At 42.6% G+C, this 72,089-nt stretch overlaps 3 long non-coding RNA genes and 1 pseudogene across 3 annotated transcripts; all 4 read left to right on the plus strand.

Moving 5' to 3' along the window:
* Positions 1–2,218: 2,218 nt before the first annotated feature.
* On the plus strand, positions 2,219–4,417 carry LOC134466089 (zinc finger BED domain-containing protein 4-like; annotated as a pseudogene).
* Positions 4,418–13,185: 8,768 nt separating this feature from the next.
* On the plus strand, positions 13,186–14,658 carry LOC134466565 (uncharacterized). Its single transcript, XR_010038333.1, has 3 exons — positions 13,186–13,265; positions 13,779–13,844; positions 14,596–14,658. It is a non-coding gene; the product is annotated as an uncharacterized LOC134466565 (long non-coding RNA).
* A 7,261-nt stretch (positions 14,659–21,919) lies between these two features.
* On the plus strand, positions 21,920–23,956 carry LOC134465726 (uncharacterized). Its single transcript, XR_010038181.1, has 2 exons — positions 21,920–22,522; positions 22,936–23,956. It is a non-coding gene; the product is annotated as an uncharacterized LOC134465726 (long non-coding RNA).
* A 4,958-nt stretch (positions 23,957–28,914) lies between these two features.
* LOC134465725 (uncharacterized) lies at positions 28,915–29,804 on the plus strand. Its single transcript, XR_010038180.1, has 3 exons — positions 28,915–29,023; positions 29,121–29,262; positions 29,349–29,804. It is a non-coding gene; the product is annotated as an uncharacterized LOC134465725 (long non-coding RNA).
* The last annotated feature ends 42,285 nt before the right edge of the window (positions 29,805–72,089 follow it).

Consider the following 72,089-nt stretch of genomic DNA (forward strand, 5'->3'; position numbering starts at 1 on the left):
ATTTTTGGACCTCTATCGCCACCTTCTGGCAAAGTTAGTTAATTATCTGTGTAGGGTGACTGACGTCATAACTATTGGACGTATTCTTGTTTTTCTGAGGCGTTCCTGAGAATGTAAACACTTGCTTCTCATCAAGTTTCAAGGTTGCCTTGAAGGCATCGTTATTTTACCCATTTCTACCAGCCATAAAGAGTCAAAAGGAAGAACTTGTCTGCGTGGTTTGTGGAGTGGCGTTATCTGACTGTTTACCTGGCAAGGCGTTTGGGGAGAACAGTACAAACACTAAGAGTAGGCTATGCAATCACCCGCAGTTTAAAGTTGAAGTCGGTGTTGTTATCAGTCACTGTCAATTCGGCGTTTGAAGGAGTTAAACCGGCGAACAACGGTGAAGCAGCCCAGTGGGTGTGTGTGTGTGTGCACGCACGTGAGGGAGAGACAGATGGAGCGAGAAAAAGTGATCAGTGAGGAGCGACACAGTCATTGCTGTAGGCAGATGTCAGATTTGGAAGATATCTGCAAAACAGTCCAGGAACTATAATGAAACTTTAAGGGGGTTCGAGAAGGCTTGCTAAGCCATAGATTAGCTTAAGCCTACGTACGGAAATATTTTTTTAACACATGAGGTAGCGCCGTGTCAGTGTCCTCTCAGACACCGCGGGAGCAATAATGGCATGCGAGTGATCATCACTGAATAAACTTCTAAATCCCTCCTAAACGTAACTCACCACTCATATTGTGTGCAATTTAAGGGTACACTTTTTTCACAAAGTGATAGCAACCAAATGTTTCAAGAATCTCGGTCGCTGTTGCTGGAGTGTTGCAGCGAATACCGGTGAAGCATCCCATTGGGCGTGTGTGTGCGTGTGCACATGTCCGCGTTAGGGAGAGACTGAAGGAGCGAGAAAAAGAGATCAGCGCGGAGCGGAACAGTTGCTGTAATCAGATAACAGCACAACGAACCCAATAGTCCAGGACCTAATGAAACGTTTTGGGGATTCGAGAAGAGGCTTGCTAAGCCATAGGCTACTTTAGCTTACGTACGGGAATATTTTTTTAAACACATGGGGTAGCGCCGTGTCAGTGCGTGTCGACACCGCGGGAGCAATAATGGCATGCAAGTGATTATCACTGAATAAACGTCTAAATCCCTCCTAAACGTAACTCGCCACTCATATTGTGTGCAATATAAGGGTACACTTCTCCCACAAAGTGATAGCAATCAAATGTTTCAAGAATGTCGGTCGCTGTTGCTTGCACTCATTGCGTCTCCCCCCGCCCCCATGCTTGTGATCTTCAGCGTAAATAAACAGATAGCCAAGGCTACCCACTGATGTGCAGTTGCAGGCTGGGACTGTGTTTCCATTCGAGTTTCTGGTCGGCTCCGGGTGTGACATAGGTTAATTACGTTCGATTTTGATCTTATTAGAGTTAGAGGTGGCGTGGGATTTGATATTAACTAAGACAATGTCGAAATGGATAAAGTTTGATGCGTCAAACCGAAAGGGAGATTGTTGTGATTTGTCCCGCCCCTCTTCCTGAAACAAAGCAGGGTGCAAGCAGCAAGGTTTTGTTTCTACACAACTAAAACAAATTATGGTGTGCCCATTTTTTATTTTTAGAAAAGTGACAAATCTAAAATTCATTCACTCACTTTGCAATGCGGATGATGATCAAGTCAGGCTATTTACTGTCAATGCCTGCTTCAAAGGCAATGGTATATCAAGTATAATATAGGCCTACAGTTGTAAAATAGGCCTAAACATTTACTCTAAATAATCTTTGTGTCATCTCCAACATTTCTCAAATGTGCAGTCAAGCTCTGTTGCCACTGTCAAGCCACAGTCCTTTGAATGTGTCAAGCCAAATGTTTTTTAAAAAATGAATAAAAGCGCCGAAGTATGTGGGCTATTCCTTTTTAAGTGGATGTAATACTGTATAAGCATTAAGCAGACACTTTAAAAAAAATGCTCAATGGGCTTCAGACGTGATTGTCATTTTCCTGTTATTCATGTTATGGCGTGATGACAGGATTTTTTATTTAAATCATACTGATTGGTGCATATTTTTCTCTTTTTTTCTCTGCATACAGATGGCTGGTCGAAAAAACCCATTGTGGCAGCACTTCACTGAGGACTCTTCAGGGAAGGCTCGGTGTAACATCTGCGATTTTCCAGTGGGTATGGGGAGTGAAACAGCAAAAAGTAAGAACACAACCAATATGTGGACCCACTTAAAATGGCATCACCCGGAGACCCACGCTACTGCTCTTAAAGAAAGGGATGGAAACTCTACGGCTTCCAGACAGCCTACTGTTGCAGAAATGTTTGATGCACAACGGAAATGGCCAAATTCGGATAACAGATCCAAAAAGATTGATGTAGCAATCATGGAGATGATCGCCACTGACAACCAGCCCTTTACAGTTGCTTCAGATGTCGGCTTTAAAAGGTTGATGGCAATGCTGGAGCCCAGATATTCTCTAAAATCAGAAAAGTATTATCGCACTGTGGTTTTTGAAGATGTCCACTCCAAGGTTGAAAAGAAAATCACAGAGTTACTCACCCTGGAAAACGCAGGCCCTCATCTGTCATTTACCACTGATTGTTGGTCAGGAGAGACAGAATCTTTGATGAGTCTGACCTGCCATTTCATCGACAAAGAATGGAAAAGGCAACAAATTGTCCTTAATGTCAAAGCAATGCATGGTTCGCACACAGGGGAATACATAAGCGATGTGTTCCTCGGCCTACTAAAGTACTGGGACATTGATGTGGAGAGAGTCGTGTTGGTCCTCCGTGACAGTGGAGCAAACATGATTAAAGCAATGAGGCTCGCTGAAGTTCCTGATTTGAGCTGCAGTGCTCATACTCTTCAACTGGTTGTTAATGATGGAATTAACAGCCAGCGAGCTGTGGCAGAAATTGAAATCATCAGCAACCCACTTCAACCATTCAGTGCTGGCCAAACAGCGTTTGAGGGAGATCCAAAAAGAGTTTGACCTTCCTCAGCATCGAATCATCCAGTCTGTTCCCACACGCTGGAACTCCACCCTGCATATGCTGGAGAGCATGCTGGAGCAGAGGCGGGCACTCACTGTGTATGCAGGGGAACATGGGAAGATATCGGTCTTGACAGCAGATCAGTGGACTCTTGTGGATAATTTGATAGCCACACTGAGCCCACTGGAACAAGTTACACTTGAAATGAGTAGGTCCGACTCTACTATTTCACGTGTCATTCCATGCATCACAGTGCTTAAAGATGGCCTCTCAACGTCATTTGATTAATATTGCTGTGTACCCCATTGTTATTGAATGTGTTACGCGTTGGTCCTGTTTTAAAAAACGTTCTGATTGCTTTGTTCCAAGCCGTTTTTGCAAGCCAGCAATGTGGCTTGTGGAGAAACGAGAGGGTGTTCCGTGTTTCTCGTGGAAATGCGTCTCTGATTGGCTCACTCTTCCTGCTCTCGTGGAAATGCGTCTCTGATTGGCTCAGTCCTCCTGTTCTTGGATAGAATGTAATGGGAAACAGAGTCACCACTTCTCCGGGTGGTACTGCACTATAGGGGCGCCAACGGAGGCGTGCATGCTCCATTCAGGGCTGTGCTCTTTGGACAGCAACCCCTAGGCGAGCTGCAGGCACGGAGCAACCAGAGTGGGCTTGCTGTATGGATGAGGCTTTGTGCTGTGTGTGTACCTGAGAGTAGCAACCAGCTGATAGCTAAGCTAAGCTAGATTTCGGGCCACCAGACGTTGCTTGTATTGAAAACAAGCAGAAAAAAATTACTCGACATGTTTTTAGAAAAATGGGTCGACATAAACCTTTGTGGGCAACGCCTTCTTTTGACGTGACGAAACACAGAAAGGCTTTCGTGATTCGCTCGTTTCTCTGCATTATTTATGTAAATTGGGAAACACCGGGAAACACAGCCAGGCGAGGTGACGCACCGCTATGAGAGCCTTGCAAGTGAGTTTAACTTGGGGTGACCGTCCGATCTTCAAAAGGAGTGAGTACAACTGTGTTTTATCGGAAGTTGGCCTTTAAGATGTTGCTGGAAGCCGAAGGTCCCAAGACGAGGGGAATCGGAACACTCCGCGACACTATGCTGAAAAGCTTGAAGGGCCGATTCGACAAGGCAGAAACAACAAGATGCTTGGTCCTTGCCACAATACTGGATCCTCGCTACAAGGGTCATGCCTTGGCAACTGCCACAGTCACGAGTGCCAAGGACTGGATTAAAGAAGAACATCACAATCTAATTGAGGCTGAAAAGCAACACAGGGCTGCGTCAGAAGGTCAAGCCGAAGACCCAAAAAAGAGGAGAGTGGAGGAAGGAGAGGAAGAGGAAGTGGAGGAAGTCGCTGGTCCATCTGACATGTTGGAGAAAATGTATGCCAGCCTTCTTGCACAAGGGTGAAGCTGATGAGGAAGATGACCTGTTGTTCTCACATCAGCTGGACCTGTACTTGAGAGAGCCATTAATTGACAGGCAGAGAGGCCAGCCACTTGAATGGTGGATACACAATTCGGGGCGACTGCCCCACCTGGCTAAACTGGCCAGAAAGTTTCTCAGCTCTCCCCCCTCCTCTGTGCCCAGCGAGAGGGTCTTCAGCGAGGTCAGCCACATATATGATAAGAATAGGTCCAGACTGACAGGGGAACATGCTGAGTGGCTCTGCTTTCTCCATTACAATCTACAGCTCCTTAACTGGGATTATTGAAAATTTACAGTGAGTGATGTGTGGGGTAACTAAAGACTTTTAAGAGTCTGTCATGCATATTATGCACAATTTTGTTTATTTATTATTATTATTATTATTTTTACACAACTTAAGACTATTAACAGTCTGTCATGCATATTATGCACATTTTTTTTTTACACAACTTAAGACTATTAAGTGTCTGTCGTGCATATTATGCACAATTTTGTTTATTTATTATTATTATTTTTACACAACTAAAGGCTATTAAGAGTCTGTCATGCATATTATGCACAATTTTGTTTATTTATTGTTATTACTATTATTTTACATTTTTTTGTTTTGCTGCTTTGTTACTTGTTCTTAACGTCAGTTCAGTCACTTGAAATATTTATTATTTTATGTTATTCAGGTTTTGTAAAAGCACCAAGACACTTTATTTTTGTATTACTTGGTTGTTCATTGTTCATTGTTTATTACTTGAAGAAGTTCTACCTCAATTTGATTATGTTAAATAAATGGCTATTTATTTTTAACTTGAGACCTGGAATATTTGTCTTTTTTTTTTTTACTTTTTTTTTTAACCCAGATCGGTATCAGGTATCGGCCATGGGGAAAAAATCGGTATCGCATCGGCCATCAAAAAACCCGTATCGGTCGACCCCTACTACAGAGTAGGTGTTAACACTTAATTCAAGCTTTATTTACATTCACATAGTACAGTATTACAGTAACTGCTAATACTTTCTTTATTTACAGTCTTTAATTTTACAATTCAGTTCACATAGACTACAAGTTAGCTATGGCAGAGCCTAGTGAGTCAGCACGTCAGGTAGGGCAAGCTGATGATGGAAGTGAAGTCTCTGATGTGGGCAACGTGGAATCCCAGCCAGCAGAAGAAGAACAGCCGCAGAGACACAGCGAGCGGACCAGTACCCTGATAAAGAAGGGAAAAGCAATGCAAGAGGGGAAAATTAAAACACTTGACCAAAGATTCAGTTACACCTACAATAAATGGAGAACACATGTAAAACTCTCCAAGAAGGCACTATCAGAGACAACAGAAGCGTTTTCATAGTGTCTACTGCAAGATATCCTTCATGATGTCAAGGGCCTTTCAGGAGATGTCCACCGTGCCTATGGAGATCTGCACAGAGTCTCAACTCCAGACCAAGACACACGTCGAAGAGTAGACATCTGCACACAAGTTTCAGATTTCATCGTTGCCAAGGTCACAGCTTACCTGAATAGGAAGCGCCCACATGAAGACGAGCCAGATTGGCCGGAGGCTGGTTCTCTTTGGAACTCCTCTCTAAGCGAATTGGACTCTGTCACTTCCTTTCTGAAGGGTCCCTCAGAGCGCTCACATGCATCTTCCTTGAAGCACCAAGAAGCTGTCACAGAGGCCGCAGCAAGCCAAGCCGTTCTAGAAGTGTTGGAAGAACAAGAAAGAGAACAGTAGGAATTGCAGTATCTGGAGGCAGAAGCTAACAGGAAGATAGCAGCTCAAGAGATGGCTGACACGAAGTGACGCCAACAGAAGGAACAAGAGGAAATTCAGTGGAGAATTAAAAGAGAGGAAGAGGCAGCTGAAATCAAAGCCAAGCTTGAAGAAAAGCGACTAAAGATTCAAAATCTAGAAACAATAAAAGAGTTCAATGCTGCGCGAGCAAAATGTGAAGTTTACAAACAAGGGCTAAATGTCCATGAAGAGCCAAAAGATGTCCTGGTAGCAGTTCGTCAGTCATCGCTTCCTGTGAGAGGTCCTCAGGCGTCTGCACCTCAAGCCTCGCAACCAACAGCTGCGTCAGCTAATCCAACCACACTAGAGCTCATCAAAATGCTGTCTGATGCAATGAGTGCGACTCGTATACCTGTTCCAGAACCAGCAATATTCTCGGGTAATCTACCTTCGCAGGTATGTGCGAAGCTAGGAATTCACTCGATGGCTACTTCCTTCTTGGAACTGAGTCAGCATATGCTGCTGCATGGGAGCTGTTGGATGAGAGGTATGGAAGGATGGTATTCACCATCGCTAAAGCATACCGAGATAAGCTTCACGCATGGCCCAGGATTGGAGCCAAAGACAACACTGAGCTCAGAGAGTTTGCCGACTTTCTTCGCAGTTGTGAAGCTGCGATGCTACATGTCAACTCACTGGAGATCCTGAATGACTGCAATGAAAACAGGAAGCTTCTTGCAAAGTTACCTGACTGGCTAACCGCTAGATGGAACCGGAAAATCATCGACATGGAAGAAGAGAACGGCACGTTCCCAAGCTTCAGTCAGTTCGTCAAGTTCATCTCAAGAGAAGCAAAGATCGCCTGCAACCCAGTCACATCCCTGCATTCACTTAAGCAAGATGAAGCTGAAAGGGAAAAGCAACCAGCAAGCCACAAGCAGAAGCAGCTGAACGTTGAAGCAAAGACTCTAACCACAAGTTCCAATGAGCAGGCCACCAAAACATGTCTGTTCTGCAAGAAAACCGGCCACACCCTACATGTATGCAGGAAGCTCTTGGAGGAAGAAGTCGCAGACAGAGTCAAGTTGATCCAAAGCGAGAAGCTGTGTTTCGGTTGTCTTGAAGTAGGCCATTACTCTAACACTTGCAGCAATAGGAGTGTCTGTAGCACTTGCAAGAAGCGTCACCCTGCATGAAGAAAGAGACAGAGGAGAGCGAAAGACACCACAAGTCCAACAAAGTCAAGACAGTCAAGCTGAACAGGATGAAGAAGCCATCACAGCGTCTACTTCACACAGAGTTATCCAACATGAACCTGGTGTGCAAACAGCTGCAATAATTCCTGTCTGGCTCTCATCCGCCACTCATCCAACAGAAGAGGTGCTCGTTTACGCCCTGCTGGACTCACAGAGTGACACAACGTTCGTACTCAGTGAAGTTGCAGATGCTCTAGACGCAGAGAAAGACCAAGTCAAGTTAAAGCTCTCAACTCTGACTTCGACCACAGTAATACAGTCTCAAAGAGTGAAGAACCTGCAGGTCAGAGGCTTCAAGTCGGACAAAAGAATCTCATTACCACCATCCTACATGCGTGACTTCATTCCTGCCAACAGAGCCCACATCCCCACCAAACGAACCGCTGAGGCTTGGTCCCACCTAGAGCACCTGAGGGAACACATTGCACCTCTGCAGAGCTGTGAAGTCGGCCTTCTCATTGGCTACAACTGCTCACAAGCCTTACTCCCAAGAGAAGTCGTGGCTGGTGAAGCCAACCAGCCCTTTGCGCTACGTACTGACCTGGGGTGGAGTATCGTAGGCCATGGCAAGCCCTGTGTGGAATTTGAAGACCCTGTCAGCATCAGTCACCGCATAGTCACCATGCGAGTCTCACCAGACATTGATTCTCCTGTCAACCTGAAGGCTGAAGTTCATCACGCGAACAGATGTAAGGCCAAAGAAATCCCTCCGTCAGACACCATCAAGATCCATGAGTCAGACTTACCAGAAAGAGCCGGAGAAGATGATCCCATTGCTCAAGATGACATCAAGCACCTGTCCATGAGAGAAAACGGATCTCAAAGAGCGGCCGAGGTCAATCCAGCCGACTATGCCTCTCGAGGGATGACAGCAGAGCAGCTCAAAAGCAGCAAGCAATGCCAGCAAGAACTACCGCACAGAGAAAGCATGGTGGGAGAGGTGAAAGATGATGATCCTGAACTTTGCAAGGCTACAGTGGTGAACCCAAGGGCAAATGAAGACAGGTCAACGTTGAACCACCAAACAGTCGCCAGAGTGAAGAGACCGATCCAAGTACACAAAGGTGTGAAGGAAAGAACCAAGAAAGAAAGAAGATTAGAAGAAAGAAAGGAAGTAGAACTTACCATCGTCAAACCGGTTCAAGAAGAAGCATTCTCCATTGAGATAAAAGACCTGAAAGAAAAAGGAAATACAAAGACAAAACACCACAAACGCACCAAGATGAATCCGATATTGAATGAAGATGGAGTCCTGAGAGTGGGCAGGCGCTCAAGTCAAGCCGTGGTACACCCGCACGTAAGACACCCAATCATTCTTCCTCCACCGGCACAACAAAGAGCGAAATGGCAGAAGGATAGAAGAAATCCAATGGTGGATGACATCGTGCTCCTGCAGGATGATGAAGACCCCTGCAGCAAGTGGAAGTTGGCCAGAGACTACAAAGTCTTCCCATCATCAGACGGCAGGGTCAGAAAGGTCACACCATTAGTTGGCAACACAACACATCACACAGAGAGTAAACCTAAAGTTAAGGCAGAAGGTCACTACATTACTTAAGACAGAGTAGAAGGGTAATATTTGAATTTACAGTTCATGGTTCAAGTTTCACATTTAACTTGCAACAGTTTTATTTTAAGTTTTGTGAAAATCCCACATTTAGCATGATGCGATTTGGTGGGAGTGTAACGGTTGCAAGCATCATTGCAAGTGTTTTCATGCTAAGGGTTTAAAATTTTTTATAATGATTTTCATTTGGTTATTTTTGTAATACTTGCCTGTGTTTATAAACAAACTTTTATTTTGACAACCTCAAGTGTGTGCACGTGATGTAAGAATCTAACAGCCAGTAAAAACGTCAGAAGGACATAAGCTCGTCAAGGAAACAGCCACAAAAGACAAGTTCCGTTAAAGTTTTCACAAAAGACATTCTGCACATCTTCAAGCCTGTGTAGGGCAAGAACTCAAGTCACCAAGGACTTAACTTTCTCTCTGTTTAGGCACGCAGCCAACAAGGTTTGTTTTGTTTGTCATTTTTTTAATTCATTCATAACAGTCTGCTTTGTGTAGCGTTTTAGCTGCAGCCATTCTAATTCTGTGTATTGTGTTTTAGTTTTCACGGTTTTGGAAGGCTTTACAAGATTGCCTGATTCCCGTAAAAGGAAACCTGCGTCTCGTCGTGCTTTGGGAGGAGTAACACTCCCCGCTTGGTATACAGTACTTGTATACCACTATTTACTCTTTCTGACGTGGCATAAGTAGGCTAAACCACAAGGGTAATGGGAAATGGTTTAAAGGTACTCCTTAACTACCTTTTGGCTAAGACATTTTACTAAGTTGCTTGACTGTCCCGTATCAAACCATGCCACCTTACTGAAGGCTGGGCTTCTCTGAAGTCCTCCTCCCACGCAGTGGAAGTGCGGCCAGGTACCCCGAGAAGCAGCAGTAGGAGCCGACTGGTGATAGCGCAGCGCAAGAGCAGGCGGAGTTGACTGATGACACCGCGGCACAGGAGTGGGAGTCGGCCGGCGAGGTCGAGGAGCAGGAGCAGGAGCTGGCTGGTGACCTCGTAGAGCAGCAGCAGGCTGAAGACACCACAGCGCAGGAGCAGAAGATGGCTGGTGACCCTGTGGAGCTGGAACTGGCTGGAGACTGCGTGAAGCAGGCTGGAGACACCATAACACAGGAACAGGAGCTGGCTGGTGACTCCGCGGAGCAGGCTGGAGACACCATGGCGCAGGAGCAGAAGATGGCTGGTGACCCCGTGGAGCTGGAACTGGCTGGAGACTGCGTGAAGCAGGGGGCAGAAGATGGCTGGTGACCCCGTGGAGCTGGAACTGGTAGGGGACAGCGTGGAGCAGGGACAGGAGCTGGCAGGTCACACCATGTCGAAGGAGCAGGAGCTGGCAGGCGACACTGACAGGAGCTGGCGGGAGGCCGGAACTGGAGGTGACACTGCGGAGCGGACACGCTGCTGGTGGCGTGTAACAGGAGCAGGAAGTTGACTGCGTGGAGCAGGAGCTGACCGATGGCGCTGTGGAGCAGTGGGTAACGGCGTGGAGCAGGAGCTGGTGGCGATGATATTGTGGCGAGGGAGGAGGAGCTGGTAGATGACACCGTGGTGCAGGAGCTGACTGGTGGCACCGTGTCACTGGAGCGGGAGAAGCTGGCTGGTGACACTGTGGAGCCGGAGCTGGCTAGTGACGCAGGAGGAGGGGCTGGCTGATGACACCGTGGCGCAGAAGCTGGCTGCTGACACCTTGGAGCCGGAGCTGGCTAGTGACACCATGGCGCAGGAGGAGCTGGCTGGTGACACAGGAGGAGGGGCTGGCTAGTGACACTGTAGCGCAGGAGCTGGCAGGTGACACCGTCATGCAGGAGGAGGGGCTGGCTGATGACACCGTGGCGCAGGAGCTGGCAGACGACACCGTGACGAAGGAGGAGGGGCTGGCTGATGACACCGTGGCGCAGGAGCTGGCTGGTGACACCGTGGCACTGGAGCAAAAGGAGCTGCCTGGTGACACGGTGGCGCAGGAGCTGGCTGGTGACACCGTGACGCAGGAGGATGGACTGGCTGATGACACCGTGGCGCAGGAGCTGGGCGGTGACGCCGTGATAAAGGAGGAGGGGCTGGCTAGTGACACCATGGCGCAGGAGCTGGCCGACCGTGACACAGGACGAGGGGCTGGCTGATGACACCGTAGCGCAGAAGCTGGCTGCTGACACCGTGGCACTGGAGCAGGAGGAGCTGGTTGGTGACACCGTGGCGCAGGAGCTGGCTGGTGACACCGTGACGCAGGAGGAGGGGCTGGCTGATCACACCATGGCGCAGGAGCTGGCTGGTGACACCGTGACGAAGGAGGAGGGGCTGGCTGATGACACCGCGGAGCAGGAGCTGGCTGGTGACACCGTGACGAAGGAGGAGGAGCTGGCTGGTGACACCGTGGCGCAGGAGGAGGAGCCAGGGCTGTTGCAGGAACTGGAGCTGCTGCTTGTGTGGCCTTTCCCTGTCGCCACCTATCTCTGTAGACTTGGAAGTGACAACAGGCAGTGCTTCAACACCACTCTCCCCGCGTTGCTCTCTTCCTTGCTCCCCGCTCTGGTCATTCCCAGGTGAATGTGCAGCCTGCCTTAAGGGTGACCACGCCACTGGACCTGGATGCATTGCTGAGGTATGCTTGCTGCTGCCACAGGCTTTGTAGATGGCTGCCTCAGTTGATGCTGTAGCTGCTGCTTTCTCTTGCTGTAACACATAGATGAGCATCTATTTCAGCAATCTCTCTCATTATTGCTGCCTCTTTCTCTGTAAAGGATAGCTTGGCTTTTGCTGCTTCAGCCTTAGCTCTGGCTCTTCTTGCAGCGATGCTGGCAGATGTCCAGGTTGCCGATCTGGAGTATTTGTGTGACGCCGAAGTTCGGAATGTTGTCCCGAACTGAGACTGGCGCTCCTCTGTACCGGCCTGGCCCATCTTGGATGCTTCTGCGTGCTGTTCACCGTTATTCCACCGCTTATCCCAGCTGAGTGGTTAACATTTTACTATTCTGTCCTGGCAACACGTCTGGGGTGTTGTTTGACAGATAGCGGACAAAGTAGGCGTGACTCCAGTTTTTAGTACTTTACTGAAGACTCTTCAACCATACAAATTTGTAAGAATGAAATACAGAGGATACATTAGGGAATAAAATGAATACAAATGCTCAGGTGGATACAATATTTTTTCCTTCACAGGTACTAACCAAGGTAAGTGATTTCTTTTACAGGAAAGGTTTTAGGTCTGGTAAGTAGGCACTATTTAAAGACAGGCGAATTTCACCATCTAACATATTTCTTATAAAGGACAAACACAGGCAAGATAACTGGAAAGTGTACCAAAATATAGTGACTAGAAATGTTTATATGTGAAGTACAAGGCACAACTTAAAGGATTTATCCGGAGTTGGAACAAGTTTGCCTCATTTTTGCACGTTTTGGATGAAATACAGTCACTCTAGAGCAAAGTCAAGGCAAAAGGATGCGTTTTGAGAAAATTTGATAATATCACGTTAGCCTCGTTACTTTGTTTCTTGTCTTCATTTCTGAAAGTAATTCCATTTGGGGGCAGCAATAGTCCAACTGATGTGTTGAAAACAAGACCAGACAGCTTATTTAATTACTGGATTTTGATTGAACACGGCCACTGTTTGTTTATCTTTCTTCACATGAGAAGCGCTAGCTGTCAGCTGCCAAGAATCTGACTGTCACATTTGACTATTCTGATTGGTCAACAGGAATCACATTTTTCTTATTTCCCTTAACAGCAAAGCCATGATTGGCTGTTTATCTACATTTCGAGGACGTACTGTAGCTGTGTACACCCAAGAAGAGAAAGATTTTAGAGAGACGGGATTAGGCTGTATTAGGAATTTCAAACGGACACTTCCCAGATAGCAGATATTTTGGCTTTGTTTTGGCAAATGTCTGTCAGTTTATGGCTATCTTTTGGCACGCCATAGGCTTTTGGCAACATTTTGGCATGGTTATGGTTCACTTGGGCACCAGTGAATTGTGGCATTCGTCTGGAAAGCCAAAAAACCTGTGTTTTGTCTAAATTGTGGGTTGTTAATGGCTTCCCACAACACATTAAAACGCGCGGACTGTGAATGAAAGAATTATGGCCAGGTTATGGCATGTGTCGGGAAATCTGAACCTCGGGTGGAGAGCGGGACAGCAACGTTCTACATTTGGTGCGCATACAGCACCCCAAAAGACTACCAGTCAACTGTCAACAGAGAAACTCCAGTCGTGCTGTTGACTGCCTCACTTCAGTTTACCCAGCGCCAGTGTGTGTCAGACTTCAGTTTATATGCAGGTAAGTTGGTACGTTTTTATATTTATACAACCGCCCATAATTCAACATAACAGGCATACGGGTTTGTTCATGTTGAGTTTCTAGTTCTATGACCGTCTGTTTCTGTGTTTATGCGCTGATTAATTGAACAGGAGCTAAAACAAAGTTCTGTGACATTTAATGTAGGCTAGTTGCTACCCTCATACTCAGTAACGGTTGATTAAGTGTTGTTGTTCTGTGGTTGAAATTCACTTTCAGATTGCAAGTGAAATTCAACCGAAGAACAACACATAATCAAGCGTGAGTTTGAGGGTAGCAAATTGAATCCCAGCTAACTGGCCAACGTCAGCTAGCAATTACCAATACAAAACCAAACGGGAGCTAGCTAACCTGACACATGAGCATGTTCTACCTCGCTCGGCGCAAAGAAAAGCAGAGCACTATCGAGCAATATCTGGTTGTCACGGAAAGTGTTGGATGTACTGTAGTTCTGGCAATCGAGTGAATCTGCTTTTTTCCACATTGTCTTTTCAGATGTGCTGCTGCTACTGAAGGCAGTCGACCGGTGGAGGAAAACGTTTTTTGACAGGCATGCTACAGGTTGGTTCCACAATTTAATAACCTCTCTCTCTGGTCTAATCCTAGTTCGTTGTGAAAGTTCTTGTTTTTAATGTAACTACATTTAAGTAATAAGGTCTGTTTCAGTTATGGCAATGGTCTGTTTGTGTAAGCGATGGCTATTAAACATGATCAGTTGTTTAGGCAATGTGTATTGTTTAGCTATGAACATGGGGTAAACCGTATACAGAAATGTGACCCATGTAATCTTACTCTAACATTTTTGAATTCATTGTGTAACAAATGTAAACAAACGCCTGCCCCCCATTACAATGACCAGGATCTTGGATAAATTGCCAGGTTGGCTACTGACAAGTCCAGGGTAGTGTGAGCATTACAACTCCATGTCGAAAAAAATGGCAGAAGTTATACTTTAACACTAGCACATGATATTCTGTGTTTCACCAGTTATTCTACCGTAGGCCCACCTAATGAGACAGATAGCCTACTGCTTTGTTGTTTTTGAAAAACCTAAAAGCTAGGTAAAAAAAACCTCCATTTTGACCTGTACTCTGATCTCAGAATCAGTGGGATATCTACTCAAGAGCTAGTTATCTGTGTTGGCAGGGTTATTTTGTTCGATTGGATGTTTTCTCTTTTTCTCCTTTCTCTTTTTCCCTTTTACTTTGGACAATTCCTTAGATGGTTGTACAATCTACTGTAGCCTACTTCTCCTATAGAGATCATTTAAAATATACAAAATATAAAATGATATCTACATTCTCTTTTACAGATGCTGTGACGGACACTGCAGTCACCTGTAGGAGGGGTCAATCAAATCAGATCTCAAAAACAGGTAGGCCTACGATTTCATAACCCCCCTACCCCACCCGCACCCTTCTCTCTCTGGTCTATTACTCATTCTTGCTAAATCTATTGCATTTAATGCCACTTTTGCATGTAGTAATTCTATTTGTTTGTTTTATCTTTTTTATTCTTTCCTAGATGTCGCGAAAAGAAGTGAAATCTGATCTACCAAGGTGCCAATAGAGTATCCTCTTTTACCGGCCAGGGGACCAAGATAAAAACAAGAGGCTGGCCTTAGCATCCAGAATCCCAGTACCCAGACATCCAAGCACCCATCAAGTCACCCAGCCCTCCACCACCTGCCACACAGCTACAACCATCCATCAAATCAAGCCACTTGCCCACCCTAACCACAGCATCTGGAGGCAATAAAGTATAATGAAATGTATTTATTTGTCTCTTACTAGATGCATAAATATCCCTGTTTAATTGTTAAGTATACAGGGAAACTTATAATACAAAAAAGTGACATTTGGCCCCATTATGGCTACATTTGGGCTCACTTATGGGAACATTGTGGTAGTATTTAGGGTCATTTATGGCTCTTCTGGGAGAGTTATGGGTACATTATGGCTGAATTATGGGTACATTATGGCAATATTAAGGGTCATTTATGGCTCTTCTGGGACAGTTATGGGTATATTATGGCTGCATTTTGGCTGAATGGTAGGGTCTGGAATTCCTTTTGGGGCCTTTAAGGCTGTACGTGGAAATCCCAAAAGGGTTTTGGGTGAACTTGGGTGCTACAATTTTGTCCTGGTGTTGGGGGGTGGGGTCAATGACCTGCAATGAGATCAGACCAATTTAGCCAAACCAAGTAGGATCACCTGTGAATGTCAAGTCTTGAAATGTGTGTCTCTCTCTTCCTATCATTTGACTCTGAAGAAGGTGTAGCAACACAGAAACGTTGGTCGCGTGTGTGCACAAAATAAAGTCTTGAAAACTAAGCTGCAGTGTGCTCCAGCTTCTCCTTTCCAGTGATGTCTGTCCCACTGTGATGCACCTGCAAGCAGGGTTGCCAGATGAGGCTGATGATTTCCAGCCCAAAAAATGCTCAAAACCAGCCTAGAAACTCAAAATCCCGCCCAATTCTATTGATTTCTATGGCTAAAATTGGGCGGGTTTTTCTGCTAAATGCCATTTTTACCCGCACACGACCATCCTAAGCAGCCCAATTGGGCGGGAAACAGCCCAATCTGGCAACACTGCCTGCAAGCTGAGGGAGGGATGATGCATAGAGTCCCAAATAACTGGGTGTGGCCTGTGGAACTTGAGCATCGCAGTGCATTATGGGGATTGTTGTCACAAATCCACAAGCACTAAAAAGTCATTTTCTGCCTTTTCTTGGCCAAGAAGGCACCAAATTAGAAATGTATGTTACTATTCTACTATAAATATGACCCACTTTCAGTAACATATTCATGTCTCCACCGGTGGAATGCCCCTTTAAGCCCTGATGAAGACCCAGTGTGGGTTGAAACCGGTTGGCGGTTTTACCAGTGTTACCATGCCCCAGATAAAATAAAGGGTTTTTGATTATAACTTCCTTGTCGACATGTGGAGTTGCCTGAAGCTGGCCCTGCCACCACGTTCTAAATGAAAAGACTTTAGTCTTCCTACTTCAAGAGCACCTACAGTTTGGAGTCTACAGAGTTGGAGAACAAGAGCGCTCAGAATTCCTTCTTCTTCCAAAGATTTTTTGTATTGGAAGTTGTCTGAAATATGATGATTAAATATGCAAATGAGATCACATCTACGTAAATATGTGATAAATTATGCAACAACGGGCAAAACATAAAACAATTTGCAAAAGTAATAATTTACACGTTTTTGATACTTAATCCACCCTACATCACATGTGAAAAATCTACCTTCATCACTTTAGTGGAACATACTTGTTTGCATTTTGCAAAAAATGTTAGCATATTTTACCACAGAAAATCTGTTACCTGTTACCACAGATTTTATCACATATTTCAGTACATATGACCTCATTTGCATATTTCATCATGATATTTCAGAAAACTTGCAATACAAAAGTTGTTTGCCTGAGTGTGAGTTACCAACTGTGAAACTTTCAAATGAATACGTCATAGTTTGCAATTTTACCCTATTCGCCTTTCATCTCCTAAACTGTCTCCCTATGGAGAAATGAATCTTTTGAATTTGAAAAAAAGTATGTTCCACTAAATGTCAAGCTGTAGATTTTTAATATGTGATGGGTTTAAGGATCACTTAAAAGTAGGAACCATTACTATTGCAATTTGTCCCGGGTTTGGGCCTTTTTAGAGCTAGATTGACTGACCTATGTTGGTAACTCGTGGATCTCCAACTATGTGCTCTCAGCGAGAGCTGCTGTTTTGTCTTGTTCCAAAGTACATTGTGTGGTGTGTGCGTGTGTGGAATGGTGTAGTATCTGCCTATCGTGGGAAGCACTGAAAGCTTTCCATCATTTGTTCACTTCATTTGTTTTGCTATTCTATTTGTGGAACTTCTGATCGTTTGTCTTTTTGTTTCTTTGTTTATTGTAATTTTGTAGTTTACTTCTTTTCTTTGTATGTGTCTCGCTATTGCCATACTGTCTTTGCATTGTGCAGTGCCTTTGGTGCATACGAGTAATTTACATTTTATGAGGAATGTGTATTAATAGAAGAGACTTAATTGTTTCATTGCATCCTGTCTATGACCACCTTAACGAACCTGCTGTGCCTTATCGTTAATATTTCTGGTGGTGAAATTCCTCCAGTAGCGTAGTGTTGCAACTACATTTGGTATTAAAACTGGTAATTATTAGTCTGGGTAATTTCCTAAGGTCCACAATAATACATGTAGATGGCAGTAACGCAAAGTTTTGAACTTCCGCTCGGCTGTCTCGAAGAGGAAGAACAACAACAACTATGGTGGCGGACACTGAAGACATCAGCAGCAGAGGAGTTGGTAAAAAAAAGTTGGCACAACATCAGTAGTCTGGGAATGGTCTGGCTTTAAAGACACTAAACAAGAAAACGTTATCTGCAAGATATGTTGGGCAGCAGTAATAGCAAGACAATGTAACACTAATTTATTTTACCACCTCCTGACTAAACATGTTATGGAATATGAAGCGAGTCAAAGCCGGCAACGTGATATTGGCGAAAAGAGAGGGCAACCCTCGGGCGGAATAAGTAAAACTACACAAAAACAACAGTCTATCGCTCTGGCATTTGCCAAAGGTACGCTGTATGATAAGAAAAGCCAGCGGTGGAATGACATTAGCAGTTCTATCGCCATGCATCTATGCAGAGATGTGGTTCCCTTCCAGACGGTGCACTGTAAAGAATTTCTGTAGTTTCTACAGTTAAAAATTACAGACGCTTGCCATTGTCATTTTACATGGAACAACTGTATACCGCAATGCATTGTGAGATTGAAAATTAATGTGAGATTGAAAATTAATTACAGAAAGTTAGTGCCTTATGGGAGTTTAAATTTACAGTTAGTTGATGTTTGTAGGCTTCACAGTTAACCCTCAGAACTCCAGCGACACGGATCCGTGCCGTTTTTGACATGTTCAACAATGACGTAATTAAAACAAAAACATCACATTAAACTGAAGTCAAACCTGTCTGTGTGACTAGAAGACACTTTGGGCAGTAATTTGAGGCCATTGGTGACCATTTACATGCTATAAAAATAAAGTTGTCCTTAATTTTAAAAACACGTTTTACAATCATCAAAATGTTGTTAGAATGTTGCGAGAATGCTGCCGCGGCGAAATAACTACTCAACAAGCTTGTTGTTTATCGTCATCAAAATGCCGAGTAGGAGGAAACTGTGCATAAAGCAATCTCTCTTTACATGTAGATCTATAGTAACTAATACGTGGATGGGATTGCCTGTCCTATTTGCAGTTTTGAGATCAGTTGTTGTCATTTAGCGACCTAGCTTCCTACCGGCACTTTTCGAGTCGCGTTCACTTACAGAGGTAAAACACCGGTTCACAGAAGCTACCGTACAAAGTCTATAACTATGCAACGAGATCTTAGGCGGCGATTTCGTCTAGACGATGTGCTGGAGATGTGGGATGACATTGCCATCGACGATGTTACTGAGGAAGTTGAGCCTCCAGAAGTTTATTCTGACTCTGATACCGGCAGCAGCAGTGAGGAAGACAATCCAGCTGTGACAGCTGTGACCTCCGGAACAACGTAAGTTGTTTCATGTAACACCTGTGAATAACACTTTGATTTTCAGATGAATGACGTTGTGTACTCCTTACAAATATAATGAAACCTCAGCCTATCGGTGCCAGTGGTCCCTGCAGTGCAGGCAGCAAAAGCCAGGTAACTTGAATACTTGCATTAGATTTTATTATCTTCATATTGAATACTTTATGTGTGTAGAATATTTGAAGCTCGGCTATAAAGTAAATAGCCAAAACTGTTGGTCATATGCGTCATTGTGTGATTATGATCCTCATGGGAGAAACTTGCTATACTATGATGTTATGGTAACATTGGAGACTGTGGGTGTGTATGAATTGTGTTGTAACTTGTGAGGTAATGTAGGCTATTTATCGTGGCTAGGTACGTGAGATGGGTCAGTGAAAGTATGGTGTGTATAGGTGTATGTAGGCTTAGATTATGCATGTGAATGTAGGCTATATGTAAATGGATGCATACATACTTGTATATAAAATTTGAGTCACAAAAGCTCTGCCTAACGCTGATGCACTTGACCTTTCTGTGGAAAATGAATTTTCTTTGGGACAATAAAAACTGTAATCTAAACTCTAATCTAACTCTAAAATCTAATCTAATTAGACAGTGAGATCAAGGAGCATGAGAGTGCAGTTTACAATAATCCTTTCTGTATTATTCTGTGTTTATTTTCATCATGGAGCTGTTGCACTGAAGAGGGCAAAAAAGGGCCCACCACCATCCTGGCCCATTCCAGGTGGATGGAAGGGAGAGGATGAGCCTCACACCAAACCGGCGCCACTGCGCTTCAGACCACTGAGGCCCCCTGGTGCACAGCTGGACCACCACCAGAAGTATTCACCCCGCAACCTCTTCCAGCTCTTTTTCACCGCTGCTGTTGTGTGAGAGCTATGTGCCACCACCAACGGGTACGCTGCACAATTTGCTTCTGGGAAAAGTTACACCTGGGTAGATGTTGGGTTGGAGGATTTTTACAAATTCATCGGGCTGCTCATCTTTATGTCCGTGGTGAAGCTGCCTAGTATTCCGGACTATTGGGTGCGTGACAACATCATCCATGTCCCATTTGCATCTAAAATAATGACCCGTCTGCGGTTCCAGTCCATCTTGTGGAACTTGCACTTTAGCGACCTGGAGATGGATGCAGAGAATGACAATCTGAAAGGCACGCCCAACCATGACCGTCTAGGCCGCATTCATACCATCCTCAGCCACATCCGCACTGCTTGTAAAGCGTCCTACCATCCCAAGCGAGAGATTTCTGTGGATGAGAGGATGATTGCCACAAAGGCCAAAACTGGATTCACGCAGTTTATGAAAGAGAAGCCCACTAAGTGGGGTATGAAATTATTCGTATTAGCTGATTCCACCAATGGTTACACTATAGATTTCAATGTTTACACGGGCAAGTCGACCTACAGCCCCAATGGACTGTCTTATGACAGTGTTATGAACCTTGTAAAGGCAGAATATCTGGGCACAGGGTACCATGTGTACATGGACAATTTTTACACCAGTCCCAAACTTTTTCAGGACTTGGCAGAACAGAAGTTTGGGGCATGTGGAACATACAGGGAGCGGAGGAAGGGGTGCCCATCCAGCGAGGGTGTGATCCACAAAAAGTCACCACGTGGAACAATGCGGTGGATACGACAGGGCCCCATCGTATTCGTAAAATGGATGGACACAAGGGAGGTCTCTGTATGTTCCACAATTCACGAGGCATTTTCTGGTGACACAGTAAGAAGGAAAGCGAAGTCTGAGGCTGGTCATTTCTACACTCTGTCCATCCCTTGCCCTACTCCTATTGTTTACTACAACAAGTACATGGGAGGTGTGGATCGGTCGGACCAGCTTCTACAGTACTACTCGGCGCACAGAAGATCAAGTCGCTGGTATCGCACTCTCTTCCTCCACTTTCTAGACATAGCCTGCACAAATGCCTACATCCTACATTTGGAGCTAGCTCAGGTCAGCCAGCAGCAGAGGATGACCCACAAGGACTTCCAGATACAGCTGGCGGCTGAGCTGTGTGGAGTGGAGTCAACAGGAGTTCCTGTCAACCGAGGAAATGACCACCATCTTCCTGTTGCATGTGCAGAGGAGTTTAACAGCTCAAACAGGGGCACAGTTGGGCGCCGGCGGTGCCAGAATTGTGCTGCTAAAGGGATCCGCAACACCACCACCTGGAAATGCTATGCCAGTGACATTCCCCTTTGTTTGATGCTTGACCGGAATTGCTTTGCGGAGTGGCATGGGTTGTTTCATGGACAAAGAGAAGTCTGACATGCAACACAGACACACACACACACACGCAGACAGACGCACAGACACACACACCATGTTGTATTTCAATTAATGACATAGACTGACGTGTATAAAAAGTCATTCGCACACACATACACACTCACAGACACACTACGCATGCGTATACGCATACACACACACACCTGTATATAAACATGAAACACAAACGCACGCAGGCACAAACACAGTGCTCAATCTACTGTTCTGTGATTCTATGAATGTTTTTATCGTTTACTGAATACTGTTCGATGCATGTTATGAATTGCAATTACAAAACTGTTGTTACATTTGCTATTATATTTCTAATTTCTTCTGGGATCAGTTGCTATGAGTTCACATGGCAAGTTTATGGTGATTAGTATTTTTTATTTATCCTTTCAATCTGTAAATTGCCTTGCACTTATGTGTTAGGATGTGTGACAGCTATCATAGCTCATGGGTAACTTATGACATATTTCTGAAAACGCCTATAACAGGGTGCTGCCATATGATAATATTTCTTTGTTTATGAAAATTACATTTCACTTTTAATTAAGATATGCTCAAATTGGTGTTTATTTTTCTTTTCAATCTGTAAATAATCTTGCACTTATGTATTAAAGCTGCAGTCTGCAGGTTTTGTTGTTGTCAAAACGCCAAGTCCCGATTTGTGCATTTTAGGGGTTGTATAGTCATATCAGAACGCTTGAAGTAAAAAATGTTTACCTTTGAAGTCGCAAAAAGCAAGAAATGGCCTTTTTTAAACTGAAAATGGAAAAATGAATCAACTTCCTGTCCCGCCTACGAAAAGTCGTGCATGACGGCTGTGCTCGCCAGATGCTCGTGCACGACTACTGTCCTGACTGGCACCTGTCCGGCAGTGACGTGACCGTCAGTATTATTCACGCGGACATGGAAGATACAGTAAGTATCCCCTAAATTAAGTTCAAGTCTCTGCACAACAGTGACCACCATAATAGATACATAATTAATTACACGATGTTGACGATATAATACTATATTTCCATCAGTTATTTGTGCTATGGGGGGTTATATTGTGTTATTTTTAAAAAATATATATTTCGAATTGTACAGCATAGCATAAATGCTACTACTAGCTAACTAGATTTTGCATGTACACAGTTGGCGATGGCAATGAAACTCATATAAATAATTGTTGATATGTATAGAGTGCTGATACATCCTTGGGAGAGGAGTCTGGGGCCGGGCCCTCCACCTCGTCCAGGTCCAGAGGCCGTGGTCGTGCACGAAACCGGAGCCGGTCCACCAGGCGCAGGGGGGATCTCCTCAGTCAGGAGGACGTGAGGAGGATCAACAACCTGCGCACTGAAAGGCTTGTGCACGGACGTGAGTTTTTTTTCTAACTTATATTCATGATTCCCATGTACAGAATATTTGCTCTTTTTTTGCAGTGGTCTCAAAAGTAAAAAATAATAAAATAACAATAATAATAATTAAAATAAATACATTTAAAAAAAAACCTCAGCTTCCTTCCCAAGACAACGAATTTAGAACTACCTGAAGAAGTACCTGACTAAAAATTTGACCTGTGTTCTTGTCTTGTGATCGGTCCTACGATGGTTAGCTGAAGTTTGTGGTGGCTCCTTAGGTTTTTCAGTAACAACACAGTCATCTGGTACAGTGGACTAAATGGTGTAACAGTTATGTAGCATCAATCATGGGCTTATGTTGTACTGCGACCATCAGTAATTTGACTGACACCTGTAATTTTGTAATCTCCCTCTATATATCCATCTCAGGGAAAAATTCGACGCCTTTCCCTTGATCAGGCCCACGAAGTAATGGATGAGTGCTAAGCTGAAAATCCAGGCCTTATTTTTAACATTTTGCGGCGCCTGCGAGACCCATCTCACCCTCCTGGTGTGTGTGTGGGAGGTGTCGGGAGATGCCCACCCTGGTTGAGCAGAAGTGCTGCAGCAAGGTCAGCTGTGTGACGATACTGCCTGAAATGGAGGCCTATGTGCTGGACCAGGGTGGGCTCTCCTTAGCCCGCGTACTATGGAATGACCTGCGGGTCCTGGTGGAGGAAGACCACGACCGGGAGAACACCAGGCAATTCCGCCCTGCGGCCTACCGCCAGTACATTGCCTGGACGAGAGGGACACTGGGTGCAGGGCGCAGAGTGGTCATCCCAAGTTGCTGCCTGTGGGCAATAAGGGACAGGTTCCCTGAGCCGGATGGGCAATACCGGGGCTTTGTTCCCAGGAGGGTGTAAATAATTGTTAAGTGTTAATAATTGTTATTACTATTCCTCTTGTTATTGAGCATTAAAATATTGTTTGGTTAATATTTTGTTTCTATCCTTATTTGCACACAACAGTTTTATAAATTATCTACATATGAAACAAGTGAATAGCAATTCATTCTCTCATTGTCATCGGATTATAGTACCCTGTAACTCACTTTACATTCATATTACTTTCATATTCTTCAGTAATGATTCAACACATTATGGTGAACAAGTTTTAATGAAGTGTCATGGCAACAGAGACGTTCTTAATGCAGAGACGGCCAACTCGACGTTCCTTCCTGTTTCACTTATGAGTCCGACCACGCCCCTTTAGGAGACCTGATAGGAGACTTTGATAATGGGCGCCTACGGAGAAATCGGACTTTTCCACGGATACATACCAATCCCCAAATCATGGTCGGCGTGATGGACGTATAAATGGCATGTCATGGGAGTCCCACGTCTTCTTCACTATCTAAAAAGTTGAATTACAGTTAAAAATGTAATAAACGCTGAGAAAATTGACTTTGTTTGACGTGTGTCCGGTGTTTTTATTTGTTGCAATCACGAGAGCCACTGCGTAATTCGAATGGTTTTCGAACCTGTTGCCGTTACTTTGTTGCAAACGTAGATCTATGTATACAAACGCTAGTATTATATTTACCTTTTCCCCCGTGAAAATAACACATATTTAGTAATAAAATGCCTAAGCTGTGTTCAGTGGTAGGCTGCAGCAATAGGCACTTGTCGGTCTTCTCCTTCCCGAGTAATGAGGCCAGGTACGTACAAAAATCTTAACGTATTTAGTCATTAATGAGACGAAGTAGTCTATGGCAGATGCAATGCATCACCTCTGCTTGCGTTGAGTAAAACACTGAGTTGTTTTGAGCAGTCATTTTTGTCCACCATTTGTGGAAATAATATTAACTTATCAACCATGTTATCACTTAAATGAACTTATATTAACATGTCAAAATAATAACGAATAAACAAGCAGAATGGAACTGTCAATCTGAACTTTTCCTCCTTTGTATTTCATTACATCAGGAGAAAGAGGTGGCTCAAAAACATAAGGAGGGAAGACTTAAATGTCAGAACACCAAGCAACATCTTAAGGAAAGGCGGTTTTGGAGTGTGTGAGGCGCACTTTGAGCCAACTATGATTGTTAAAATGGTATGATTGATTTATTTGAACATCATGCAAACACATACAATCATTGTCGTTCAGCAACACTCATAGCCAGTACTGCAGCTATATGTATATGAAAACATTTTTTTCCCGCAGCAACACAGAAAGCGAATTAGTGATGATGCAGTCCCTTACATCAACTGCCCTCACCCACCCCAATCAAGTGGCAGACCTAGACAGGCTCCAAAAACAACTGGTAAGGCTAGGGTCAAACCGACTGCATTACAGAACATAGCCAAAACAGTTAAGCAATGCATGGTATTTAGATGTTTATTAAAAGGTGAGGGTGCAATGATGTAGTTCCTTGGGCGACGAGATGAGCCAACGCCGGTTGCATGTTCTCCCTTGTCCAGGTGCAGGTTTTGGGCTATTGGTTGTGCCAGCTCAGTGTTGGTGCTACAAAAAGACACAGTGTGTTTTATCATTGACATATTAAACAAATGTATAAAAAATAGTTAATAAGGGCAACTCAACAATGTGATTTATGTCATGAATAGTAAACAAACATATCTGTAATTAAGGAGAGGACAGGCAGAGACACACAGACAAAGAGAGAGAGGTGGCAATGGAGGCAACGAGCAAACTGAGGGAGCAATTGCGAAAGGAGAGGGCAAAGGCCAGAATTGCAAATATACAGCTCCGCAGGGAGAGGGTGAAATCAAAGAGGCTACAGGTGGAAGTAGCAAGCCTGAGGGCACAGTAGGTATTTTTGAGCTATTCATTTTACACATGTCCAGTTTTTTGTTTTGATTTTAAAATGTGATGTGTTCTCACCTCTTCCCAATTCAAGGTTAAAAAACTGGAACAACACCACAGCACTCACAGCATTGCCCCAACAAAAGGCTGAATTTGTCAAACTCCAAATGACAACAAAAAGGCAAGGGGGCTTCAGGTTCAGCAAGGCCATCAAGCAGCTTGGGGTCCAATTAAACCATCACAGCCCCAATGCCTACAGAGTGTTGAGGAGCCATTTTACAATGCCTTCCCCTTCCACCCTCCAAAGGTTTATAAACCTAAGTGTGGGAAATTTTCAAGTAAGCCTACAATTCATGGCAACGTTTAGTAATTGAAGTGAGTACACTACACTCCTACATATTTTCCACAGACATTCAACCGTTTCAGTGAGAGAAGTGATTCAATATTCACACAGGTGACTTACGTTGCCTGGATCTCAGTAGGGGCCGGTAGCTGGCTAGCTGCTCTCTGTGGATAATGGTGAGGGAAGCAAGGCCTGCAGTCAGTGCTATAAGAAAGAAGCACAAAAAGTTACAACTCTGCACAGGGCCTGGGACAAGTGACCCCTTTGTCCCCTGACTCTGCAAACCAAATTCAAATCTAGAGAGTCAAATGTATGAATACAGTAAATATTATTAGAAAATAAAGACCATGCTTTGAATTATCCCAGGATGAAACATGTCTGCAAAAGTGGGAATGATGTACTCACTTCTATGTCAAGAATAGACAGTATTTTTTGCAGTTACAATTTATTAGCTAAAAACGCATAAAACTTGGTCTAACCAAGAACTGATCTGTTTCACAGCCGGGATTCCTCCAATCCGTTCTGGCACATATGGCACTGTTAGCCACCACAATGACACCCAAGAGCTGTGCGTTTCCATCACATTTGATGAAATGGCCATAAAAAAGCATGTCAACTTCAATAAAGCCACGGACCGAATTGAAGGCCTAACCACCAATGGTCACGTGGCCAATCAGGCCATGGTCCTGATGGCTCGTGGGGTGGCGTCAAAGTGGAAACAGGTGATTACTAGTGATTAAGACAAAAATATAAATGTAAAGCTTGACCTAAATCCATAAGAACATCTACTACAGCTATACTTCTCTTGTAATACAGGCCATAGCCTACAGCTTTGCCAAGTCTGCCACGCCTGCCGAGGAGACAGCAGAAATGGTCAGGACTGCCATCATTAAGTTGAGGCAGATTGGTTTTAAAGTAAGTTCAAGACACCCCCATCCCCTTTACAAGCACAGCAAAGACAATCTGTTTTGTGATATCATTATTCAGAAATTGGATTTGTGTTCTCCTTTAAAAAAAAAAAATGTACCCACAAATCCATTTCTATCATTACATCTTTTCAAAACAGATCATATCTGTGGTCTGTGACCAGTCTGCCACCAACATGAGGGCGATTAAGCTCATGGGTGCCACCCTCAACGTGAAAGACACCACCCGTAACGCGCACTGCGTGTCCGTGGACGGATGTCAAATTCCGGTCCTCTTTGATGTCCCTCATCTGGTTAAGTCAGTGAGGAACAATGTGGCAGCCCACGGCCTTAAGGTTAGTTGAAGCAACCATGGCCGTAGTTACATTTGAGGCTACCGAGGTCCGGACCTCGCCTATCGTGAGAGGTTTTTTTTATTATTATTATTTAACGGCAAATATGACCAACTGAAACACACAAAAACATCTATAGGCCTAAACCTCAGTGAAACGTCCTTTGTAAACTGTGGTTAACATCCATGTGCTAGGCCTATGTGTTCTAGTTTTGCCTTTGTGTTCTGTTTTTGAGAGTAAACAAGATTGATTAATATCGCAAGTGGTGCGACTCGTGGGAGAGAACGCAACTCAGCCGACATCGCAAGTGTTTGGTCGCGTTCATGACAGAGCATTGCGCAAAGCAAAATTACCATGCTTTCTGGTTGGAAAAATGCATTGAAATGGCAAAGTGTGCGTGTGCAGCCTGCGCAGTAATGTGCCGTCACAAACGCGCCCATTAAGCACGCGCTTGGTGAGATCTCCGCTATCAGAAAGCCCGCGCTTGATGAGATCTCCGCTGACAGAAAGCCAACCGTTGTATAGCCTACATAAAGCTCATGCGTAACAAGTAGGCTAGGCTATGGTGTCTTAAAAAGCCATTTGAGTCATTATTTTAAGAAGGCCGGCTGCTGCATCAGCTGCTGCATAAAGGTAAAAGCAGGATATCCGTGAAAGGTAATTGATTGTAAATTGGAAAGCATGTGATAAACACTGACAGAGGAGGTCACCGGAACATCTTCAGGTGTGGATATTTTCCTGCTAATTTGGACAAGTGCCAAGACTATCGACGTTGCCACGTCTTCGTCAGAGTCAATCGCAGTAAATATCCACACCTGAAGAGGCTCCCGTGACTGTGTCTGCATAGCCGTGACGCATCAGATGGCTCAGGAGCGCGGAGGATAGGCTACTTTTCTTTCTCATTGAAAGACTTTTGTCCTCTGCGCTTGTGAAGAACTATAACAAGTAAATAAAAACAAAATGTTTGATGCGACTCTAGGGAGAAAAAAGTTTACTCCAAAATAGGTGGTTTGCACTACAGAGCTATCCCTGTATCTTTGGAGGAAAACAGCTGAAGTGTAATTTCATTGGGAGAAAAATATGAATGGCTGAGCAACTTGCCATCTGAGGATGTAGCTTATTGTGCAACTTCAGGGTCAAGCTTTAGTTTCCTTACAAAGGGCTTTACTGACTGGGAGGATGCTGTTTATAATAAAAGAGGCATGATACCAAAGCATAGCCATTCAAAGGGAATAGGCTGAGTTGGCTGAAAACTACAACATATTTATTATTATACATGTCTACATATTTACTATTTCACATTAGGCCTATACATTCATAGAGGAGGGCCCTATATATAGGCCTGTGTAGCCCATATTTATTTATTTTATGAATTCATTTTTAATTTATATTTTATATTAATAATAAAATTTCGGCGCGCGCAAACCTCGGCTACTTCACATGGCTGGCTACGGCCATGGAAGCAACATTAGTTAATTACTGTGTAGTAAGTTAATACCAAAACGGACCTCAAGTATCAATTCTTATGGTTTAGATCGGGCAAAAAGAAGTGCAATGGAAGCACCTGGCAATGTTTCATAATACTGACAAGGCCAGCGCTGTCAGGATGGCACCGAAACTTACTGAGAAGCACGTCACTCTACCGCCCTTCAGCAAGATGAGAGTGCGATTGGCTACGCAAGTTTTTAGTCACACCGTGGCAGCCGGTATGAATGTTTGACTTCAGTTTTAAAACAATAGAAAAGAAAAAGAACCCAACAACACACCTGATTATTTTATCTAATATATTAATATATCATATTAGGAATGAAGACAATGGTGGAAAAGCAGAGGCTGCCCTGTGAGGCCAATGACACAGCCAGTTTCTTCGAGGCCATGAACAAGCTCTTTGATGTTCTAAATTCAAGGTATAAATATAAAAAGAAATCAGTGAGCTTGTGTATGTTGGCATTTTTGCACAATGTTTAATCTATATTCTTACAAAGCTGGTACTTACTTCTCAGAAGCTGCTCTGACTCCAATCCCTGGCGTAGGCCTTTGGCACCAGGCAGCAAATTCAAGCTGGCCTACTTGGAAGAGACACTGCCATGGATCGCATCTTGGACCTTCAGGTTGTTAAAGGACAAACAAACAAAGAACAATGATAAAAAAAAAACAACAACTTCATGTTACCCAACTTTTAACAGTATTTCATGATCTTTGTTTTAGCGAACACAGGCCAAATTTCCAGCCCCCCTGTCAACGTGGGCTCATCCTCACAATACGCTCCATCCTGCTCCTGGTTAGTGAGCTCCAAGGCCTAGGCCTAAAATTCTTGCCAACCGCCAGGCTTAACCAGGACTGTTTGGAGGTATGTGAAATGTACAAATCAGCATAACTAAATCAGCATATCAAAAATATGCACAATGGGTTTACCTATTTAACTCTTTCCTCTAGAATCTGTTTTCCGTCATCAGGGGAAAGGGGGGCCATAGATACAACCCCACTTCAAGGGAATTTACAGTTGCCCTAAAAAGCACCTCAATCGCAGCTTTCATTGCCCCCCAAAAAACAAGCAACTGCATAACACATGAAACCACTGCCACACTTGTGAGCAGGAGGACCACCCAAGTCGACTCAATGCCAATCTCACAGATGTGTAGCAAAATGCAAGACAAAAGTAGATAATTGTTTGTCTGTAGCATCATCATAATCACAGCTCATGCACCAATCCATGTACTTTTAATACACCCAACAATACAGTCTTGGTAGACTTAGTCAAAGTCAAATTAATAATCAAGTCAATGTTGTTACTAGTGTGTTTTAGAAACACTTCAGGAAGACAGTGAGGACAGTGAGTTGGTTGACACTGTAGCATCAGCAACAACAGACGAAGTGGAAGAGGAAGTGCTGACTTACATGGCAGGATGGGTTGTGAGGGAGGTCAAGAAATGCGAAGAGGTGGAAGGCTGCACTGACTGTGAACAGCTCCTGGTCTCCATCCCAGCAGATGACCACAACTACTGCCGCCGATCACAGGACTCCTCCACCTTCCTTAAAAAAAAAAAATACTCCCCTTCAGCGAATCTAATTGAACCATCCAAGCAAATCAAACGAATCATAATCAACCTAGAGAAAGTAATCAAGCCATTAATCATGTCGTATTGGAACAGCCCAGGAATTTACAGGAAAATTAATGATAGTGTATCAATCATGGACATTTTTCAATCACTGGACATTTCTCAGCACAACCCTAATCACCTTAAGTTAATCAAATCTACAATCATGCACAAATTTATCACCTGTCGGCTACACGCCCAAACAAAATTTGTAAACAGATCCATTGCAGAAGATGGACAGAGGACGAGGCGAAAGGCGAAATCGTTCAAGGGCCACTAGGCCGCGAAAATAATAAAATGAATCAGTTCATTCACACTTTGATAACGGTGTTGTCTGTGTTTCTGTATTGGCAGAGGACGCGCTCAACTTCTTGGAAAAACGAAAAGCTTTTGGGTGCGAGATAAAAAGCGTCAACTTAAGGAAGAAGAAATCCGCACTCACAAACTGCGTCTCATTATTGTGTTTCTGTGCCATTGCCTGGACTTACATGAACACGTTTTAAAAGGTGTCTAATACATGACCTAATAGCCCACACATTCGGTATAAATGAATCATAAAAAGTTGGCGAAGTCAGTCAACGTCTAAAATGTTCTGTGAGCAAGCTAGCTAACTAGCAAACAAACCAGTAACTGTTTTTCAGCCGAACTCTCGATTGAAGCGGCATAAAGACATAAACACAACGAAAAAACTTAAATGAATGAAATCATTACCTTAACGTTGTGCGAACTGACAGATTCGCCCGATGTAGTAGATTATCAACTGTTGCCCTCTCTGAATCTGAGTGAATTACGAAAACTGTGCAGTTGCTTCACGAGTAGCACAGCACGGCAGCACTCTGCCAGCAGTTTGAAGTTGCACGGGCGCGAAACGAACATCGTCACACAGATTGGCCACGCCTTTTTAGGAGACCAGAAGTACTTGGTTGGTGAAACATTCCATCCTATTGTTGACGTCACCAGCTGGCTATCTTTTTAGAACAGAGAATCTTTGATGGCAATCTTAAACTTGAAGAAACAAGTTTCAATACAAGATGAAAAATAGGGAGCAGAGGTCCAGTGTGAAGCCTCCCTCTTGGTCTTTGGGCTGTAGCAATGTGATACCTACAGAAAGGTCAAAGGAAAACTGAAGAATGAGGAGATGTCAGTTGAACAGCATTGAATGTAATGAAGAACAATATTCCAGTAAATGGAGCTTCATATTCTGACCAACAGTGGCAGGATGTGGCAAGATGGCCGCTGGAGAGTGAGTGCGTGTTGCAGCTCTAGTCAACTGGCTTACTAACTTTTCAACTAACCATATGATGGACTTTATATTCTGAACTCAAATATTTCCTGGAGGCTTTGGAGCGAATGTAGTCTACTTAGTGAGAAAAATAGCACCATCAAGAGACTAAGTCCAAGAAACCAACTCCAACTTATCTGTGAGTCAAACGCTGGCGGCCTCACAATGAGCGAGGCAATTACGCTCCAAAGTATTTTCGACCTAGTGCAACAATCCAAGCGCGATACGGTCGCGCACATGGACTTAAAAATTGATACTCTTGGATCAAGTCTAAAGAAGATAAATGACTCTCTCCATATGCTTGGAGATCAAGTCACTGAAGTACAACAAAGAGTCAGCGCAAACGAAGACAACATTGCAGAGCTATTCAAACGGATAAGCTTGCTGGAGAAGGAAAACGCGCACCTGAAAAAATGGACTGAGGATACTGAGAATCGAAGCAGACGCTCCAACCTGCGCTTCATCGGAATCCCTGAGAAGGCCGAGGGGAACAACATCCATGCCTTCATGAGTGGCTTGATTCCTCAGCTCTTCGGAAAAGTCAACTTCCCCCTTCCTCCTGGGATTGAAATCTGCCACCGTGTCGGTAATGTGGATAACAAGGAGAATGTCACCGACAAAGGTCCAAGGCCGATCCTGGTAAAGTTCCAGAATCTCCGGGAGAAGACAAAGATTAAGAATCTCGCCAAGGACAAGAAAGACCCCCTCGTCTTCAAGATAATGGCTACGAATCGGGATGGCTCCTCAACAGAAAAAGAAGTAAAGGTCCACATCTACCCGGACTACTCTGCAGGGGTCGTCAAGAAACGCAAAGAATTTGATGAAGTAAAGAAAAAGTTTCGAGATCGGGACATTGAGTATGGTCTGTTTTTCCCCAGCACTTTAAGAGTCACCCACAATGGTAAGAGCCACTACTTCCGTAAACCTGATGATGCTGAGAAATTCTACAATGCACTTGATTCCTCTTCTGACTCTGATATGGCAATATGATGGTAGCCCTTTCGCTGCCCTAACGCAGAGACCAGCGCACGGTTCGCTGGATAACATCTTGCTTTTTGTTTTTGTTATTTTCTCCTGCAGTCAGTAGGCTAGGCCTATGAACTTCTCAGCCGTGGCGATATAAGTGCAAAACCTGCCGGCTTTTTTCTTATTATTATTTTTTTCATTGATTTCATTTTTTCCACTGGGACACTGCAACACGTCGCCGCTGGTCAAATTGTGCAACATGGGAATTATTTATGCTCATCGATGTGAAATGGACAAGGCCTATTCACAGACCCTGAAATGTCATCAGCTGTTCTGCGTTACTACTACGCAGGCCTATAGCGCCTATGGTCGCGCACGTCTTCTGTTGTTTTCTAGGCCCATCCTTCCTCTTATTTCGCCATAAAAAAAAAAATAAAAAAAAAAACCATTGGTGACATCCCTGCGTGAAAATTGGACTATGCGCCTTTTCTTTTTTTTCTCGTCCCTGCTATGTTGGCATTGCTTCCGAAGCATATAGGCACGATTTTTCATTACTTTTTTGGACACTGACAGATATGCAGCAAGTTAAGAAAAGAAAAATAGAGCAGGTTTGACTTATGTTACGCTGCATGAAAGTGGAATTATGAACGCTGGTTCAAACAGACTGTCAAGCAGACTGACTTTTCTTTTATTTATATACTTCTCTTTTTTCCCTTTTCTCTGACGTTAAATCACTCAAGATAGGCTCACGTTTTCTGTGAGATATAGCCTAAACTATAGTTAATTTTTTGGAAAATGGAAAATTATAAGGCCTAGTTGGAATGAATAAACTAAGTATCTGGTGAAGTGTAGGACAGGTATGACTATTTTGTTGTGTTCTCTATCCCACTTGAGTAATGTGAAAGCCTAAGCCCCAGGAGTAGGACTGTTAAGCTCATTATATATTATATTAAATCAAGCCAGGTAGACTGAGCTTTACTATGTGACCCCTCACCCCTCCCCAATGCAATCTTATATTGCCTTATGTGGGTTTTTTTTGTTCTGTGTTTTTGTGTGTGTGTGAGTGTGGGTGTGAATGTGTTTGTGTTGGTGATTATTGCTCTCTTCCTGCCTCCCTCATCCAGCTGTTTCTGCCTTTATCAGCTAGGCTACTCATTTATGATTAAGATGCTCTACCCCACCTTTCTTCATGGAAGATAAATGAATTTCGCTAAGGGGCTACTTATTGTACATTTGAATATTAGGAGCTTGATGCCTAAAATTGATTTATTGCGAGCTTGGCTTACCTACAACAAACCCCATGTGATTACATTATCTGAAACTTGGCTAAACAATGGTATCTCTGACAAGGATATTAAACTTGATGACTATGTATCATTCAGGAAAGACAGAGGATCTAGAGGTGGCGGACTATTAACATATGTTGCATCAAATTTGACTGCTGATCTTGCTTTTCCTGAGGAGAGTCCCCAGTATTTTGAAGGACTTTTTGTTAACATTACTTTTCATGAAAATAAAAGTTTAATTATTGGCAATATCTATAAACCACCATCTGCCCCTGCTGAAACCACTGATTGCATTTTGTCTACTATTAATTCCCTTAACCGTTCTACTGAAAAAATTATACTTGGTGATTTCAACTCTAACTGGTTAGACCGCTCCTCCCATAAGGTTCGCACTCTTTTTAATAGTATAAATTTATCTCAGATTATTTCAGAACCCACTCGAGTTGGCCCCAGCTCCTCATCTCTGTTGGACTGGATACTAGTTTCCCACCCGGGCAGAATAACTCAATCAGGTGTGCTACCTGACTCCTTTAGTGACCACTCAATGGTATTTTGTGTCTGGAAAATTAAATTGGTACATCCTCCTCCCAAACTGATTAAGATTAGGCATATCAATAAAATTAATCCTGAACAATTCATTCAGGACATCTTGAATGTGAATTGGGGAAGATTTCAACTAATTCCAACTGTTGAAGAAGCCTGGCACTTCTTTTATTCTGAGTTCCTGCAAGTAATTAACAAAAATGCACCATTGATTTCAAAGAAGATCAGAGGTCAAAATCTTCCCTGGATCAAAGGTGAACTTATTGGTTTACTTAAACAAAGAGATAAGGCCTGGGGAAAATTCCGCAAAACCAGGGATTCTACAGACTGGAACATTTACAAGGAGCTAAGGAATAGATGTAAAACTGAAACAAGGAATGCTAAAGCAAGTTACTTTAAGAATAGCCTGGCAACAGATTTTAAAAATCCTAAAAAATTTTGGAAAAAAATGAATTATCTTACAAACAAATCCTCAAAATCTTCCACAACCCATATTAGTTCTAATGGCCAAATGGTAAGTGAACCTGTAATGATTGCTGAGGCATTCAGTCATCACTTTGCTACAATAGGACAAACTATGTCAGGTAACTCCCATTATGGGCCAAGCCTGACTCAGGGCAGGAGTAACAGTTCCTTTTGCTTCAATATAGTCTCCCCATTTGACGTCCAGAGGGTCATTGATGGTATGAGAGCTGGATGTAGCGCAGGCCCAGACGGCCTGGATATTAGGTTCTTTAAACTGGCCTCTCATGTTCTGTCATTCCCTTTAGCTGATCTATTCAACTTATCTTTAACAACAGGTGAAATACCTTCCTCATGGAAAAGTGCTAGAGTAATTCCTCTTCACAAGGGCGGCAGTACCTCAGATATGAACAATTACAGACCTATTTCAATAATTAATAGTGTAACAAAAATATTTGAAAAGCTCATATTTAACCAATTGTCCACATATCTTACGGACCACAACATATTATCTCAGCATCAATCAGGATTCCGACCCGGTTACTCAACCACAACTGCTCTTTTAAAATTTACCAATGATGTAATGTCAGCTGCAGACAGCAACATGCCCTCAGGTGCTATATTTATTGACCTCTCTAAGGCATTTGACTTAGTTGACCATTACCTTTTATTAGATAAGTTACATGCTATTGGCCTGTCCCATACAGCTTTACTATTTTTCAATTCATTTCTTCATAACAGAACTCAAAGCGTCTTCTTTCAGGGTAGGGAATCTAAATTTAAATTAATTGATAAGGGCGTTCCTCAAGGTTCATCGTTGGGCCCTCTGTTGTTTTCTATTTTCATCAATGATTTGCCACAAATGTGCTCTGATAGTCAAATTCACTTATATGCTGACGATACTGTATTGTACTATTCCTCTGCTAATATTTCTCATATTCAACATACTCTCCAATCTGACTTCAACAAAGTGCAACAGTGGTTTCTCTCAAATAAGCTTCTCCTGAACAAGGAAAAATCATATAGCATGCTGTTTTGTACTCGAACCAGCTGTCTGCCATCTACTAACTGGTCAGTTACTCTTCTTGATGGAACACTACTAGATAGAGTGGAGGAGTTTAAATACCTGGGTGTCTGGCTGGACTCTCAGCTCTCCTTTAGACATCATATTAACGCAATTTCCAAGAAAATAACTGGTTGTTTAAAATCTCTTTATCGTTCAGTTGACTGCTTTTCACAGGAGGTCCGTAAAAGAATTGTAACTCAGTTAATTTTTCCAATTCTTGACTATGCAGATGTTGTATATGGTAATACTCCTGAAACTCATCTTCATCCTCTCAATGTACTGTACAACAGTCTTTGTAGATTTGTACTTAGATGTCCATATAGGACACATCACTGTACAATGTATGAAGCCTTGAACTGGCCTGCACCCAAGAATAGAAGAAAGCTCCACTGGTCAATTCTCATTTTTAAATGTATACACACACAGTCCCCTCCTTACCTGAAAGAGCTACTAACCCCCCTAAGCTCTGACTATAGCCTACGTAACATTGACCATCTGTTCTTAGTGACACCCAGAATTAGAAAGGAAATCGGTCGCCGAGCATTTAAATTCAAAGCTCCATCAGTTTGGAATAGCCTTCCCTCTTCATTTAGGTCCATCACTTCCCTTTATATTTTTAGATCATCTTTAATCACTTACTTTGAAACATCCTGCTCTTGTTTCTGAAAGGCCTTAGTTGCTGGGTCGGGTTTTTGTTTGTTTGTTTCTGGCTACGGTCTGTTTTGTTTTTGTGTTTTTTGGGTTTGCTGTTGTCTTGTTTTGCCCTCTTCCTTCTCATTCTTTTTCATTTTTCTTTTCATTCATATGATTTCTTTAACAACTAATGGCATCTTGTAAACCATACTATTGTAGCATGTTGGGTGGTGGGGTAGTTTGGAGAGCAACGCCAGTGAGTGAATGAGTGAGTGTGTGTGTCTATGTCTACTGTTTTGTTTTGTTTTTTGTTTTTGTACTGTACTATCAGTAGGACCCCCTCGAAAATGAGATGGCACATCTCAAGGGGCCATCCTTGTAACAAATAAATAAATAAATAAAAAATAAAAAAAAATAAAATAAATATTTTTTTGTGATTTGCATCTAAACAAGAATAACAAGACATTACTTTTCCCTATAGAAAACATTTTCAAGTGTCGGTGATGGTAATTTTTGGACGTATGATTGACACTATTGCATTCATACCACTATTCACACTGATAACAGAAGCCGAGTGGGCGAGGCTGAGACAGGGCACTAACCGGTTAGGCTGCAGACAAGGCACAGTGTCCTGGATACTGCATGAATGGTCTGGAAATTAAACAGAGCAGGAGATAATTAGGTGTTTTGTATACATTCAACTTTGAACTTGAATCTCCAAATGTGGAATTCAAACACAGGGTACAGGAACTGACCGTTTTGGCTGCGGATGAAGGCCCATCACTGGGCAGAGGTAACAGCTGGTTTGGGTAGAGGCTGAGACAGGGCGATTACCGTTTGGGCTGCTGACGAGGGCGCACAGTAGGGCTACTGCATGTAACTATCTGCAAACAAAACAGGAGTTGGTTAGGTGTGTTGTGTATATTCAAAGTAGGTTAGATGTGGCCCTTGGGTAGAGACCGGGCGATGACCGTTTGGGCTGCAGACGAGGGCACAGCCGTGGGCAACTGGGTGCTTCATGAATGGTCTGCAAATGAAAGAGTTGGTTAGTTCTGTTGTGTATATTCCACTTACCGGTAGGTTAGAGATGCACTGTGTAGGATGTGGCCAGAGCATATGATGCAACTACGCAGCTCATTGAAACTGTGCTTCCTATTGCCCAATTTGGTCTTTTCATGAATATTTACTAAATAATAAACCAATATTTGTTAGTATGACCAAAGTGCAGCAATTTTTGCAGCTAAAAATGAATATGACAATGGAGGAGATCTCCCTTGTCATGTATGATAAGTGCAATTTTCACAAGGTGTAAATGGGCAGCATGAATTCTGGAAATGAACAACTAAAATATTACAGTACATATGGTCCTTGGATGGTAAAATTCACAAACTGTGTCTGTACACTCACCTGTTGGACTACAGAAGATGACACTGGGTGGTGACAACAGCAGGAGAGTGGGCTCTAGCTGACCAGTAGGGAAGCAGACTTTGGAGTCCTGTGCAGAAGCTGAGACAGGGCGATGACTGTTTGGGCTGCAGACGAGGGCACAGTCCTGGGTGCTGCATGAATGATCTGCAAATGTCACAGTACAGCTAGTTAGGTGTGTCGTATGAATTCAGATAGGTAGTTGTGTTGTGTACATTCGACTTGACGAGCTCTCCATTTGTGTATATTCCACTTAGGTTAAAAGTGCCTCTTGGATAGTGAATTTCACAAACAGTATCTGTGCACTCACCTGTCAAACTACAGACGGCTGTACCTCTCTCCTTGCACTGGACATGGTATGGTCCTGGAACACCACACTGAGAAGTTGGGCAATGAGCAATTGGCAGGGTGAGGTACTCAGCCAGTTGTTGAAGGCACACATGGTACACCATGGCCACTCTTTCTCCAAGGATGACGTCCTCCTTGTCCACTTCCACCTTCCCGGGCAGTGGTGGTGTAGAGCAGCTGTCCATGTCCGGAATGTCATGGACGGTGTCATCCAAGCCAATCGACTCAAGATTCTCCACCCGGATGTTTGTCTTACAGCCTGCACCAGCACTATTGGAATACAAATGTCTCTGTTCAAAACCTGTACCCAGTCAGACTGGAGAGTCAGTGCAAGAATTAATTTTACTAACAGGCTAGTACCAACACAGGCCTGTACAGGTGTATAAGTGCATTGTATATGTGCATCAGATATATGTGCATTATCCAGATGTAAATAGCTTAGACTACCACTACCAAGACACCCGCTGTATTTGGAAGTGATTAAAATTATGGTTATGTTGTGCAAAGATGCATGTACTGCACAACCACACTGGGTGCTTATAAGAACATACGTTCCAGCAGAATTGCATGACAAAGTCCATTTCTTACCGTAGACAGAGAGGAGGAACATAGTCCTCGTCATCATCATCTTCATCATTGCCGTCATCGTCATAGTCATCATCATTGTAGTCGTCATCATCTCCGTCCTCAGACATTGCCACATCAGTGTCCAGACACCAGGTTGGGTCTTCTTCCCAGTCAATGCTGAAAGAGAGAATGAGAGAAAGAAAGGCATGTCTGTCAAATACAGCTCATAACCTTCATTTTTCTTTCTTTTCTTTTTTTTACAGTCTTCACACATGTAAATAATTTTTATTCCAGGGACCAGTCACATCTCACACGGTGTAACTCACATTTCTACCATGAAAGACTCGATAGACCAAAAGAAGTTTAAGAGATTTATTGAAACACTGAAGTATGCAGTAGTGATTGTCTTTGGCGTAGGCCCCGCCTGCTTAGAATAATTCGGATGAAGAGGGCGCATATCCTGCCGATGGATAAGGCAGGGGGGCGAGAGCCTACCCCCCTTCACAGGACGGGGACCAACTGGTGACGGTGGCTGGAGGTGGTGGCATTCACAGCAGATTAACGAGAGGACCATCGACCTGGGACCGTGAAGATTAGGGCAGATGCTCTCAGCATCCTTGTGGTGGCAAGGCTGAAGGGAAGATGCCGAACTGCGTCGAAAGCAGGGACACCTTGCAGATTCTCCAAATGGGACGAGGACGGGCCAGCAATGGAGGTTGAAGGGGAGGTGGTGGGAGCGTCGACACCAGCGTACTCTAGTCAGCAGAAGAGCAGAGATAGACAGAGGGTTTATAAATGAGCGGGCAGGCTTCCTATTGGCTCTAGGCAAATGAATGAGAATGCAAGGGAGAGGGTGTGCCTAAGAACAAGAACAGTGATTGGTTGGTTAATTTAAGGGAATAATTGAGCTGAATACCGTCTCATCTTCCTGGCAGAACTTAACGCCTTAGCTTACATTACCACATGTAGTTCACACAGTGCTTACACACACACACACACACACCACATACATTCACCATCACAATTACTTTAGATTTACACCCCCCTCTGTTCACCTTTTCCACCATCCCCATTATCCCAGCTGTACACCACACCCATTATTCATATGCCATGTACAAACACCAAAGATCTGTGGTCAGTCACTTACATTGAGTTTTGAATGCTGTTGAAGGCATTCTCATCAAGGTCCTCTTGGACGCTGATGGTCGAAAATGAAATGCTACAACAAGGTCCAAAAATAAATTCAGTATATGAATTCCATACCAGAATGTGAAGTAATGTGTAAAGTGTGTAATGTGTAAAGTGTTCAATAAAAAAACCCTTTACCTTTCTTCTAAAACATGCATTTTTTCCATCAGGTGACTTGTTGAAAATGAACAGTGCACAAATATGACATTTACTACAACCTACCTATCAGACAGGGAACCTCCTACGATTGTTGAGAGGGCCACAGGCACGCGGGGAGGGGGTCTCATCCGCTTGGACGGTGTCGAGGTCACAGGCGGAGTACAGTCCTGGTAACTGCAACAAAACATGCTATGACATGGTCTAGCGTTTTGTCTATGAAACACACACACGCTGTGGCTTTCTCCAGGATTGCACAGCGAGACATACCAGTAGATGTAGCCTTTGAAAGTGGACATGAAAGCATCGAAGGAGTCCGCCGACCTGTGCGGCTGGTTCGTCAGTACCGCGAAAGAGCAGAACAGTGCACGTTTGATCTTGGAAATGTCACATACTGTGTGCCGACATTATATACGTTGGCGCCATGTAGAATGGGCGGGCATGCCTCCTGCCAACCAAGCAGCCAAACTTCCAAGCTATTGTCCATTTTTGGGGAAGCGCGTAAAACGATTTTCAAGTTCTAGGTGTAAAACTAGACAGATAATGATGCACCTGCGAAACGTGTCGTTTCAAAACAAGGCACAATGGCTGGAACTACAGCCAATTCCGTGCAGGCTATGCTGCAACAAGGTCATTCTCAGATTGAAAATCAAACCCCTTAGGTTAGAACTAGGCATCTCATTTGTGGTAGTAGTAGAAAACGAACACTTATCCACGTGCAAATCCATAGAGCACAATAATATGACCGACGGACCGCACAGTGTACAAATGACAAAAAAAACCACACGTAGTTGGTAGCAATATTTTATCCACATTAGCACTAGCCTACACATTAGCAACAACTACTAGCTCAACCAAAGCGTTAAGGCGCTAGTTTTAGGCAATATTCCCGCTCACCCACATGCATTTACGGTACATCTGGCAGACGGTAGAAACGGCTGAAAATGTACTTACCTGTCTAGAAGAAATGTGGCCAATTCGTAGTCGAATTTGAACCCTTTAGTCTCTTTTAGATCCCGCCACCTTTCAAAGGCAATGCCAATATTCACCCGCGTTGCCCCTCTTGCCTTGTCAGACTCTTTTTTACGGGCCTTAACAGTCCCGCGTTGCCCCTCTTGCCTTGTCAGACTCTTTTTTACGGACCTTGACAGATGACTCGTCCAATTTCTTCTTTTTGGCCGTTTTTGCCGTGTAGGCGGTGGTTGCCAATGGCGGTATTGGCCATTTCTCTACTTTTCCATAGCTGCGACTTCACTTCTCAATATCTGCAACTTCTCTGGGTGGGTGCTCTCAAAGAACAAATTCCGTGCACGAGTCAGCGTGGTTACGAGCCTGCCTTATAACGTGCGTGCACAATGGAATGATTGACAGGCAGCAAATCCCAACTCAAAACCTGACTGGTTACCTTTTTCCGGGCCAGTCTGAAACTTTGCAGGGACTGGGCGGGACGTATAGGTGACCTAGAGAGCTCGTTTTTTCTTTTCTTTTTTAATATATATTCTACTTTCAGAATCCCAGGACAGTTCCTGGCAATATGCTTTTAAAAATCCTGCAGACTGCAGCTTTAAGGTGTGTGACAGCCTTCATACCTCACGGGTTACTTGTGACAAATTCTGAAAACGCCTATGAAAGGTTGCTGTTATATGAGAATATTGATCTGTTTTGAGTATTATAGTGCACATTTTGATGAGATTTTTTTTTAAAAGAAAGTGTTAATGTATGCTTTTAATGAGTAAACAACCTTGGATTTGTGTGTAAAATTGTGTGACTGCCATCATCTCTGGTGTTATTTATGAAAAATGCAGAGCAACCTTTGGCGTTCATTTCACCTCAGAGTAAGTAGCCTGCCTAATTCATTATCCTTCTCTGTTGTATGATTATTTCCGTGGTTGTGCAACACGCGTAAATTCAAAGATCAAAGTAATCACAAGGGCCACTGAATTAGCCTGGCGACGCCGTCCATGTACTCCACCCAAAGATTTTGGCTCCGCACATCGTCTGAGTTTTTCCGACTATCCGGATCTGGCAGGATCTTAAGCAGTGGATCCGGTATCTGGCAGTTACCTAAAAATTAGGATCTGGGGCATCTCTACTTTTTACGTAGTCAGTCTTTCACAACCCCAATCGATGCATGGAGTGAAAGCCCTTTGGAAGCGGCCGAGGAAGGCAGTGTGGCAGTAAGCCAATGAGTCTTAAAAACAGTTTGCGCCAACGTAATAAAAATGGCCCACGAGTGCAAGTTGGCTATGTGTTTCAACCCTTTTGTAGGATCCGGTTCCGGATCCGGCAGGATCTTAAGCAGTGGATCCGGTATCCGGCAGGATCCTAAAAATCAGGATTCGGTGCATCTCTAGTTTTCATTTGAGTTTGGAGCTTCAATTCATTTAAATGATAGAGTAAGATCTGACCATCTCCCATCGTCCACGGAGACGAATTCCTCATGGCTTTTGCCAGACTGATTGACGGAGTAAACAGTCGGCTATTCGCCCAGGCTACCACTGAATAGCCTAGCCTATACATTTGACTTTCATAACTTCTGAACGTGGCCATGCCTTAGCTTCGTTGCTATTCTGAGGTCTGCCGAAAATAAGGGGTCTTTTTCAAGCCTTTTGCTGGTGTAGGCCCTAACAGAGTTAATAAATGTTTATGAACTAGGGGAATTCTCACTCATTTCTATCGCCTTATGTTTCATTTTTAAATATTTTAAAACGCATTCTCTGGGTTGGCAGGCATGCCTTTCACGTCTGGGGGGTTGTGCCTCTAGCTTAAGTCTTTCATGCAATCTCAAGTTTGAGGTGAGTCGCCCGAGTCAGCGGCCCATGTATAACTCCATATTTTACTATATGCCAGTAGATTTATCTTGTTTCCCAACTAGATTTTGAATTTTTGAATGTGCATTTGCTGTACTACATGCATTAAATTAGTAATGAATACAACATAAAAAGGTTATAAATGAGATTCAGTGAGACGGCTATATGTTGGCGCTACCCATGTCATGCTCTTCTCATGTTCGGGGCTTGCATGCAGTCGCAATGTGGACGCCGCCCTGTGGGGTCTAATTTCTATGTGTTATGAATATGAACATGTGAATGCTAGCAACGGAATCCTTAATCCCTAGGCACGTAATTGCTGTTCGTTACATTCGCACGAGGCCTTCAATGCCACGCTTGCCGTGAAACACGCTAAAATGAAGCACGCCACTATTTTGAGCCTGGTCTGCTTTTTTCACAGGGAACAAAGGAGGAGGAAAGGGACAGGAGTGACGAACTGCCAAACCAGCATTTTGGTGGGAAAATGTTCAATCTTTGTAAACTGGATTGTGTGGCCATATTTATGTCATTAGCCTCAATGTCACCTCAAATGTATGGGGTGTGGGGAAAGTCAAATGGATGGATTTTTAAGAGGTAGACTAGTCAGGAAAAGCCATGGTAGCATGCGACTGTACACTAACTTCAAAGATCAGCCGGAAATGGGTGAAAGTTATGACGCCATTGAAGAACTTTTCGTAAAGAACCTAGCCATGTTCTACCTGAAGCTTCAGGCCAAATTACTTTTGCCAGCCTAAGTCATTCAGGCTATCATTGACGAGGTCCAAACGTTCATAGACAGACGTACATTTGAGTTGAGTCCAGTGTCCACTGGTGCAAAGAGAACAATATCAGCATAATCTTCAAGAACAAGGATCCAGTCACACAGACTCAGAATGTGACATGAAATTTAACTCAATATTCAACTAGCTACATTACTTCCATGTTTGCCAGCCTGGGCTACCACCTTGTCTGGGACACAACCTTTTTGAGAGCATCGTTGCTGTTGACATGGCACTGTGCATCAACCACCTGATAACCCAAGAGAAACAGTTCACTCTCCGAGACTTGTACGGGCAAATAAGTCAATTTACCTACCTTGGAAACTAAGCACATGACAAACCACTGGAGGTGACACCAGGCAGTGAAAAGCTGCATGGTCATGCCCTTAACAACTGGTGCCTTTTGAGGATTCTGCCTTTGATCATCAGGGACCGGGTCAAGAATCTTTGTGAAAATGCTGTTTGGAAGTTCATTTTGCTCATGAGGGAGATGGTTGCTCATGTTCGTGCACCAAAAATTACTGCAGATTAGATTGCCTACTTGGACGTGCTGATTGAGGAATACATCCAGTCAAGAGTGGAGCTGTTTCCACAAAATTCTCTCAAACCAAAGCACCATTACCTCTGTCACTATCCTATTAAACCACTATTAGCAACCCTTTTACAGACTTTTTTTGCCAGCAATTAGCTGTAAAATCTACAGGCAATTTTTAACAGTGTGGGAAGACAAGGCTTTAAAGATCTGGTAAATGAAAAACAGTCCCTCAAAAGTTGTTGTGGCGAGGCTGACAGCTGGGAAACTTTATCGTTTTCTCCACGGAGGAGGGGCCAGGAGGCGGGACGAGGAGACAAGCACAAGTGGAGGAGGCAAGGACACATATTGGGATGCACCCATTCTCAACGCTACGAAATCCCCAGCCGCAAATATTTGACGGAAGTCGAAATGCCTCGACTGCATGAGGAGATCCGTAGGCGGGTGGAACAGGAGCTCCACCACAATGAACACTTTGCACCGACCATGGACCCTTATCTAAGCCTCACTTCGCACTACACCTCTCCAGACATCGTAATTCCCCGATGATCACACAGGGGACTTCATCGCCCACGGGCTGAGGGGAGTGCTGGATTCGTGGGGACTAGACGAGGAGCTGCAAGTCTGCATAACAACAGACAACGGCGCCATCGTTGTGAAAGCCACTGAGTTGAATGACTGACACGCCTCCAGTGCTTTGGCCACAAGCTACATCTGGCCATCGGTAAGTTTATTTTTTGGTTAGTAAAAATGGCCTGGCTTGAACGCTCTAAGGCAGGGGTGTCAAACTCATTTTGTTCCGGGGGCCGCATACAATCCATGTGGACCTCAAGCGGGCCGCATTAGTAACATCATCGCAAAAAAAAAAAAAAAAACGTAAAGCAGAGGATTAGTGTTCAGTGCTATCACGTTTTAAGTGTGTTGAATATCTAGAAAGCAATGCAATACTGCTAATCCTATGAACATTTCCTTGACTTCATTCATTCATTGCCAACCGTCAATGAATTAAATATGGGGCCTTTCATTTTGGCAGGGGGTCTGGGGTTTGTATTTCTTAGATGTAATTTCCTGCATTTTCACGCATTCTAACGTCCCGTTTCCAATTTCAGCTTAATAGGAACCAATACAAATCCAATTATATTTATTATTTAATTACAATCAATACCAATACAATACGAATAAGAAGTATTAACATTTTATCTCTATATATGAGGTCTATAATATATGAGCTTTATCAAATGCCTGTTACAGTACAAATTCACCATTTGTAATAGAAGTGTGATGTGCACTTTACTACATATATACAGTATAACAGAGGGACCATTGGGTTAATGTCATGCAGGTCTCGATTTTGCCCCTGGGTGTAATTGCGCATTTCGGTTATTTCATTTAAAAAAAAAAAAAACTTTATTTTTTTATTTTTTTTACATCCGAGCCGGAATGGAACCCTCTGGCGGGCCGGATGCGACGTTTGATACCCCTGCTCTAAGGGGTATTACACAGTGTTGCAAAACTAGCAACTTTGTCGCTAGATGTAGCGATGTTTTGGCGACCCTGGCGACAAAAAACTCACCTAGCGCCTTAAGCGACTTTTTGGTGCATCTGGCGACTTTTTAAAACATGCATTTTCAGTGACAAATTCATTGTTTTTCCACATAATTCTGCCTCTGCGCCGCCGTCAAAAGCGCTTCCCATGGTTATGCAGGGCTGCAGATTAGCTCTGATCTCCAAAAGGTAGCTAGCACCGCCCATTTCTACTGTTGACAAAAGCATGTGGGCACGTTTTCTGTAGATCAGCGCGCCGTGCGTGATGCTGTGACGTCATACGTAACGTCATGACGTCATCTAGCGACTTTTCAGCGAGCCCATAGCGACTTTGGCTGATTTTCTTTTGGCAACACACCAGGGCGGTAAAGTGTTGCGTGACGGACGCGATTTTTACCGGTGTCGGTGAAAATTAGAGCTGGACGGTGTACGGTTAAAAACCGTGATCTCGGTTTACGCTACACAAGGTTCTCTTTTTGATGAGAGACGGTTTTGTTGTTGTTGTTTATAGCCTACTATATTATGTGCTTGAGCTTCATACTCCGTGTCACACTTCCAAAGATTCTTCTAATTCATAGCCTAAGTCTCTGACACTTCATTTTAACTCTGCTAAGTCCACTGTTGTTGCTGTCCTACTAGGGAATGTCACCACAATGTAAGATGTTGATTGAACTAATAAAATAATTGGTTACGCGCTAGAGGCTAGTGAGAGTGAAACATGATGAACACACATGGCATGGATGAATCATGACCAACATTTCAATTCATTTAGCCTACCTTTGATCTCACAAAGTCAAATAAAAGGCAATTCTATGTGGTGCTATGTTAACAGGCTACAACAGTTATCTGATTCTTAACTGTATTTAAATTACCATCCCAACTGTGTGCGCAGCACTGCTGTTAACTCATTGGCTGCCTTGGCCGTCGAGTGACGTCATTTCAAATAGTGACGCCCCCTACCTTCGACGTCGTTCGCCGACAATTGCGTTTTTTTACAGCCAGGCCTCGAGGACGGTCTGACCTATCTTCTGTATAAATTTCAAGCCTCTAGCCATTTTCTAACTGTTCCTGTAGGTGGCAGAAGTGTCCTTAGGAACAGTCAAGGCATGCTTTAGTGCAGACCAGGAGGAAATGTCAAGACAAAAACACCCCTTTTTTTACTATTATAATCTCAAAAGTAGCATAGCAAAATCATTTTTGAAAGTAAAGCACCTGTGACAGTAGTCTACTTTCTTGTCCTCTGATTTTAACACAGGTAGGCTACTGATTTTAGTGTCAAGAGCCTGACCAAAAAAGACCCTTCCTCTCATGACCAAAATACAACCCCCAGTTGCTATCTAGCTAGAAGGCATTGCAGCTAGCTTGCCCAAAATACACCATGAGATGATCTGTGTGGCAACCTTTCATTTTGGATAATGTGATCAGCCTACACAACATCAGGATGATGCTTACAAAATATCATCTAACAGGAGAATGCACGGGACTAGTGGTGATGTTGGGAATGCTTGGCTATAAATTTTGCTACGCTAGCTAGCTAGCTAGCTAGCTAGCACGAAATCGCTAACAACTTACAACTAAGCCTAAATACAGGAGCCTTGGTAAGTCAACTATTTTTACTCATTCTAGTTATTTTTTATGGATCTGTATAGTATGATCAGCTTACTGTATCATCAAAAAAGACAGGGGGGTTGCAGATTCTTGGAACAGAGTAGCCTTTGTGTCTGGTCAGATACAGTCAGCTCACATGAGAAAGCATTGCACTTAGCCTCAGACCAGCTAGCCTTCACCACTCCAATCGGCTTGTGAAATGTTGGATATGTGATCAGTACTTTATCAAAAGAAAATTCATTGAACAATATATGACAAGATCACTATAGCAGAACCATGATTACAGTAGCCTAATCATCAATCTGCAAATTGTCCGCTCTGCCAAAGAAGCTGCAGTAAGCTACGCTAAGCGGAGCTGCCTGCCTACCTCCCCTACAAGACACAGCACGGTACTATTTCTGGAGGAAATAAACCAGCTGTTATTCGTTCTCCAACGAGGGTACAGAGCGCACAGTTCCCGGAGTTAGGGGCACCTAAACCAACTAAACCAAAACACCCTTGTTTTCAAGTCCACCCCCGTTATATCTCAGTACATATTAGGTTGAAAAGGTCATACAAACGATCTTTTGTTCAGGCTACAGATGACAGAAGACTCTGTAATAGCATCTGATAGGTTTTGAGTTGTTAGGACGATGCCATTATGGGCAAAAACGTTTGCAGTTATAGTTCTACTTCAAATGGCGTTTTCTCAGCTTTTTGGCTAGAAAGCAGCATTTTGGCGAATTCCACTTCATTTCAACAGATGATTATGAAAGAACGGAAAGGGGTAGAGAGACACCGTTTTTTTCTGCTGACAGATGAGCGTCTAATCTGTGTTTTGATAGGTATGGCGTTGACATAGACACAGAACTCAATTTTCTGTGAGCCTCCAAAAAACGCCCAAAATGCTGAAAAATCTCTGGCACTCCGAGGTACTCTTTTATGAAAATGGCTGGCAGCCAATGAGTTAAGACTGCTTACAAGCGAAAGTAGCCTAGCATTCAAATGCAATGGGCAGACAAGATACATTGCTACATTGCTATATTTGTTTGAAATGATTTGGGGGCAAAATAGGAGCGAAACACATCGCAATATGACACAAACTACCGGACAAAACACCTTCTACGTTGGATTTGGACTTTAATTCAAAGACAATATGCACACAATGTCAAGTAGGCCTAAATCCGTTTGTTTTCCGTGTCTGTCTTCAGTCTGTTTCGTTTTTGTCCCACTGTTGTTTACTCGCTAGTCCAGCGGCAGCGCAACATGCCGGATGTGTTGCCAGGTGTAGAACAACAAATGTTGCCAGGTGTAGAACGAAATAAGCTGTTTTGGGCTGTCTTGGAAAAAAGCCCAAAACAGCTGCTTATAATCATTTAACCCTTCTTCCTTGAAAAATCTATGGCACCCTGGTCAAGATTTTAGGTTATTTTATGAAATGCTACATTTTCTCTAATTTGAGACTTTGTTGGATAGGGAAATATAAACTAGGCTATAAATTATAGAAAATATTATTTAAATGAAAAAATGATAAAATATAAATGGAGATTAATTTCAATTCATGATTTTATCTCATTTTAACATTTAATTTGAGATCTTTTCCTCAGAAAGATTAAGATTTGGGGGGGAAATCGTTGCAAGAAACCGTGATATCAATTTTCATCAAGAAAACCGTGATGCTAATTTTTTCCAAAACCGCCCAGCCCTAGTGAAAATACATGGAAACATATCTGTCCTTACACACCAACCGGCGGTAGTCGGGCAACAGCGGCGCGGGAGCCGGTGTTTTGTAAAATACTCCAGCTGATCTTAAGACTGCAATATTAGCAGAGAACAGATAAATACAGTTCTGGCCCTGCCGTGGCTGATATGGTAGGGCACACGTTTACCACTCGGTCGACCCGGGTTCGATTCCCGGTCGGGGTCCTGTGCCGGTCCTTCCCCATCTCTCTCTCCCAGCTCACTTCCTGTCTCTCCTTCACTATCCTGTCTCACAAAAACCAATAAAGGCTGAAAAGCCCCCCAAAAAATAATTTTACACTACAAGTGTGTGTTTATTATCGTTATTTGTGTATGTGTGTCTTAGAAATTGAAGTGTGACCCTGGCAACTTAGCTAACTGACTCGTTATGCTAGCGGTTTTGCTAACGTTAAATAAAAATCCAGGTTTTTGGTAGTACTTGTATCCATGACCATGCGATTTTATTTTTATATCTTTCATCTGGTAAATCTAACACCCTGTTTGGTGTTACTGTTTTGTATTTTACTGTAAAAAATATTACGTAGGAAAATATGACAATGTAGGAAAACCTGTCAGAACACGGCTCTGCGCTGCATTTGGAAAATAGAACTCGAGCGTATTTTTCACGTGTCTCATTCAAATGAAAAGTAGCATGCTAGCTTTGGCTGTGGGGGGGTTTTGAACAGGACTGGCCGCGCATGCCGACGATGTCAGTGTGAAAGGCAGAATAGAACACACCGGCCGAAACTAAGAAGAAAGACAGCATGCGTCTCACGTCTGTTCCCTTCGGCTTTGGTATGTTTTACGCCTAAGAAAACCAAGGCTAACCGCAGTATGTGTAGTTACTGCGGTCTTCCTTGGTTCTCCTGACTCGCAACACATCAGAAGATGAAAGCTAAAGGCAGTACGTGTTGTTACTGTGGTCTCCCTTTATTCGCCTGACACGCACTGTGTCTAGAAACCAATGACAACCACAGAACGTGACGTTCACCCGGCTCTCGCGCAGTAGATTCTGCGGTCTACTATCAGAATCTATGGCAAATGTAAACATCAAGTACTGTTAGAACGCGCGCAGAACGTTGGGGTGACTTGACAACCAAATGCAATTGAATTCACGACTGGGTTTTTGACTTGACAACCAGATGCGATAGAACTTGGCTTGCTACAGTTGGCCATTTCCTCCTAACTATTAATAGAGCATTTAGTATTTAGCTAATGCATATTTCTCTGAGCTGTGAATGCTGCCTTGCTAATTTCATGTTCAGTATTTAGGAGGCCCCTCAGTGGCCACAACTTTTCTGAAAAATAGGCCCTAACGTATTATTCATCATAACAATATAATAATAATAATATATTATAGGCTAATATAATATAATATAATATAATATAATATAATATAATATAATATGAGCAATATAATATAATACAATAAGTTATTACGTTATATTGGGCTATATGGTTTGGTGGGCCCTAGAATTTTTTTCACATTTCAAAGTGGGCCTTGGTGTTCTGAAGTTTGAGAACGGCTGACATAGACTGTAAGGTCTTTTACATACATTTTGTGTAGTTAACTCACCTCTAGCAACTATGGCAGGCCGCATGATCAGGTAGGATTCCCTGGCCATTTTCTCATCTGCAAAACAGAATAATACACAACATAAACATGACTAAAAGTGTGAGATACACAGACTGTTAGGTCTTTTACATACATGTTGTGTACTTATACAACTTCACTCACCTCTAGCGACTCTGGCAGGCCCCATCACCAGAAAACTGCGCCCTTAGGACCTGGATGGTCGGGCGCACTGGCCCAGGTATTTCAAAAACTGTTTGTAGAAACTCCCAAACCTGGGCACAGGGACTAGGATAGGCAATGTCGAGGACATAAAAAGCCTTAAAGCATTCCGCTACAGCTGATAGCAAAGTCTCATGTTCGAGAGCTCTCCCATTGATTATTAAATACGCCTGAGTGCAGTCACCCAACTTCAGGACGTATGGATGCTCCACCCTCTGGTGTCTTGTGAGGTACTCCCTACTCCGCCATATTTGTTCCATTCTGTAAGAGGAATATGTAGGTGTGAGGGAACATTCTATTCTTTATTTTAGCATTAGGCCTACATCTATTAGCACTAATACATACAAAAAACTTGTAAGGCATGTACTAAGCAAATCAGACAGTTGTTAGAAATATATTCACAAATGTCTTGTTCATGCACAATAAGGGATCTATTACCAATATAACCTTAGTAAGGACCTAGTAGACCTAGATTTCTATGTATGGGTAAGCAGTAAGTGCCAGAATACAATGTGTATGAGTTCCTGGTACACTGTGTGAACAAACCCTGAACAGTGTGAAAACCGATGTGTATACATGCCTAACAAATGTTTTGCATGCAAAAGAGGAAATACTGCAGTAAATATCTTAACTCACAGGCTGTGTATCCACGAAAGCATTGGTGCTCTCCAAAATGGTGGGGCGCACCATTTTCCTGCCCACTCTACAGGGTATGGCAGGAACCACCCGTGGAAGGAGCAAAAGGGCAACTTCGTAACGTCTGTCTACATTATATATGTCAAGAAAACCCAATTAAAATAATTTACTTATTTTACAGTGAATACTAAAACACAAATAATGAAAATCAATGCTTTTGCTCACTAACATGTGCACCTTCCTTCCTGAAACACTGTGGTCTTTTCTGTTTTCCTGGTTTCAATGGGTTAACATTGTACTAGGAGTGTGACGTACATACCAGCAGAGAGGTGTTCGACGTTGGCCTCCCTCTCTCCTTGACCCATCTGGATTATTTTTTCGGCAAAAAGGCTCCAACTTTGCTCTAGTTTGTGTGTACTATCAGGATGCAGGAATGCAAAGTCCTGTGAAATCTACCAGTAGAATAATACAAGGGTAACAGGAAAATGTCTCAGGAAGTTAAAGGGCTATGCCACTATTTTGGGGCTTAATACAGTTAAAATCGTTGGCTGGGGTTTATAAAGGTGGTAAAGTGTCTTATTTTTCATGTAAGCCGTTGTCTTGCTTTAAGACAAGTTAAAAGAGGGAATATGTCGCCAAGCTACTGAAAGTCAATGGATCCGTGTAGCATGCTATAATGCGTGATGAATAGGGAAGAAGTGCACAAGATGTAAATATACACTGTATACGTATGTAACAGAATGGACTGTGTTGTGGGTGGGTGCTTGACTTGCCTCATCTCCAGTTGCTAGGTCCTGCAACATGGTGCCATGTTTCCATTGTGTGTGTGTGTGCGTGTGCGTGTGTGTAACTGCTTGACTTACCTGATGTCCAGTAGCTAGGTTGTGCAACCTGTTGTGTGTGTGTGTGTGTGTGTGTGTGTGTGTGTGTGTGTGTGTGTGTGTGTGTGTGTGTGTGTGTGTGTGTGTGTTTGTTTCTTTGTTTCTTTGCTTGTTAAATTCAATAAAGCTAATTGTGGGCCATCGGTTGAAGTGAGGAGTTTAGCTGCTCATAATAGGCTTCTTGCATGTGGTTGTAGTGATGGTTGTGCCTGATAAATTTGTAGTGCTCTGTACACATCAGATTTACTGAGTGCATTTGTAGTGGGTTACAGTATTACTGTGTTTCTGTGTGCAGTGTCATCAGTAGGTGAACAGCTACCCCTCCAACCCTCTTGTTTCCAACACTCTAATAAACCCTCATTACTTTTAAACTGTCACTGCCCTTTTTTGGTGTCAACAACTTCCTGTTGTTGCATATACACAATGTAAATCTATGTCAAGTGTTTATTAAAAGAGGTGTTGGCCGTGTAGTATCGACAGTTTAAATCGGTCTACAAACCATTTTCAAACCTGTTCTAACCCTACAACTTAGCCATAGAATATACAGTGTAAAAGAAAATGATGCGTTATACTGTTGGGGCCCACATCTGGACTGCATGTTGAATAGGCTTGGCAGTTCTATGCTAAGACACTTGAAATGATTAAAGTGAATGCAACCCCAGTGCTCGTTTGTGTTAACAATTCAATATTATTTGTTTAGTAATTTAAAATTTCAAACCTTCAAAAGTTGGAATCAATTCACCCAGTCCCCAGGCCTCAAGTGTCCGTTTGACGAAGTCATCCATCTTCAGAACAAATGTAAATGACAATTTTTAGATTAAAAAACATGCAAGACTCTAAATGACACTGTGAATAGTTTCATAGTGTAGGCCTATACAATTAACATGATCAACTAGGTTGGCCATATGTGAATCACAAAACAGATCACTGGTGTGTTATATTACACTTCGCTGATTTAAATGAAACTTGGTATGTTTTTAAGTGGCACAGTAGAACCCCCTAATTGTATTCGGTGTTTGCAGAATGTGATTTAAAACAGTAGATGGCGGTAATCGTATCCGAACTAAGCGAAACTCCGCGTTCACCCCGGGTGGGAGAGAGGGAGGGGAAGAAAAAGGCGATCAACAATAAGTAGCTGCTGTGTTCAGGGCACCGCCGCCTTGGGCCGGTGTAGCTCTATTGATAATTTTAGATGTGGCCTGAGCCTTCACCCAATAATGTCGTCACCAGTTGATAGCAGCAATGAACCAGTAAAACATGACGGTGATTTTACTTCAGCCATTCCAACACGACCGATCAGAGGGGTATCTAGTGTTTATATACTTAATGGTACCTCAGTGGTTCGTAATCTCAGGGTTAGCTGATCGATGCCTCAGGGGAATCATATCCGTCACCTCAATTCATGGATAGAAGGTGTACGGCGTTCGTGAGGTAGACTAGTTGAAGGGTTTATGAAACGAAAACAAACGGTCATTCCCATTAAAGCCTTGTTTTTTCTGATAGCATCGATGAGACTTTGAACCCAATCATCCTGGAGGAACTTGTGAAAATGGCAACTCAAAGTGTGAATTCTGTGAAATTTGGTGTGACTAAGGAGCTGGGCTGTGATATCAAAGAGGAGAGTCCCTGGTTTGCTAGTATGGCGATCTGAGAAAACAACACACATTTGATGGACCCACATCTTATAAAGGAACCAAAATTCTGATACAAACATCAGCGTGTCGAAAAACCACGCATCCAACCTCATGAGAAAAAAAAAACAGCAGCACAAATCTATTTCAGAGGCACTGATACATCTGCAGAAAGTGACATGTCTGACAGGCGAAGTGACGATTGTTGACCTAGCCTGACAGTTTGTTTTCTTTATGGTTACGGTTGCTAAGGGCGCTTTGCCATGACCCAAAGATGACATGGCGTGTGTATTTGTTGACAAATGGGGGGCATTTTGATTCAATTGCGCGATATAGTGTGATTGAAATGCATGTACATGCAAAAATATTATCAACTAGAGAAAAAAGGTAATAGGCTGTTGGAGCAGCCCCGAAATCCTAAAAAAGAAGAAGAGAGAAAAAAAGTAGGCCTACTCTATATGCATCTCCGTTTATTCGCTAAGCAGTAGCCCAGTCTGTGAGTTGGCTGTCCTCGACCGAGAGCACCACGGAGGCTGAAGCGCGGATATCCCAAAACCAATTTATTGACCAGTTGAATGGCAATCAACAAAAAGCGCATATCCCGAGAGCATTTGCATCGGTTTGGCATGTAATGTGCATTACCCTTTCCTGAAAACAACATAGGCCTACAAAGCAGATGGACAAGGTAAAACGTAGCCTAAAGCAAAGCAGTGCACGAGCAGTTACAGGGGCAGTTTCAGTCTGCACGCCGGTGATGTCAATTGTTGGAACTGCTTGAGACAATAGTATTCTCTTCAGTCCAACCATGCCCGTGATCTCCACATTTGTGGTGAAGCACGAGGGGTGGAAATGTGCCGAGCACAACAGTGACCATGAGCTTGCTTCAAAACCACGCCAGTGTGGCAGCTTTTGTGATATGCACCGGAATTCTCATCCACATGTACATCTGCTTGTACGAGGCTATGGCAAGCGATGTGGGACAAATGTATGGCAGGAAGCGAATGTCAACATAAACAGAGATTACACAATCTTCGATATGGTCAGCAAATGTTTTGGGGCTGTCATTTATGTTATGCCTACACTTTGGAATTAGATCAGAGTCTTGTTGTTACACAGGCATATTTGATTTAGCCCAACTGTACCCTATACTTAACTTTACTCAGTCTATCCTACAAGCAGATAGCCTACAGGGCGGATGAGAATCCGGTGCATATCACAAAAGCTGCCACACCGGTGCCTGCGTACGAATTGGATCCACAGAGCCCTTGTTTTAGCCTTCTCCACAGTTGGCCACAGTTCCATCATTCTTCACAGAAGGGAACTTGTGCAAAGATATTCCTTCTGTCAATTAGCCCTTTTTGCAGCTGGCACCGTTCGGCCCTCCAGCAACACACTGCTTGACACTGCGCTTTGGTTTGGTACTAGCCGCCATTGATCTGAACAAGGTGGAATGAGGTGAACTCCCCCCTTTTATGTCACGCATATCATTTGCATAAAATTTGCATGTCACCAAAAAAAACCGAACATAACACTTTTTGGGAACGTTTTAACATGACTTTTAGGACAAAATATCACCCAGACAATATCCCATTTTATTCACAAGGCTTAGAACTTTCAGAATCTGTCCCGGAAATGGTCAAATTCCTTTACTTTGTTTTCGTTTCATAAACACTTTAATTTGGACGGGATTTAAACCAGAAAGACATCATGACTCAGGTGCTGTTTCCACGTAGCAGGATATTTTTTTAGCAGGGTATTTTTTTCTCCTGCTAGGTGTAAACGCAACATGTGGATAAAAAAAAATCCTCCATTGTAACAAATGCGTTTCAGACCCCTAAACAGGATATTTTTTTCTCCTGCTATTTTTTTCTCCTGCACCTGGATTTTTAAATATCTGCTACGTGGAAATAGAAGGCCAAAACCAATGCAAAACCAATACAAGCAGGAGAAAAAAAATATCCACATACAAAAATATCCAGCTACGTGGAAACGGCACCTAACTCTTGCTCTGGCCATGGATATTACTGTGGCGGTTTCTAACGAAATAGAGCTACTCAACACAACCGGTGTTATTGGCCGTTTTGACTACTCAGCTGTTAGCTAGCTAACACTACCATTGTATCTGACACAACATTATACCTACCTATCTATCTATCTATCTATCTATATATCTATCTATCTTGAAGACCGTGTCTTGAATGTGTAGAATGTAACACGTAAATGTCATCAAGGCACATCTGTACAGACAATTGTTTAGCCTTTCTGGAAGAGTCAGTCAGGCAGCCGTTAGCTAGTATGCTAACTGGGATATGGTGGGCGGCTATGGGTGACCAGATTACCGCTGTGATAAGCTAGCACTGGCCTTCACTATCCGTTCAACCGTTCGGAAATTATGGCACAAACAAATGTCGGCCATCTTGAATATCGGCCATCTTGAAAGTGATGGCCTCCAAAATTAAATCACATCACTTAGTAATTACAAAGTGTTAGCACACAAAATTTTGTGACAATCCATTCACCCGTTCAGAAGTTATTGCATTAACACTATAATATCATACAATTTGGACGCCATCTTGAATTTCTCGGAAAGCACAAGGTGGATTCCCGGGGACTTTTAGTATGTTGTTCCTAAAGGTATTCTGAACATATTCTGAGAAATCCAGCTTGTTACTAATTTGTTCCGGGTTGGGCCTATTTTTGAGCTAATACTCTTGGCCTATTAGAACAGCTTAACCAATGTACTACAGCACCCCCATGCCATCATGGAGGCTGACTTTTGAAGTTAGCGCTAACACAAGTTGCATGGTCAATTTTCACTGTAGTACAGGATGTGCAAGACTCTATTATTTTCAAAAAGAATTGACTTCTGCAACTTCTGCTGACTTCTGTAAGCAAATTACAGTTTCCCATGTCTTCTGGGTCTATTTCAAGTGAGCTCAGGTGGATAGGGGAATGTTAAACCCCTCTATCATTTGCACACATGAAGCATCCTTAATATGGTCAAGTTTTAACTAGCTGTAATTCCCGGAGTGCTAGAGTGAGACTACAGCCAATATATATTTCATGATGTTATGAACCTATACAATGATTTTAATGACAAAAATATGTCTTATATACACACAAATATGGTAAATCAAGGGAATTCAAAACTTTATGTAATAACTATGGTAATTGTTCCCTCTGCATCTTTAATTCTGAGTGACTCAGCCTCTCTGTGATTGTCTTATACCTGGACACTCAAATTGTACATCAGTACAAAAAAGGAAGGAAAAAGCAGAGGCACTCTGAGATTTGAGAAAAATATAAAAAAGCCTTTAATTTAACATGGCAAAATTAGTTTAAAAGCACATGGGCCTACGCGTTGCGGCCATATTGGCCTTCATCAGGGCATAGACAAAGAAAGTAGGTCAAAGGTTAAAAAGGCACCCATAGGTGTCAGAAGGGGTGGAGTCTTCCTATCTTGTCACATCATGTGACCAGTAAGCATGTTCAATAATTGGCTGACAAGAATGACTAAAAACCATTACTAGTAAGAAAGAGAAGACATACATTTCAAAATCGGGGGAGAGGGGAAAAAAAGAAGAAAATGACAACAGATAATTAAACAAAAAACAAATCATCACACTTCTTTCAAACATGTCACAGAAAGGGAGAAAAGTCACATTCCTCATTCAAGCCTGGGAAGGAGGTAGCCTTCAGCTTACTAATCCAGAATGTTTCTCTCTGGAGGAGGATTCTCAGGTGGTCCCCACCTCTGAGAGGTTTGGGCACCACTTCTATCACCATCACCTTTAGGGAGGAGACAGAGGGATGTGCGGCCTGTTGATAATGGACTGCCATAGGATAGGCAGGATTTTTTGTCCTGATGGCATTCTTGTGTTCCGCCACCCTGTCCTTCAGTCTTCTTTTTGTTCTGCCGATGTAAAAGCATCCACACTCACACTCCAGCCTGTAGACTACAAAAGTGGTGTTACAGTTGGCAAAGGCATTAACCGTGAAACTCTGTCCAGTAAACACATCCACAAAAGTACATGATTTAGCTACATTTTCACAGTGGTTACAATTTCCGCATCTGTGATTCCCTTTCAGTTTTTGTAGCCAATGTGTTTTTCTTTTCACTGGGAGGTGACTATGTACCAGTTTATCCCTTAATGTAGGTGCACGTCTAAAACAGAATGAGGGGGGGTTTGGGAACACTTCTTTGATGGAGGGGTCACTTTGAAGTATGGCCCAGTTGTTCTTTATTATTTTCTTTATCTTCAATGCTGTTTTACTGTATCTGGTGGAAAAATAGACTTGATGGTTGCTTTTTGGTTTGTGTCTCTTCACCAGTAGGTCATTTCTGTTGCATTGATTGGCCCTCCTTTGGGCCTGTCGAACCACCTCTGTCTTGTAACCCCTTTCTTCAAATCGTTTTGCCATATCCACAGATTTAGTTTGATAGTCCTCTTGTGTGTCACATATTCTTTTTAGGCGAAGAAACTGTCCATATGGAATGTTTTTGATTAAATGCTGTGAATGAAAACTGTCAGCTCTAAGAATTGTATTGCGATCAGTGCTTTTTCGAAAAATTGATGTATGTAAATCCCCATTTTCCTCTTTACTGATCAAAAGGTCCAGGAATGCAATTTCAGTTTGACTGTATTCGAGGGTCAGTTTTATGTTGGGATTGATGGAGTTTACATATTTATGAAATTCCAGCAGGTTAGCTTCTGTGCCTTTGAAACAACAGAGCAAATCATCAATATAACGACAGTAAAAGATCAGGTTTTCCCGAAAGGGGTTACATGCACTGTGAATGTGTTCTTTCTCCCACAGACCCAAGAAAAGGCAGGCATAACTAGGTGCAAAGCAGGCCCCCATAGCAGTTCCTTTAATTTGTCTGTATATGTCATCTTCAAAGCAAAAAACATTGTGTGTGAGTGTCCATTCTGTGAGCTGTAAAATAAAGTCATTGGGTGGCATACTTTCACTCTCTCTCGATGTCAAAAAGTGTTTAATGGCATGGAGGCCTTCATTATGGTCAATATTGGTGTATAGACTCTCCACATCCATAGTTACGAGAAAAGCATTTTCAATGTTCTTCAAAGTGCCTAATTTCACAAGGACATCAGTTGTATCCTGCACGAATGAAGGGAGGGTGGACACATAAGGTTTAATAAAAAAATCAATAAACTTTGAAAGGGGCTCAGAGATGGTGCCAATCCCACTAATGATAGGGCGGCCAGGAGGGTTCTCAAGATCTTTATGCACCTTAGGTAGCATGTAAAAAGTTGCAAGACATGGTTCAGAGGCATACAGATACTCATATTCCTTCTTTGTGATCCAGTTGTTTAACATGGCTCTGGAGAGCAGGCCATTTAGTTCTTGCTTCAGTTTGTCCAGAGGGTTAGACATCACCCGGACATAGAAGTTGTTATTGTCTAATTGCCTGTGTGCCTCTGTAGTGTATTTCTGTCTGGACCAAATAACCGTCGCTCCACCCTTGTCGGCAGGTTTAATAACCAATTCATCATTGTCCTGCAACATCTGTAGTGCCTCATGTTCATTTTTAGTCAAATTGGCATGTGTGTGGCTATTTTGTTGAAAAAGAGAATCCACCTCACTGGAGACCTTTTTTGTAAAGGCTATCAGGCAGGGATTGTTGCTCACTGGGTAAAAAGTAGATTTTGGTCTGAATTGGGAATATGAGTTCTCTTCAGTTGTTCAGTTTTTTTTTATTAAACCTTATGTGTCCACCCTCCCTTCATTCGTGCAGGATACAACTGATGTCCTTGTGAAATTAGGCACTTTGAAGAACATTGAAAATGCTTTTCTCGTAACTATGGATGTGGAGAGTCTATACACCAATATTGACCATAATGAAGGCCTCCATGCCATTAAACACTTTTTGACATCGAGAGAGAGTGAAAGTATGCCACCCAATGACTTTATTTTACAGCTCACAGAATGGACACTCACACACAATGTTTTTTGCTTTGAAGATGACATATACAGACAAATTAAAGGAACTGCTATGGGGGCCTGCTTTGCACCTAGTTATGCCTGCCTTTTCTTGGGTCTGTGGGAGAAAGAACACATTCACAGTGCATGTAACCCCTTTCGGGAAAACCTGATCTTTTACTGTCGTTATATTGATGATTTGCTCTATTGTTTCAAAGGCACAGAAGCTAACCTGCTGGAATTTCATAAATATGTAAACTCCATCAATCCCAACATAAAACTGACCCTCGAATACAGTCAAACTGAAATTGCATTCCTGGACCTTTTGATCAGTAAAGAGGAAAATGGGGATTTACATACATCAATTTTTCGAAAAAGCACTGATCGCAATACAATTCTTAGAGCTGACAGTTTTCATTCACAGCATTTAATCAAAAACATTCCATATGGACAGTTTCTTCGCCTAAAAAGAATATGTGACACACAAGAGGACTATCAAACTAAATCTGTGGATATGGCAAAACGATTTGAAGAAAGGGGTTACAAGACAGAGGTGGTTCGACAGGCCCAAAGGAGGGCCAATCAATGCAACAGAAATGACCTACTGGTGAAGAGACACAAACCAAAAAGCAACCATCAAGTCTATTTTTCCACCAGATACAGTAAAACAGCATTGAAGATAAAGAAAATAATAAAGAACAACTGGGCCATACTTCAAAGTGACCCCTCCATCAAAGAAGTGTTCCCAAACCCCCCCCATTCTGTTTTAGACGTGCACCTACATTAAGGGATAAACTGGTACATAGTCACCTCCCAGTGAAAAGAAAAACACATTGGCTACAAAAACTGAAAGGGAATCACAGATGCGGAAATTGTAACCACTGTGAAAATGTAGCTAAATCATGTACTTTTGTGGATGTGTTTACTGGACAGAGTTTCACGGTTAATGCCTTTGCCAACTGTAACACCACTTTTGTAGTCTACAGGCTGGAGTGTGAGTGTGGATGCTTTTACATCGGCAGAACAAAAAGAAGACTGAAGGACAGGGTGGCGGAACACAAGAATGCCATCAGGACAAAAAATCCTGCCTATCCTATGGCAGTCCATTATCAACAGGCCGCACATCCCTCTGTCTCCTCCCTAAAGGTGATGGTGATAGAAGTGGTGCCCAAACCTCTCAGAGGTGGGGACCACCTGAGAATCCTCCTCCAGAGAGAAACATTCTGGATTAGTAAGCTGAAGGCTACCTCCTTCCCAGGCTTGAATGAGGAATGTGACTTTTCTCCCTTTCTGTGACATGTTTGAAAGAAGTGTGATGATTTGTTTTTTGTTTAATTATCTGTTGTCATTTTCTTCTTTTTTTCCCCTCTCCCCCGATTTTGAAATGTATGTCTTCTCTTTCTTACTAGTAATGGTTTTTAGTCATTCTTGTCAGCCAATTATTGAACATGCTTACTGGTCACATGATGTGACAAGATAGGAAGACTCCACCCCTTCTGACACCTATGGGTGCCTTTTTAACCTTTGACCTACTTTCTTTGTCTATGCCCTGATGACGGCCAATATGGCCGCAACGCGTAGGCCCATGTGCTTTTAAACTAATTTTGCCATGTTAAATTAAAGGCTTTTTTATATTTTTCTCAAATCTCAGAGTGCCTCTGCTTTTTCCTTCCTTTTTTGGACCTACACTTCACCCGGTACAGATGAGCACCTGAGTAATATTACCCTGAAAAGTCTCCTGAGCGCTTTAAGCCCTTTAGTGTCTACTCTGTACATCAGTTCATTTTGAAATGTTCTTCCTTTTTGTTTTATCTTATTTGGATGTTTATAACATTTCACTGATCCCCGTCCCAACTTATTTGAGACGTGTTGCAGTTATCAAATTAGAAATGAGTACATATGTCCCCTAAAACAATATTTTTTCTCGGTTTTAACACTTGATATGTTGTCTTTTCACTATTATCCATCTAAGGAATGTATTGAATGTTTTGAAAATGATAGCATTTTGATTTTATTCTCAGTTTACCAAACGTCCCAACTTCACCGGAGTTGGGGTTTGTATATATTTGCAGCTGTCTCCGTTACCACAGGTGGTTTTTGTATTGAGCAAGGACGGGCAATTGATCATTATGTAATTTGAAGGGCTTCATATTTCCTGTACTGCCACTGTCCGTTACTTGGCTAATTTAAATTTTGTCTCAACCTGCGTTAGAATGGGCATGTCAGTCACACTAACCATTTAAAAATATGTGCAACTTACCAAGTGGTTAGTGATGTTCACTGATGATATTCCCTAACATGTTTAATAGCGAAATATGGTTTCTTTCATGTTTAGTATAGCATTTTGTAAATGAAAGGGGAAAAAATGAATTTAAAATGTCCTTAGTAAAACAGATCAGCAGCCATGTTCCATCAAAACATATAGGTAGGTCCAATACCAGAATACCACTAACTAAATTTGTAAACTGTACCGGGATGAAGGATCCTAGTCCACCTGGCTCACACCTGGGACACAGAGCTACCCCCAACTGCCCAGTAAAGCATCTTGCAGCCGAGGCTGCCCTAATACCCTTCCAGCCCAGCCCAGGCTGTGGCACACTGCCAGCCCACCATATCAGGTGGGATTGGATAAACATAACCCACCTTTAACCCAAGAATTGTAACTAATACTGTGCCTAAATAATTGAGTCCCTTAGGTGAATGTCAGATGCATATAAGAGCAAGTTGGGAAATGGGTGAAGGATTGAGTTGTTTTGAGAACTCAATTTACTGACATTACTATGCCAAAACATGTTTCAATGACATTGAATCAACACAAAATACACGTTTGTTGAAATGTTTTTATTTTAGGGTACGATCTAATAGTTAGGGAGGTGGTCTTAAGATCAGACGGTTGTAGGTTTGAATCCCACCCTTACCTCTCCCTACACCTCCGTCCATGGCTTAAGTGCCCTTGAGCAATGCACCTAACCCCATATTGCTCCAGGGACTGTAACCAAGCTTTGTATAAAAGCGTCGAAGTGGAATGGAATGTAATACTTGTATAATATTAGGTGGGATGGCAAACACACATAACGCATAATAGTCACACCAACACCACATGGGACCATGTTGGTTTCTTTCTGGCCAAAATAGTTCTGATGTCTGTTTCTTTTGAATGGCAGTGACTGTAATTAGTCTGATTCAGCATTATTAAAGGGATCAGTAACCGCCCAGATTAAAAACTTTAATCTATCTTAAAATCGGGAGACCTTAGCAAAAAGGTTACTGAAGTTAAAAGTAGGCCTACAGTGCACCCTTTTTTTGATTTTCACATATTTGCAGCATTTCCAAGCATTATTCATGAAAGTGCATAGGCCTATAATTTTCTTCTCAGTGTTTTTTGATTTATTGGTAGGCCTATCAGAATTATTGGCATAGTCTAAATAGGCCTAGATGTTTCGCACTGTGGTGAACTTTACATTAATTTTAAAGTAGACTATAAGTACATTTGATTATGTTTTGTTTGCTCCCATAGACTTGCATTTCTACGCTTAATTTGGCTATGCTGTAGTTAGACAATGCAAACACATAGATGAAAAATCCTATGCATTCTCATATTTTACTGGGACTGAACTACATATGAGCAGTTTCTTGAAATGAGTTACTTTTGTACTAAAGCATAACATACTGTACAATAAAGTACACTTAAAGTGTTTGCTTGCTTTCGGGAGGTGGTTGCTAGCCTGGGAACTCCCATACTGCTTTTAGTTCTACACAATCGTTTCGATCTGAAAGACAGTCTGGCGAGGATGACTCATAACGTCCAAGATCATGGTACCTGTGTCATAATGCCCAAGCATTCCGACCTTTACAGTTTCTCTGCCCAATCAGATAACAGGGCAGTGTGTCATAATAGCCAAGTATTCTGCCCCCTACGGAAATTACAATAGGCAACTCCCCAGACCTAATCTCACTTGTGATTAGGTCTGGTGTTAACCAGGCAAGGTGGTTGCCAGTTCCTTCCTGGAGGAAAGCCTCACTCATTACTACGACATCCATTCATTCGAAGAGATTTTCTCAATGAACTGTTCACAGTACAGCCACCAGATGGCGGCATGCATACAGGGCAGGCAACATGCAAACACACTGTGCTTGGCAAATGGGAAACTTAAGTAAGTTATTAAGTGCTGCCACCAAATCTGAAATGTGTGTATGGTGGGAACCAGGACTTGACATTAACTCTGAATGTCAAGAACCTGTTGAGGACCTGAGGGATGACCCATGGTCAGGCGCATTGTCAGTATGCATCGACATCGTCACCACAACCAGCAAATCATACAATTGGCAAATTTGGTGGGGCCCTGCCAAGTCTACTTATTAGTAAAAACTGGCTCTGACCACAACACCCCCACACTCCCCACCACGACCTCTTCGAGCAGTAAAATGTCCCTGGGGACCATTTAGGTGATTGGTGATGTTTGTGAGGCACGACTGACCACCAGAGTCCCAGCAGCACCTCAGGATCTCTGCTTTCTCCTGAGAGGAGACCGATCCCTTTGTCCGATCACAATCCTGGATTTGATCAACAATTTATTGCACTTATGGCATTGGAGTTAATTTTATAAGGTTTAATAGGTAAACCCTAGAATGTGCGCAAGGTTAGTTGAAACCAATTTAAACTTGAGATCAAACATCTGCCAGTGTATGACAAATATATGGTATGTCAAAAACAATTATAAGGATTTCATCTAATGCCTCATAGCTAGAGTTTTCTTAATTCGTTTGGTGGAGACTTCATGACAATAAAAACTTAAAATGCAAAAGTGAACAGTTGGAGTTTGCTCAGTTAGGCCCATACAAAACATTCGTAGAATTAAATGTTTGTTTGTCCATCCATATTCTTTCCTCTGCACTTTTAATCTTTTATATAGGCCTACTTGGAAAGTTAAATAGGCCTTCTAAATCAGTCTCTTAAAGGACCAGTTCAGTCAATTTCAATATGCTGTTGTATTGCTCACGCTACCCTTGACTTTTCAGTACCGGGTGATGCCACATTTTTTGTCTAAGCCCTTTCCGAGATATGAGCTATTCTAATGGGGGCAGCGTTTGTTTACATTTGAATTTTTTACATAGGCCTACTCCAAATATTTTCCCAAAATTTACCGCTGTTTGCTAGTTGTCTGCTGATGTTGTATAACCTTTCGGATGTTTTGGGGAATAAAAACAAAGCGCTGCCCCCATTACAATGACCAAGATCTCGGAAAAGGCTGAAGAAGAACAAAAAAGAAAACTCAGGTAGGCCTACTGACAAGTCCAGGGTAGTGTGAGCATTACAACTGCATGTTGAAATTGACTGAACTGGTCCTTTAATGGACCTGTTTCAGGACTGTCTGAATTCTACAAACATCTGGCTTTGCACCAGTGCAGGGAAGTGCATTTGGTTCAGCATAATTTGAATCACATTTTGAATCGCATTTTGAATGAAAAAGGCAGTTAACACCTCAACTAGTCACCACTAGCAATGAATTATGTAGGCTTACATGCATAAAACACAACACATATCATCACAATTTACTATCAAAATGATGAAGTACAATGAAGGAAATGTTCCCAATGAAATCTGTCAGATATATGCGAAGACGGTAAAATATTGTCCTTCATTCAACTTAAACAAAAATTTTATTTAACAAATAACGATTTCTTTAAATATTCACAATTAAGAAGTTGGTTACAAGATACATTTTTATCACAGGGAAGCATATAATCATCTGCAGTCAAATGGATCTTAAAAACTGGCGAAAAAGGAAACTCATAGGAACTAGGCCTACATGTAATGGACTGATTGGTCAACTGGCTGACAGGTATTCATTGGACAAAGTATATCAGAACTGGAATAATGACCTTAAGACCACAGATTCAAATGTAAAATGGAAAGAGTGTTTACAAGTAACAAATAGTATTACGACTAATGAGAATCTGTGCCTCATTCAATAGGCCTACAAATTAATGACAAGAATATATTATAGGCCTACTAGATCTAAGGTGCACATATTTGATCCCTCTTCATCTGCTCTTTGTATAAAATGTCTTACAGAGGAAGATACATTAATACACGCTTTTTGGGAATGCCCAGCAGTTAACCAGGTTTGGATGGAGATAGAAACATTTATAAATACAGTGTGCAGAGCTACAATTCATCTCACACCTCAGTTATGCATCCTTCACAATACAGAACAGGTAAGATACCCATTAGGTTGGCAGATATGTTTTTGTTCCCTAATTTATAAAAAAAAAACTCATTTTAAAACATTGGAAGAACCCTGTAGCTGCGTAACTTTTTGAATGGAAGCGCCTGTTGAAACATTATTTAAGTATTGAGGGTACCATTTACGAAGAAAATAATAAAAAGCAACAGTTCAAAGAGGTTTGGGGACGTATATACGAAGCATTGTGAACACAGAGACAAGTAGTGAGGCGGGTGAGAGAGCATCTGAAGGGAAACCCTGAAGTGTTTGTGGGTGTGTGTGAGTGTGTCTGTGTCTGTGTTTGTGGGGTGGGTTGCGAGGGGGGGGGACTATGCATTGAGGGGATGAAGGGATATTGGGCTGACTGGGTGGGGTGGGGGGCACATGTGTACAGAGGGAGGAATGGGTGGAGAGGGGAGAAAAAAAAGTCATGATGTGAAAAAAAGAAATGGTTGATGTTATTTTTCAGTTTGTGAAGCATGTGATGTTTGTGATACCATGACTAAGTAAAAAATAAAATTGTGTAAAAAAGAAATCTGCTTGGGGTTGTTTTTTTATTTGTTTGTTTGTTTTTTGTTGGGGTTTTTTTTTCTGCCACGTATCTCTCTACCATCTGTTTGGACTTTCAGACTGGGGTTTTGAGTTTGGTTTTAAGAAATGACCTCAGATGGTGAAAGTCGCAGATTCTGCTTTTGCTAAAAGTCATGCTGGTGTTTCCCAGATATGATGATGATGATGATGATGATGAATGACTGATGAATTTAGCATAAACTTAACCGAAAAGGATTGGAATTGTAATTTGAAGAGAATCCAAAACAGCCGGAATCCATTTACCATCCATGAACAATCTGTATTATGGCTTGCAACACATGAACGGCCGGTTTAAATGTGCAATTTTCTGATATTTGCGGTGCACATGAGAATTCCTAATTCATCTGAAGAATCTCCTAAAATACATACAACCATCACATACTTGTTTGCTTGGACAAAGAAATCTTTGTAAGAGGCACAAGCTCCAACAAATCTTACGATACAAAACAACGTTTCAGACCTAATTCCGGAATGGAACAGCTCTTCTCTGTTTTTATTTCCACGTGTTAGTCGGATGAGGAATGTGCGTAAATTGTACAGCTCTTTTTGACATTGAACCATGCGACACTCGAAGGACATTTTGACAATATATTTGGAATCAATGGCACTTGATGTTTGTGCAAAAATGACCCCAGTAAAGGTGGTTAAAATACTTAGGTCTTTTTTATCTTTTGCCACCATTTTTATTAGGCGTTTGAATACATCATCAGTCCATTATCAGCCCATAACATTCCATAATCGAGTCACACTCAATCCCAATACAAAATGAATATAGTCCCCAAAACCTTAAGTCATGGAATCTAAGAAATGCAGGTCATTCATAAGTTCTAAACAAGACCTTTTGCACACATTACCGGAGGGACTGGCCAGATGTTTGATTACAGTCCATGCATTCATGCTAGATTGGGCATGCAGCTGTTTTTATTTGTGTGATTTAAAACTGTTTTTACATTGATGTTTGCTAGTATTTATTAGCCTACTTACATTACGTTATATTACACATTACACTTAGTGGACGATTTTATCTAAAGCGACTCAGTTATTACAGAGTATTGGTTACAGTCCCTGAGGTGGGATTAGGTGCTTTGGGCCCTTCATCCATGGAGAGGTAAGGGTGGGATTCAAACCTGCAACTTTCTGATGTTAAGACCACCTCCCTGAAGTAAATGATAGAAGTCCGCACTGTTAATGCTCCCAGTGATTTATTTGCACAACGTTTCGGACCTTCGTCCTTTTTCAAGTGCAACTTCTACCATTTACTTCTATCATTTACTTCAGTTAGGCTACTTTATTTTGTCCAGCACCTGTACCACTGATGTGTGCGCATTCTCTACCTTCTTAAGACCACCTCCCTAACCATAAGGTCACAGCTGTCCACTACTTAATCTATGTCTGAAAATTTTCAGATAGACAGGTTTATGTGATGATGAGTAGCCTTTTAGTGGGCCTACATACAGTATGTATGGATAAATATTTGACAATCCTTTATTTGGAATATTATATAGACAGTGATTTTTTTGTGTGACTCCCACATCTGTGTCTTTTCAAAGAATATTCTTTTGTTCTGAGGATACTCTGGCTTTTTTTTTTTTTACTGTGTATGTGTTTCCACACCTACTCTCATCTTGTCTGTCTGCACACGATTTTATCATATGTCTACATGTTATTGTTTTCTTAATAGTCTATATGCTTAATTCAAGGGCTGTGGGCCTTGTAGAAACGCTCAAATCTCAGTATACTTTGTATAATGACAATACAGGTTTTCTATTCTATTTCTGTTCTAATGTAAGATAGTTTTGAATCTTCGTTCCGGTGCTACACATTATCTTCCAGCTATTTGTACTAATTAAAGGACAGGTACACTATTTTGAACATTAAGCCCCTTTTCTGAGTTGTCAGCAATGTTTAGAATTTGTTAATGTTTGCTGATATCTCCTTTATTTGGCTATTTTGGAGTCAGCCAACTTCAGAATGAATGGCAGGGGTGGGTAACCAATGCCCTTGAGGCCATTTTATCCGGCCCCCGATGTAATTTCAATGTCATGCAGCTTCACATGAAATATGAAATATTTTGTGATAGAATCTTAGAAAATACATTCGGAACACAATTAAGTTATATTCAGGGGACCTAGAGAAGGTGGGGTCTGTTTTCAAGGTTGCTGCCTTCAATATAGGCCCAAAGTGCAGGGGGAAATCCTGGTCTGTGTTCCTAATACAGCCCTCTGAGGACTTTTACAGCCCTCGGGTGAATTTGAAGTGGCCCCTCTGATGAAAAAGGTTCCCCACTCTTGGTCTATGGTAATGTCCATGTCATTAATATCACCCTAAACATTTGTTTTCAAAAGTATACATCTCACCAAGTAGCTAGGGTCGTTCATTGGCATTCTCTAACAAGTTTGAAAGCTAAATAAGTCTTCTGTTGTATTTTATATGCCATTTTGTGATTGAAAGAAAAATGTATTTACAAAATGCTACATAAGAGACAGAAGTCAAGCCCCTACAAATCTGTTGAGTAACACATAACAAATGTTTAGTGTGTTTTTTAATAACTGATGGACTTGATGAGACAAAATCCAAATTATCCAAATAACAGAGGTAGTGGCAAACATCAACAAAACGGTGAGTAGACAACTGAGAAAAGGGGCCTACAATAAACTCAGGGAGAGTAGGGTGTACACTATGAAACACCATCTTATTGTTTGTTTCTGTGAAATCAAGTGAATTGATAAATGTGTTTTAGTGACAACGTTGATATTGTAACTTAGATGTATTATTATTTAGTCTACAGGGTTTGATGATCATTTTACAATTCAGTGCGGAGTCTCACTGGTCCTCAAGGAAACCGAGAGTTAGTGAACAAAAGGGGGCGATATAACACTACCAATTAGTGAGCATTCATAGCGACCACGGAACAACCAGTAATTCCTAGTAGGCTACCCACGTTACCCACGTTAAATCGGCCACTTGATTTCTATCCTGTATGTTCTAGCTTGTGCCTTATTTCCAGGTTTCTACTATTCTGAGTTAAACGGGAACTTGCGATTAAGCAGACTAGTCTCTAGTCTAGGCCAAATAGGCCTACCGTTTGATGCAGAGCAGCGCTTCAGAAATGATTGTTAGTGCGCGCAAGTGGAGGCCTAAATGTCATTAATTCGGGAAGCGTTTGTGAATTCAGTGATGATGCATACATATAAAAGGTAGCCTAGCCTACACCAGAGGTGTCCCACGTTACTAAATTGGTAGAGGGATGAAATGGCGTAATAGTCCATGTTCGCTCCCTTTTGGTAGCCTAATTATTAGCCTAATGACGCGGTTCTCTCAGTGGCGGACTTAGCAATTTGGGGGCCTAAGGCGAAGTTAGCTAGGGGGCCCATCGGCCCATCGGCCCACCGGCCCACCCAAGTGTGTACCCCCCCTAATAATAATAATAGGCCTAATAATAGCCTAATAGGCTTGCTTAGAGATGCTTAGCTCACAGCATCTTCTGTATCACAGATACACAATTCAAAAACTAAGCTCTCTACAACAGTCAGAAGACCTCTTGAACATAATGTGCTTGGGCCAAGTTTTGCTTTAGACATTTAGACAGCATTCAATGTTGACATATTCAACATTGCAATCTTCACATGCACATCAATCAATTACACATGGGCATCAAAGCCTTCTCTCTCTCTCTCTCTCTCTCTCTCTCTCTCTCTCTCTCTCTCTCTCTCTCTCTCTCTCTACCCAGACCATTGCAGTGGCAAACACAGATCAAAGTTCAACGACACTGTGAGAAGGTGAAGTTTCCCTCCCCCTTCTCACTGGCTAAGTTAGCCTATTTTTAAAACTCACGAACGGTGTATTTATGAACATTTGTGTTTACTGAACTGTCGGGACTTTGGCGAGCGAAAATACACGCGCACACTCGCACACCTGCGCTCGCAATGGAACACTTTCTCCGAACATTGTCATGGCCATGGGCGGAGGCGCGCACCGTCAATGGCAGGATTCCATCAGTGACTTTTGGGAGGGGAAATGTGTGGGGATTTTGTCATGTTTATTATTTGTGACGATTATGAATGTGTACTTGGGCAATCTGCGTTCTATGTGGTTATGTTTTGAGTATTGTGTTTAAACTGGCTGTTTTTGTTTGGCGATGGTCGGAAGGAATTGTGAGACCAATCGCGTAGGCTAGTCTAGTCATGCAGCGTTGAGTGAGTAATTGAATTAGTGAATAATTGGCTGGCCCAAGGAAATGGGTGTATTTAAGCCGTAGTCAAATCGTTGATGTGAGCGATTTTTGATTGAGAAGCACCTGGTAACCAGTAGGAGGTGGCTTCGCGTAAAACTGCTGCATATCGGTGTAAGCAGAGCGTTGTGCTGTTAGACTTTGATGCTGCAGAAGTAATTTTGAAGACTGTCGTATTTTGTTTGCCAGAAGTGTCCTGTCCATGTGTTTTGATGCCCACGTGCACATTTATTTTCTAATGTCTGGTGAAAAGGTAAATGAAAAGGCCTAATTATTTTTGATACTTCCGACTTCGTGCCTCATCATCTCCACTCCGCTCGTTACGCACACATCCTTGACAGAGAGGTAGCAGTCGCTCCCTCACAGACACACATAAAAATAGACAGTAAGATTGCAGTGTATCATTTTGCCCAAATGCCACCACCGCCACACCACCAACTGCGTGTGCACATGACGTATTGGACGGCGAGCAGCAAGCATCTCAAACTGAATTGGCTACAAAACAAAACACCACGGCGGGTGAATTCCAAACCAACCAACTGAGGCATAGTAGTAGCAATAGTTCCATCACACACACAAGCGCGCGCGCGCGCGCACACACACACACACACACAATCAATGTGACTTACTATGAGTAGAGTGCGCTGTCTTTTGTCAATCACGTCGGCGTTTCTCCAGGCTGAACTTCCACATCACCTCCTGTTAGCATCCAGAACTAGCCAGCAATATCGCCACGTAACGCAGTTCATTATTAAAAACTCCAGCATATCTACTGGAGCTATGGCTGACATGTCAGCTAATTCTGCGATGTTCTAAATCTCGCCACATCGCATCAAGTTACAGAATGTTCCTTGAAAGCTGCATGCTTGTTTAAGCCTTTCCAAATTTCGACAGCATGTTTCTGAAATCATTTCAGAGAGATTGAGAAGGTTGTCTGATGATACAGTAACCGATGCACCGTCTGCAAGCGCTTAAAGGCTGCGTCCTTTTCAATGGAATAACTTACTCGAGCCAATTCCAGTTCACATCTAGAGGAAAAGTAACGCCTTTTTGAAACAAAATATCTCACGAGGTATTCATTCAACAAAACTTGGGGTTTATCAGTTGCCGCGGCCATTCACAGATCCATCAGTGGGGATAGCCACAGTAGTTGACCTGCTAGTGCTACAGTGTAGGGCACCGTTGCTGTCCGATCCACGGAGATAGTCCAGGCTTCTAACATGTCATGT

This window comes from Engraulis encrasicolus, chromosome 16 (assembly GCF_034702125.1).
Source record: "Engraulis encrasicolus isolate BLACKSEA-1 chromosome 16, IST_EnEncr_1.0, whole genome shotgun sequence".
Classification (NCBI taxonomy): Eukaryota; Metazoa; Chordata; class Actinopteri; order Clupeiformes; family Engraulidae; genus Engraulis; species Engraulis encrasicolus.